The sequence below is a fragment of the Carcharodon carcharias genome, chromosome 8 (genome assembly GCF_017639515.1).
Source record: "Carcharodon carcharias isolate sCarCar2 chromosome 8, sCarCar2.pri, whole genome shotgun sequence".
NCBI lineage: Eukaryota > Metazoa > Chordata > Chondrichthyes > Lamniformes > Lamnidae > Carcharodon > Carcharodon carcharias.
Genome location: NC_054474.1, coordinates 78,797,021 through 78,869,109, shown reverse-complemented (window position 1 = coordinate 78,869,109; position 72,089 = coordinate 78,797,021). Strand labels below are relative to the sequence as shown.

General features: G+C 44.3%; 1 long non-coding RNA gene across 2 annotated transcripts; it reads right to left on the bottom strand.

Annotated features, from left to right (window-relative positions):
- Window positions 1-12,011: 12,011 nt before the first annotated feature.
- LOC121280906 lies at window positions 12,012-38,749 on the bottom strand. Of its 2 annotated transcripts, none has more exons than XR_005943761.1 (4): window positions 38,614-38,749; window positions 28,963-29,088; window positions 25,251-25,376; window positions 12,012-12,121 (listed from the first exon to the last, which is right to left on the bottom strand). It is a non-coding gene; the product is annotated as an uncharacterized LOC121280906 (long non-coding RNA). The 2 variants fall into 2 exon arrangements; XR_005943762.1 differs by lacking the exon at window positions 38,614-38,749 and adding an exon at window positions 38,205-38,251.
- Window positions 38,750-72,089: the final 33,340 nt, after the last annotated feature.

The window sequence follows — 72,089 nt, the reverse complement described above, 5'->3', positions numbered from 1 at the left end:
TTTCAAAAATTAAAATGCCTCTGCTTACAGACAGGTGGCAGAAAAAAAAGGAGTTCCGTTTTGCCGCCCTCCCCTGTCCATAACTAGGGGCAGGATTTTCCCTTTGTCAGGTGGATGTGGAGGGTGGGCCCAGGAGCAGCCGGGAAAAGGTCCACCACCTGTGATCGGCCCCCTGACCGCGAATTCACACTGGTTGGCCAGTTAATGGCTGGCCAGCGTGAAAGGCACACTGAAATGCTCAGCGCTGTCGGGGTGGGGGCGGGGCGAGCACGGAAGGATGCGCATGCCTGGGGGAGCGGGGAACGATAGCTCCCTGAGGGCGCAGAACTGCCTCAGAGAGCTGCAGCAATGTACAAAGGAAAATAAAGATTTTAATGTTGATATAAACATGCCCCCCCCCCCCTTGTGACTCAGTCACATGAAGAGAGGTATGTTTAAAATGAAGTTGAAACATTTTTTCTGGTTTTTTATTTACCGTTGGAAACCTCATCCCTCCCGTGGATGAGGTTTCACGAAAATGCAAAGGCTGCCTGACCTATTCACCTGCCCGCCAACCGTAAGGTTGGATGGAGCGTGAAAAATACAAATTAATTACTTGCTTGAGGGCCTTTATAGGCCTCTTAATTGTTGGCAGGCACGTTGCCGACTCTCGCACGCGGCCACCGACTGTAAGGTTGTGAGAGTATGATGACGTTGGGCTGCTTGCCTGACATCATCGCGTGTGATTTTCCGTTCAATCAGGTCGGACGCATACTGCCTGCAGGGTGTAAAATCCTGCCCACAGGGAATTCTCTCCACTGGCTGCAATCAAAATAAGCAAGAAGGAAAATGATTGTAGTTGTTGGAGGTCAATCATTTCAGCCCAGGACATGGTTACAGGTGTTTCTCAGGGTAGTGTCCTAGGCCCAACCATCTCCAGCTGTTTTGTCAATGACCTGCCCTCCAGCATAAGGTTAAAAAGGAATGTTCGCTGATGATTGCACAATGTTCAGAAGGGGGAGATGGTGGTGTAGCAGTCATGTCACTGGGCTAATAATCCAGAAGCCTTGGCTAATGCTCTGAGGGCAAGGGTTCAAATCCCTCCATGGCAGCTGGTGGAATTTAAATTCAACTAATAAATCTGGAATTGAAAAGATAGGGGAGAATTTTTCCTATGGCAGGCAGGGGTGGGCATGGAGCCGATCAGCTGCGCGCTGCCATCTTACATGGAGGGCCAACTAAGGCCCGGCCAACGTAATGCTCGGCTGGTAGCACTCAGCACTAACTGTGTGGGTGGAAGGAGGGGGTAGAGCCCGGGCCTGTGCTCTTTTGCGCGTGCACGCAGAAGAGTGCAGCAATTCCCTGAAACATGGAGCTGCCACAGGGAGGTTGCATGGATTATAAAGGTTTCTAATAAATAAAGTCAAAATTTATTTAAACATTGAGATAAAAACAAAAAAACTGCGGATGCTGGAAATCCAAAACAAAAACAGAATTACCTGGAAAAACTCAGCAGGTCTGGCAGCATCGGCGGAGAAGAAAAGAGTTGACGTTTCGAGTCCTCATGACCCTTCGACAGAACTTGAGTTCGAGTCCAAGAAAGAGTTGAAATATAAGCTGGTTTAAGGTGTGTGTGTGGGGGGCGGAGAGATAGAGAGACAGAGAGGTGGAGGGGGGGGTATGGTTGTAGGGACAAACAAGCAGTGATAGAAGCAGATCATCAAAAGATGTCAACGACAATAGTACAATAGAACACATAGGTGTTAAAGTTAAAGTTGGTGATATTATCTAAACGAATGTGCTAATTAAGAATGGATGGTAGGGCACTCAAGGTATAGCTCTAGTGGGGGGTTTTTTTTTATTTTTTTAAAATTTTTTTTTATATAATGGAAATAGGTGGGAAAAGGAAAATCTTTATAATTTATTGGAAAAAAAAGGAAGGGGGAAACAGAAAGGGGGTGGGGATGGGGGAGGGAGCTCACGACCTAAAGTTGTTGAATTCAATATTCAGTCCGGAAGGCTCTAAAGTCCCTAGTCGGAAGATGAGGTGTTGTTCCTCCAGTTTGCGTTGGGCTTCACTGGAACAATGCAGCAAGCCAAGGACAGACATGTGGGCAAGAGAGCAGGGTGGAGTGTTAAAATGGCAAGCGACAGGGAGGTTTGGGTCATTCTTGCGGACAGACCGCAGGTGTTCTGCAAAGCGGTCACCCAGTTTACATTTGGTCTCTCCAATGTAGAGGAGACCACATTGGGAGCAACGAATGCAGTAGACTAAGTTGGGGGAAATGCAAGTGAAATGCTGCTTCACTTGAAAGAAGTGTTTGGGTCCTTGGACGGTGAGGAGAGAGGAAGTAAAGGGGCAGGTGTTCCAACTTTTGTGTGGGCATGGGGTGGTGCCATAGGAGGGGGTTGAGGAGTGGGGGGTGATGCAGGAGTGGACCAGGGTGTCCCGGAGGGAGCGATCCCTACGGAATGCCGATGGGGGGGGTGAAGGGAAGATGTGTTTGGTGGTGGCATCATGCTGGAGTTGGCGGAAATGGCTGAGGATGATCCTTTGAATGCGGAGGCTGGTGGGGTGATAAGTGAGGACAAGGGGGACCCTATCATGTTTCTGGGAGGGAGGAGAAGGCGTGAGGGCGGATGCGTGGGAGATGGGCCGGACACGGTTGAGGGCCCTGTCAACGACCGTGGGTGGAAAACCTCGGTTAAGGAAGAAGGAGGACATGTCAGAGGAACTGTTTTTGAAGGTAGCATCATCGGAACAGATGCGACGGAGGAGAAGGAACTGAGAGAATGGGATGGAGTCCTTACAGGAAGCGGGGTGTGAGGAGCTGTAGTCGAGATAGCTGTGGGAGTCGGTTTGTAATGGATATTGGTGGACAGTCTATCACCAGAGATTGAGACAGAGAGGTCAAGGAAGGGAAGGGAAGTGTCAGAGATGGACCACGTGAAAATGATGGAGGGGTGGAGATTGGAAGCAAAATTAATAAATTTTTCCAAGTCCCGACGAGAGCATGAAGCGGCACCGAAGTAATCATCGATGTACCGGAGAAAGAGTTGTGGAAGGGGGCCGGAGTAGGACTGCAACAAGGAATGTTCCACATACCCCATAAAGAGACAGGCATAGCTGGGGCCCATGCGGGTACCCATAGCCACACCTTTTATTTGGAGGAAGTGAGAGGAGTTGAAGGAGAAATTGTTCAGCGTGAGAACACGTTCAGCCAGACGGAGGAGAGTAGTGGTGGATGGGGATTGTTCGGGCCTCTGTTCAAGGAAGAAGCTAAGGGCCCTCAGACCATCCTGGTGGGGGATGGAGGTGTAGAGGGATTGGACGTCCATGGTGAAGAGGAAGCGGTTGGGGCCAGGGAACTGGAAATTGTTGATGTGACGTAAGGTGTCAGAGGAATCACGGATGTAGGTGGGAAGGGACTGGACAAGGGGAGAGAGAAGGGAGTCAAGATAACGAGAAATGAGTTCTGTGGGGCAGGAGCAAGCTGAGACGATCGGTCTACCGGGGCAGTTCTGTTTGTGGATTTTGGGTAGGAGATAGAAGCGGGCCGTCCGAGGTTGGGCGACTATCAGGTTGGAAGCTGTGGGAGGGAGATCCCCAGAGGAGATGAGGTCAGTGACAGTCCTGGAAAGAATGGCTTGATGTTCAGTGGTGGGGTCATGGTCCAGGGAGAGGTAGGAGGAAGTGTCTGCGAGTTGACGCTCAGCCTCTGCGAGGTAGAGGTCAGTGCGCCAGACAACAACAGCACCACCCTTGTCAGCAGGTTTGATGACAATGTCAGGGTTGGACCTGAGAGAATGGAGTGCAGCAAGTTCAGAGAGAGACAGGTTAGAATGGGTGAGAGGAGCAGAGAAATTGAGACGACTAATGTCGCGCCGACGGTTCTCAATGAAAAGATCGAGAGAAAGTAAGAATCCAGAGGGAGGGGTCCAGGTGGAGGGAGAATATTGGAGATGGGTAAAAGGATCCGTTGAACTGGGAGAGGACTCCTGCCCAAAGAAGTGAGCCCGGAGACGAAGACGGCGGAAGAAGAGTTCAGTATCATGCCGAGCCCGAAATTCATTGAGGTGAGGGCGTAAGGGTATGAAACTAAGTCCTTTGCTGAGCACTGAACGTTCAACATCGGAGAGGGGAAGGTCAGGGGGTATAGTAAATACACGGCTGGGGTTGGGATTGGAAGAAAGGGTTGGGACGGAGGGACAGGCAGGGGTGGAGGGTCCTAGATGGGTGTTGGTGTCGATGAGTTGTTGGAGCTTGCGTTCCTTAGCACTTGAGAGAAAGAGAAAAAGTTTCTTGTTGAGGCGTCGGATGAGTCGAAGGATAAAATGAAACTGGGGGCACGCGCAGCTTTGAAAAAGGGTACGGCGGTGCTGCTGGAGGGAGAGGTTGAGTGTGTTCATATGGCGGCACATGGCACTGAGTGTGGATTTCAGAATGTGACGGGAACAGCAGTCCGAGAAACGTTTTATGTCCCGGAGATACCTGTAATCCTGGGTGGGTTCGAAACATGAGGGGTGGAATTTCAGTTGAAATCCACGTGGGGTAAGTCGGAGACGGAGGCAGTCACTGAGAAAGGAGATATGACTGTGAAAGCGGGTTTTAGTAAACACCTTGCCAAACACTAGGAGGGAAATGGAAAGCAAGGAAGGTGAGCAAGACAACAGAGAGATACGGAAATCTTGTTGCAGAGAGGAACAGAACTTCTTCAAGGAGGTAGGCATTTCTTGAAGAGCAGTGGCAGTCAATTAAACACAGAGATAAAAACAAAAAAACTGCGGATGCTGGAAATCCAAACCAAAAACAGAATTACCTGGAAAAACTCAGCAGGTCTGGCAGCATCGGCGGAGAAGAAAAGAGTTGACGTTTCGAGTCCTCATGACCCTTCGACAGAACTTGAGTTCGAGTCCAAGAAAGAGTTGAAATATAAGCTGGTTTAAGGTGTGTGTGTGGGGGGGCGGAGAGATAGAGAGACAGAGAGGTGGAGGGGGGGGGTGTGGTTGTAGGGACAAACAAGCAGTGATAGAAGCAGATCATCAAAAGATGTCAACGACAATAGTACAATAGAACACATAGGTGTTAAAGTTAAAGTTGGTGATATTATCTAAACGACTGTGCTAATTAAGAATGGATGGTAGGGCACTCAAGGTATAGCTCTAGTGGGGTTTTTTTTTTATTTTTTTAAATTTTTTTTTAATAATGGAAGTAGGTGGGAAAAGGAAAATCTTTATAATTTATTGGAAAAAAAAGGAAGGGGGAAACAGAAAGGGGGTGGGGATGGGGGAGGGAGCTCACGACCTAAAGTTGTTGAATTCAATATTCAGTCCGGAAGGCTGTAAAGTCCCTAGTCGGAAGATGAGGTGTTGTTCCTCCAGTTTGCATTGGGCTTCACTGGAACAATGCAGCAAGCCAAGGACAGACATGTGGGCAAGAGAGCAGGGTGGAGTGTTAAAATGGCAAGCGACAGGGAGGTTTGGGTCATTCTTGCGGACAGACCGCAGGTGTTCTGCAAAGCGATCGCCCAGTTTACATTTGGTCTCTCCAATGTAGAGGAGACCACATTGGGAGCAACGAATGCAGTAGACTAAGTTGGGGGAAATGCAAGTGAAATGCTGCTTCACTTGAAAGGAGTGTTTGGGTCCTTGGACGGTGAGGAGAGAGGAAGTGAAGGGGTATAAAAAAAAACCCCACTAGAGCTATACCTTGAGTGCCCTACCATCCATTCTTAATTAGCACATTCGTTTAGATAATATCACCAACTTTAACTTTAACACCTATGTGTTCTATTGTACTATTGTCGTTGACATCTTTTGATGATCTGCTTCTATCACTGCTTGTTTGTCCCTACAACCACACCCCCCCCTCCACCTCTCTGTCTCTCTATCTCTCCGCCCCCCACACACACACCTTAAACCAGCTTATATTTCAACTCTTTCTTGGACTCGAGCTCAAGTTCTGTCGAAGGGTCATGAGGACTCGAAACGTCAACTCTTTTCTTCTCCGCCGATGCTGCCAGACCTGCTGAGTTTTTCCAGGTAATTCTGTTTTTGTTTTTTATTTAAACATTTCCCCTCATGTGACAGTGTCACATGAGCTGGGACATGTTTGTGAAGTTTCAAAATTTTATTTAATTATTTTATAAAACCTTCAGGAAACCTCATCCTGCCCATGGACGAGTTTTCCTGAAAAACCCAAAGGCCGCTTGGGTTCTTCACATGCCTGCCAACCTTAAGGTTGGATGGCAGCGCTCTTAACAAGTTTAATTACTTTTTTAATGTTCTTAATTGGCCGTTGACAGTTTGGTGGGCGCGTGCCTGCCGAATGAGATATCGAAATGATGCGTGATGACATTGGGACGGACGTCGACGGCAAAATCCTACCCCTAGTCTCAGTAATGGAAACTACAACACCATTGTCGATTGTTGTAATAACCCATCTGGTTCACTAATGCCCTTTAGGGAAGGAAATCTGTTGTCCTTACCTGGTCTGGCCTATACGTATCTCCAGACCCACAGCAAGGTGGTTGACTCTTAATGACTCTCTGAAACAATATGGCAAGCCACTTAGTTTGAGGGCAATTTGGGATGAGCAACAAATGCTGGCCTTGACAGCAATGCCTACATCCCATGAAAGAATAAAAAAAAAAAAAATCATAACTCCTCAGATAATTTAAGTAGTGCATGCTGGCATGCAGCAAGGCCTGGATAACATTCAAGCTTGAGCTGATAAGTGGCAAGTAACACAAGTTCCAGGTAAGACAGAATCTCACCATTTCTCCCTGATATTCAATGGCATTGGCATCACATCATTAACCTCCTGGGGGGTTACCATTGACCAGCAACCTAACTGGGCCAGCCACATAAATATGTGGCTACAAGACTAGGTCAGAGGCTGGGAGTTCTGTGATGACTAACTCACCTCCTGACTCGCCAAAGCCTGTCAACCATCTGCAAGGCACAAGTCAGGAGTGTGATGGAATACTCTCCACTTGCCTGGATAAGTGCAGCTCCAATGACATTCAAGAAGCTCTACACCATCCAGGACAAAGCAGCCCGCTTGATTGGCACCCCAGCCACCAGCTTCAACATTCATTTCCTCCATCACCCGAGCAAAGTGACAGAATCAAGGCACCTCCAACAACACCTTTCAAACCTGTGACCTCTACCGCCTAGAAGAACAAGGTCACCAGGCACATGGGGACACCATCACCTGCTAGTTTCCCTCCAAGCCACAGACTACCCTGACTTTGGAACTATACTGCTTTTCCTTCACTGTCACTGGGTGAAAGTCCTGAAACTCCTCCCCAACAGCACTCTGGGTGCACCTACACCACCACGTTTACAAAGGTTCAAGGAGGCGGTGCAACACCACCTTTCAAGGGGAATTAGAAATTGGCAATAAATGCTGGCCTTACAAGTGATGTTCATATCCTGTGAACAAATAAAACACTTTATTTACTAAATCCATTGAGAGAAAGCAAAGGTGATGAAACTGAAGGGAATTAAAAAAAAGTTGACTGATTCATAAAATCCAAAAATACAGCATATTCTAAATTATGAACATAACATTGCTTTCTAAACCTGCTGTATTCAAATTAATTCATCCCAGCATATCATAACTTGGCTGAGGATTGGGAAGAAGGGATTAATAATTAACATTTTATATTCGAATAAGGCATAAAGCAACTATGTTAAACTTCAGGTTTAAATGCTAAGAATGCATTCCTGTATTTTTAGTCCTATTCCCTAAACTGTTGTAAGTGAATCCTTACAGCATTCTGTTAGCCTAAACAATTGGAGGAAATTGGTCAAGACCATGTAATTTGGAATAAAACTGCTTTTACACTGACAGGTAATCATTCAATCTGTTTGATGTGTTTAGTTATCTCAGTAATTTACTGTTTTTAAGGCAAAACTTTCATTAGTATTTAACAAAGGTGCTCCTGTTGCATATTCAGTGAAACATTAACTAGTTATATTAAAACATTATATTATATTGGAGTCATTTTCAAAGGCATAGTAGAAAAATATCTAGAAACCGAAAATATAACAAAAAGTAATTAACATTGATTTCAGAAGGGAAAGCTATGCATTACCAATGTTTTTTTAATCCTTTGAAATAGTAGCAGAAAGAATAGAGACAATGGTAATGTAGTAGATGGAACATATTTGAGATTTTCAAAAAAAGTCTACGATAAGATACCACACATTAGACTTATGACATGTTCAAAGCCTGGGTAGCAGAATGTTTAACAAGATGGCTACAAAGCAGAAACTGAGAGGGGGTGGATAAGGTCACCTATTCAGCCTGGTAACAGATTGATTGTGGTGTTCCACAGAGATTGGTGCTGGGACTACTGTTATCCACAATTTACATTAATCATTTGGACTCCGAAATTGGAAGTACAATTTCTAAATTTGCGGTTGCGATATCAAATTGGGGAGGAGGGGTGGGGGTGAAGATAATACAAAGGAAGAATGCGACAAAATATAAGAAGACATTAATAAAGATGCAGAATGGGTGTATAATTGGAAAACAAATATCAATATAGATACATGTGCATTGGTACATTTTGGCATCATGAAGATGCCACACACTGTTTGTATAATAAGAGTCTAAACAATGGCAACAACAATAGGAAACATTTAAAACAGTATTCAATAGAGTGCAAGGTAAATAAGTTCCACTGAAAGGAAAGAACAAACTAAACACTAGTTAGAGTCCATGGATGAGTAACAAGATGAGGGAACAATTGACATTTAGGAAAGGGGCATACATTAAGTACATAGACAACAGAGTGTGCTTGATAAGAGGAAATACAAAGAGACTAGGAGAGAAAACAAAAGAACAATTAGGAAGGCAAAGGAGAAAGTAAGAAATTATATTTATCAAGGAACATAAAGCAAAATACTAAAACATTCCGCAGGTACATCAGTAAAAAAGTGATGGGAATAGGATGATTAAGGGATTGACGGAATCACACCAAAGGTAATGATAGATATTTCATTTTGGTATCTACCAGGGAGCTAGAGCAGCTAGGTATGGCATTGAATGATTAGATGTGCAATGATGGCATCCAGATATTTTAAAATAACCTAAGGAAGAGATAGCAGAAGCATTATCACACAAATTTAATAGTTAGCTAGAAAAAGGCATGGTGCCAGAAGACTTAATGTAATTCCTATATTTAAGACGTAGAACATCTAGAAATGAGAAATATAATAATGAATATTCAGCATCAATTTCAAAAGGGAAAATCTTGCTGGACCAACCTTACTGAATTCTTTTGAGGAGGAAAAAGAGAGGGTAGACAATGGTAACATAGTGGAGGTAATTTATCTGGATTTTCAAATGGCCTTTGATAAGTTACCCCATAATAATGAATAAGGACAAAGAAGGTGGAGTCAGGAGACAAGTGACAGAATGGATTTCTAGTTGACTTCAAGGCTGAAAGCAGAGAGTGGGAGTAAAGGATAGTTTTACTGAGTGGAAGCAGGTGGGAATTGATGTCCCAAAAGGATCAGTGCTGGGACCACTGCAGTTCACATTTTATATTGAGAAGTTATCTTAAACCTGAACCAAACATTGCCTAGACCATACTTAGGGGACTGAATGAGGGTTTCCTTTATCAAAAAGATATGGATGGCACGGAAGAGAGTGCAGAGGAGATTTAGAAGGAAGTTACCAGAAAGGCATTGGCATACATGGGATTGACAAACTGAGTCTAAAGCAAAAAAGAAAATGTTGGAAAAACTCAGCAGCAACTGTGAAGAGGGAAACAGAGTTAACTTTTCGAGTCCTTATGACTCTTCTTCATTGACAAACTGAGTCTCTTTTCTCTTGATAAAAGACTGATGTGTGGCCCTGATAGAGGTCTTATAGATAATGAAAGAGTTTGATAGGATAGAAATAGAGAAAATATTTTGTGTTTTTTATTCATTCATGGGATGTGGGCTTCGCTGGCTGGGCCAGCGTTTATTGCCCATCCCTAGTTGCCCTTGAGAAGGTGGGGGTGAGTTGCCTTCTTGAACCCCTGCAGTCCACATGGTGTCTTGTGTTGTTAGGGAGTTCCAGGATTTTGGCTCAGCAACAGTGAAGGAACGGCAATATATTTCCAAGTCAGGATGGTGAGTGACTTGGAGGGGAACTTACAGGTGGTGGTGTTCCCATCTATCTGCTACCCTTGTCCTTCTAAATGGTAGTGGTCGTGGGTTTGGAAGGTGCTTTCTAAGGAGTCTTGGTGAATTCCTGCAGTGCATCTTATAGATGGTACACACTGCTGCTATTGTGCGTCGGTGGTGTTGGGGAGTGAATGTTTGTGGATGTGGTGCCAATCAAGTGGGCTGCTTTGTCCTGGATGGTGTCAAGCTTCTTGACTGTTGTGGGAACTGTACTCATCCAGGCAAGTGGGGAGTGTTCCATCACACTCCTGACTTGTGCCTTGTAGATGGTGGACAAGCTTTGGGGAGTGAGGAGGTGGGTTGCTCATTGCACGATTCCTAGCCTCTGACCTGTTCTTGTTGCCACAGTTTTTATATGGCTAGTCCAGTTCAGTTTCTGGTCAATGGTAGGACCTTGATAGTGGGAGATTCAGTGATGGTAATGCCATTGAACATCAAGGGGCGATGGTTGGATTCTCTTTTGTTGGAGATGGTCATTGCCTGACACTTGTGTGGTGTGAATGTTATTTGCCACTTATCAGCCCAAGCCTGGATATTTTCCAGGTCTTGCTGCATTTCGACATGGACTGCTTCAGTATCTGAGGAATCACGAATGGTGATGCGTGCAATCATCAGCGAACATCCCCACTTCTGACCTTATGATGGAAGGAACATCACTAATGAAGCAGCTGAAGGTGGTTGGGTTGAGGACACTACCTTGAGGAACTCCTGTGGTGATGTCCTGGAGCTGAAATGACTGACCTCCAACAACCACAACCATCTTCCTTTGTGCTAGGTATGACTCCAACCAGTGGAGAGTTTTCTCCCTGATTCCTATTGACTTCAGTTTTGCTAGGGCTCCTTGATGCCACACTCTGTCAAATGTGGCCTTGATGTCAAGGGCAGTCACACTCACCTCACCTCGAGAGTTCAGCTCTTTAGTCCATGTTTGACCCCAGGCTGTAATGAGGTCAGGAGCTGAGTGGCCCTGGCGGAACCCAAACTAGGCGTCAGAGAGCAGGTTATTGCTAAGCAAATGCCGCTTGGTAGCACTGTTGATGACCCTTTCCATTACTTTACAGATGATGGAGAGTCGATTGATGGAGCGGTAATTGGCCGGGTTGGACTTGTCCTGTTTTTTGTGTACAGGACATACATGGGCAATTTTCCACATGGCTGTTTAGATGTCAGTGTTGTAGCTGTGCTGGAACAGCTTGGCTAGGGGAGCAGCAAGTTCTGGAGCACAAGTCCTCAACACAGAACGGAAAGACTATTTCTGGAATATTGTCCAGGCCCATAGCCTTTGCAGTATCCAGTGCCTTCAGCTGTTTCTTGATATCACATAGAGTGAATCGAATTGATGAGAGACCAAAACTAGAGGCCATAGATAATAGTCACTAATAAATAAAATAGGGAACCCAGAAGAAACTTTACTCAATTGGTTGTTAGAATGTGGAACTTGCTACCACAAATAAGGGCAAAAAGCATACATGTGTTTAAGGGGAAGCTAGATAAGCACAGAACGGAAAGACGAAGAGGAATGGGAAGAGGCTTGTGCTGTAGGTGTGATGTAACAATGGTGTTGTGTTCATATCCTGACCATGTCCTGATTTATTTTTCCCTTGTTAAAAGCTGAGTTGAAAGTGTCAATCTGTTGTGCTTTGCTTCACCTTGAATTTATTTACAACAAAAGTGAGTGATAATAGAAAAGTTCCTCAAAAATGCAAATTGAATTTATAGTCAGTGGTTTGTAATAATTTGATGGTGAGCTTAAAAGTTATCCTAGAGAATAATAGTGAACATACCCCAAAATAACAGTTCATTGTACATGAAAGGCTTTGGGTGGTTTCTGAGAGCCAGAATCAGGCGCAATGTAAATCTAATTTCCTTCTTTGCCTTCTTGTTTCACAAGTTGTTAGTTGTGCCACAGCTGCCTTCCATGTAGAAATTTAAATCTTTATCTTTAGTATCCTACCTGGAACAATGTTATTCACAACAAAATGCACAGAGAACAACTTTATAACATTTACACAAAGGAAGCCTCTACTGCTCTACTGGTTTTCAAACTATTTATCAACACATAAATCTAAGGTTTATTTACTATAGAGATCTAGCTGCAGACAGTCTAACACTGACTTCTTTTGTACAGCTTCAAACCTTATAAAAAATGCTTAGTAATGCAGTAAAATCCTGTTTTGGCAATCTAGTAGAATATTCGTTTGTCTCTCTGTCTCCCACCGAGTAATGTTCTAATATGTGTTTTTTCTGGTTTCCATAATACAGTGAAATTTGTTTAGCTTCAGACCATTGCAAACAATGTGCTGCATTTAACACTTTTTATTGCACTAGCTTGGCTTTGCATTGGTTCATGAATTAGTCATTAAAAGGAACAGTTCTTATACATCAGGGAGGTTTTGGCCAAGAAAGGCTGCTTGGTTGATTTAGTGGAGGGTTGCCAGTGTGCATGGACTCATACTTCAGCATGAGTCATCATGTGCTGGAAGAAAGGACCAAAGGGGGAGAGTTTGAAGAGAAACCCCTCAAGTAATTGTAATTGGCAAGGGAGAATTTTTGCAGTGACACTTTGGCTTTCTGTTCACCAAGCACTAAAGAAGGATTTTTCCTTGACGGAGCGATAGACATAAGCGCTGTTTAATTCTCTAAGCAAATATTCATACAGAGAATGCATGCTTTTTGTGTTTTAAGTTCTTACAGTTTACTGTTCTCTAAAGTTACATTAGTGGCTTTATAAATGGCCTCCCAGGAGCTGTAAACTAAAATTTACAGGTATTTTCTCTCCAAATTTTCTCTCCCTAGCGCTTTGCTTAAGCAGCCATTCTTGGCTAAAAGGTCCCTGAGATTTATGAACTCTCCCTATTAATAATCACTTTGTGGTCCAATGAAATCAATACAAAAACAACTTGAGTTTTCCCTTATTTTGCTTTTGTACATTATGTCAGATAACAAGAGTAGGTTTATGAAGACAAATGGAACAAGGACAGGTATTTTAAGAACCTGATTTTTATGGCTGCTTGAAACTCAAAATGCTTTGAGGAATCATGATGGAGGGCATGTCAAAGAATCATTGCTACAATATTGTATTCGATCTCTGGCTCATGCTCTGTGCAAGTGTGACTCCCCATTGTGAGTGCAGCATTATAGAATTTATGAATGCGTAAATCCCACATTATCTGATAGATATAATAAACATGTATTTGTATGAAAGACTGAGATCCATTGTCCAGGACATCTCCAAAACTAAATACAATAGGAAGTAAGATTATAAAATCATAAACTATGACTAAGTGGAGCTAGATAATTTTTATTATTCATCCATGGGATATGTAACTTGCTGGCAAGGGCAGCACTTATTGCTCATTCCTAGTTGGCCTTGAGAAGGTATCGGCGAGCCACTTCCTTGAACTACTGTGGTCCATGTTAAATAGGCACACCCACAGTATTGTTAGAAAGGGAATTCTAGGGTTTTGACCCAGTAGCAATGAAGGAATTGCAATATTTCTCTAAGTCAGGATGGTGTGTGCCTTGATGGGGAATCTGCATGTGGTGGTGTTCCCTTGCATCAGCTGCCCTTGTCCTTCTAGGTGGTAGAGATCACATATTTGGAAGGTGCTAACAAAGGAGCCTTTGTGAGTTGCTGCAGTGCATCTTCTATATCTGCCACTGTGCGCTGGCGATGGAGGGAGTGAATGTTTAAGGTGGTGGATGGAATGCTGATCATGTAGGCTGCTTGTCCTGGATGGTGTTGAGCTTCTTGAGTGCTGCTGGAGCTGCAATCATTCAGGTATGTAGAGATTATTCCAATACACCCCTTGTCTTGTGCCTTATGGTGAGTGGGCTTTGGGGACTCAGGGGGTGAATTGCTCGTCACGTAGCCATAATATTTATATGACTGGTTCAGTTAAGCTTCTGGTCAATGGCAACTTCCAGGGATGTTGATGGTGCAGAAGTTCAGTGATGGTAATGCTGCTTAATGTCAAGGAGAGGGTTAGACTTGCCTTTTTTGGAGATGGTCATTGCCTGGCACTTGAGTGGCACCAATGTTATTTGCCACTTATCAGCCCAAGTCTGAATGTTTTCCAGGTCTTGCTGCAGGCAGTCATAGCCTGGTTTCATTATCTGAGGAGTTGTGAATGGAATTGAACATTGTGCAATCACTAATGAATATCCCTAGTTCTGACCTTATGATGGAGGGAAGGTCATTGATGAAGCAGCTGAAGAAGCTGGGGGCTAGGACACTTCCCTGAGGAAATCCTGCAGTGATGCCCTGGGATTGAGATGATTGGCCTCCAACAACCACAACCACGTTTCTTTTCTCTCCCCACAGATGCTGCCTGACCTGCTGGGCATTTTTGGCATTTTCTGTTTTGTATTTCTTTGTGCAGGGTATGATTATATTTCAAAATGTGAATAGCCCAAAGGTGGTAAGGAAGACTGAGGCAGAAATTAATTGAATTCTAACCACCCCCAACCATCACAGCAGCAGAGAGTCAAGTGGGGGAAGGGGGGTTAAAAATAAGAAATTAAATATAGCAACGCCAATCTGCCCCATATGGCCTTGCTGTCATCTTGTGGCGATGATTGCTGACTGTGTGAGCATCCCTTTTCGAGAGATGAAAAATATCATTATAACCTTTAAATCAGGCTCCCACAATACAGCTAAGGACCTGATTAAAATTTAATAGCTTTGGGCTGAAGGCTGTCCCTTTCCATGTGACTGCTGATCTGTCCCACCAATCTTGTGCTTCACAATCTCCCTCTCCCTTCCAGTCGATTGCAGGTCCCACTGCCCAGTTCCCCCACACCATCCCCATCAACCATCGATCTTTTTGGTTGCCAGGGACCATCCCATCATCCCTGGCTGTGGCCTTCCATGACTGGATTTCCCTCCTTCTAGCTGGCCAGCCTGTCAATCTGGCCTGCTAGAAGGCATGAAACAGAGTAAGAAAATGAGGTTCTAGCTTTAAATTCAACAGTAAAGTACCTGCCCATTATCCCTCCTCTCTGTCTCCTGCCACTCAATCAATTTCCAAACCAGATCAAGAACTTGCCTTCAATTTAACCTCAGCTAACAGTATTTAATGAGGGACTTTATCAAATGCCTCCTGGAAGCTCATATGATAAATAACATAAATTTCCCTGTATCTGAGCTGGGGGACGGTGCATTTGAGTTTTGTGATGGTACATTCTCAGAGTGAGTGGCCTTCTCTGAGGAATCTATATCTTTCTCCTGCACCACATTCTGAGGTACACTTGAAGGGCCTGTGAGAAATGAAAGGCATGAATTAAAACTTAAAAGGTGAGAGGGCTCCAAGTCATTGTACATGTTGTCATTTTTTTATTTCCTGCTGACATCAAGTTAACAAGTGTGAATATTGTATGCCATGTTGCTGTGATATTTATTTTTCTGACAGATATCTGGGAGATCCCCACCTCTCCATTTCCAATGGCTAGGCTTGCTGAGACCCCGCTTATCTCCAGGGCTACCTCCTCTGCTCTTGTCAAAATGGAGATGCCTGGAGGGCCTTCTCTGGTTTTCTGCCTCTCCCTGATTTTGCATGCTCTCTTCTTCCGCAAGGAGAGAAGCGAGAGACCTCATGAATATGAGAAATTGAATGTTCTGAAATAGTGGAAGGATAACATTTGTGCCGGGTCACTGTGCAGGACAAGCGTGACTGCATTAAGATGAGGGTGAATGTCATGACGGATGGTCAGATGGAGATGTGAGGAGATGCTTAGGCAGCAAAGTTTGTTGGTTGGAAGAATGATTTGCAGGTGATGGCTTGGGAAGGCAGAGTGGTTTCAGTGCACATCAGGATACAGTTCAATATGCCATACTACACAGCTTTCCTGCCCTAATTAGGTAATTGAACCTCTAGCGGCATTCCGTCCAGGGGTATGGCACTACACTCTTGTTGCTGACTTCCTCTGCCACTTCCAACCTTGCCTCCTTATTTTCAGATGCAGGTTTCTTCCCAGGAGGAAGGCAACCAAGCCTGTCATCGTTACCAAGAGTATTGGTGTGTGAGTGCATATTCAGATTGCGCACTACTTTCAGATGTCTGAGAAGAAATGCCAAAGGTGGCTTAGGCTTTCCTGGGAGGTGGTCACTGACCTGTGCAAGCTCCCTAAACCTAAAGACCTGCAGGCCCATGGATTTGGAGGGAATCCCTTGCCAGTTTTCCTCAAAGTGATTGAGATCCAAAATTTCTATGCCAGCAGCTCATTCCAAGGCATCGTGGGGGATATTTGTGGTATTTCCCAGGCTTCAACACATAGATGCCTATGAGAGGTGTTCAGAAGGATCAGCAAATTCATCAGATTCACAGGACACAAGAGCAATTGGCTTTGGGGCCATCACATGGTTTCCTCAAGTACAAGGCATAATTGACTGCACTAATGCAGCCATTAGAGCTTCCTGGGAACAGCCAGCTACATTTGTCAATTGGAAGGGGATTCACATGCTACGATCGTGATTGTGATCAGGGGAGGGACAATAGGGCAAGAAGGCCAAAAATCGGCTTCACACCATCATGAAATTAGTTTGTAACTGACTGCTTCGCCTGTCAATGGCAGGCTGCATTTCCCACCAACGCACGTCGGGAACCTAATTTAAATATTTTAGCATCTCATTATGAGCCCTGCTCGCGGGAATCACCCCCCTCAAGCTGGATCATCTGGGCACGTCAACGTTTCACAGTTGTATGTAAGCGATGTGCACCTGGCGGTTTGCACTTCGTTTGGAGCTTTGAGGTTTGTTTCGGGCAGGTCTCGCGGTCATCAGTGCCAGGCTTCGCAGGCAGCACCACATCACTTTTAGGGGGGCTCACAGGCCAAAAATCGGTTTCGTGACATCGTGAAACCAGTTTGTGCTCGTCTGCTCAGCCCGTCGATGGCAGGGCGTGTGTCACACCATTGGACGTCGATAACCTCATTGTAATACATCAGCATATCATTATAAGGCCAGCCTGCCTTCTCGTCATATTGCCTGCTCATGCCACTGAACAGGCCCGACACCAGCGGGCATGAACGACTCCGCCCATGGTTTAAATCATAAGATTTGACTAAACAAAAATCAAAGATCAGCATACTAATAACTATAATCTAGCTTGAATAGGCAGTTATGTTAAAGATATTTAAAGTACCAAAAGTATTCTCTAAAGTGTTCTCTAAACCGAACTTCCTAACTCAAATTTCCTTCTACACCCATTTGACTTTCACTCCCAAAACTCAAGTCAGATACTTCGCAAAAATTGGAAGATTAACCATTTGGTCTGATTATTACTTTGAAGATTCCTATGAGGGATGAGATTCCTTGGACCTTCTGCATACTTTTGCCAAGGTTTTCCCTTCAAATCTCCTCCAACTGTCCCACAATTGTAGACTCCCAGGGCGGAATCATCCCAGATTTCCACAAAGTGCGGTAGCGGGCAGGAAAAGGTTGTCTTACCCGCCAGCCGCAATGGTGCGTTTTTGCACCGTTTTGTCCTATTCCTGTCTTATTAACTATGCAGCCACAGGGAACATGCCATCATGCTGGCAGGCGGCCTCCAATTTGCCTGCCATGCCATTACCTCGTTTCCTCCTCACGTAGCACCATATTTAAACTGCAGCTTTGCGCACACTTCTTAATGCTTGCAGTCCAGGTGGGCACTGGTGAAGACATGGCTACAAAAGTCAAGAAGAGTGCAGCCCCCTCCCCTGATTCAGAGATGCATGCTTTGGATGCTTTCTGGACGTCGTGGAGGCCCGGCGTGATGTCCTCTGCCCCCACACTAGCCGCAAGAAGCCCAACCCGGTGCAGAACACGCCTTGATGTGTGTGATATGCAGAAGTCGGGACTTACTGCCAGGGCCTTGTTCACATCATTGACATTCAGGGAGCAGAAGATGCTGGAGCCCGACAGCAGTGGCATACTGACATGGCAGGCTGGGTGGATTCTCATGGACTTGGATCTGCTGCGAAGCAGCTCATGGAAGTTGGAAAGTCACCATTGATACTCACAAAGGATGATGGTCTAGGAGGTGGGAGAGGAATGTCTAGGATTGACTGGGATAGGAAGAGGTGTTGGAAGGGTGAGGTTGGGAGGGGGGGACTGAAGGTGTCAGGGTGGGTGAGGTTGGGAGGGGGAGAATGAAAGTGTCAGAGGGGTGAGGTTGTGTGGGAAATGAAGGTGTTGGGGAGGTGGCTTGGGAGCAGGGGGGAGGGATTATGGGGGAGGAGGCGGTAACAGGGGAGAGGGTGGCAACTGGTGAGGTTGGATGTAAGGGGGGGATGGAAGGTATAAGGGAAGGAGTTGGAGGGGTGAAGGATTGCGGAGAGCGGAGGGAGTCTGGGAAAAGGAAGTTGTGCGGAGAGGGGAGGGAGTAAGTGTGGAAGAAGGGGTTAGGAAGGGGAAGGAGTAAAGCTGGAGAAGAAATGAGGCTGGAGGAAGGGTTAAGGCTGGAGGAAGGAGTCAGTGGGGGGAAGGACCAAAGATGGCGGAAGAAGTAAGGGTGACTGAGGGAGTCAGGAAGGAAGAAGGACTAGGTAGGAGGGAGTCTGGGGAGGTGGGAGGACTAAGGGGGTGAAGGGGTTCTGAGGGGAAGAAATTTTGAGGGGGAAGGGGTCTGGATGGGGGAAGGGGTCAGGATTGAGAGACGTCCAGGTGAACTTGCAAGGGAGGTCTCTGATGGGTCCATAACTGCCTCCTGGGGAGCGAGCTGAGGGTGGGTGGAGAATGATGGAATGGTGAGAATGACTGAGGGCAGAGTGAGGGGGTAGGTTAGGAGGGTGAGGGTTTGACGGTAGCCGCAGAAAGGACGCTGAGGGTGGTTGGTGGGGACTCGGAGGTAGACATGGACCCTGGGGATGGGAAGGAGACGGTCGGGGAAGTGAATGTGGATGGGGATGGGATTTTTGGGAAAGAAGGGAACATATATGTTCACAAGGTCATCCCCAAAGGAAAAGGATTGTGGCTGGTAGGTCACAGAGGGGAGGTGGAAGGTGATGCCAGCGATGTCAACTGTGATGGGGGAGAGCAAATGGTTGACTAGGGTAAGGTAAAGGATGGGGGGAGCGAAAGTAAAACCGAATTAGCACCATGCTATCCAAATCAAAAGTGGGAGTCATGTTGGCCGAGATCAGGTGCTGCATGGGAGTGTGATCAGTGGGTGGGCGGGGATGCAGATCAGCTCAGATGGACAACTGAAAGCGAACCCCAGCAGGCAGCATTGAAAATGCTCAGGACATTGAAATGAGTGTGATACGGGAAGGATCCACGTGCATGGGAGAGTGCTCGCCTGAGGCTCTGAAAGGACCTGTCGCATACACACTTCTTCCTCTAGAATCACTCCTGGGCCAGCTGCTCCCTCTACGGTGACAGAAGGTGAGGTTGAGGGGCTCACAGGCAAAGGGGACTTGGAAGAAGTGGACAGCCTCTGAGATTCCTGAGTGGATGACCCAGCGGTGTCCAGCTGCCGCTCCTCCTCCCTTCGGGTGCCCCAGGGCCCTGGCCTGACTCATTGAGGGGAAGGAGCACCTGGAGGGACATTGAGGTGCACCATTTCCCTCTCGCGTTGCCACTGCAGGAACTTATCCATGGCTCCCGCGACGTAGTGCAGGTCAGCGTGCATCTCCGTGTTCTGCTGTGGGGTGTGCGCGGCTGGACTTTACATATGGCGTCCAGCGTGATGAAAAATCAAGGTGATGGTATGGTGGTTTAATGAAACCCTGTCCACCATTGAAATGGCATGTATCCCGGGAATGCATAATTAATATAGTGGGTCTAGGATGATACGGCATGAGAAGCTGCCACTGTGGCCGGTGGGTAAGACATCGTTTTACCCACCTGCTACTGCACTTAGTGCAAATCTGGGAAGCTTGTAGCCTCATTCCTGTTGTATATACCTGGGTTTTCAGATCTCCAAAACAATAAGAAGTACGTGACTAGTCTCTATCTAGATCATAAAAAAGCAATCACTAACAGCCAGACTCAACATTAGTTAAACATGACTTAGTAGGCAAATTGTGGTTAATTATAAACTACGAATTACACATTAAATGGCAGATACAATTAAGACTGATCTTACAAATTGGCCTGGCAGTCCACTCAGCATATATGTCATCGATCTGAGTCACAAAGTCCTTCAAAACACTGTCTTCCTCATGCAGAATTTCAGGACTTAGCCTGATCCCCAGCCAACAGCAGTGCACAGCCAATCCGCCTTCGACATGGTCTTCACCAAAGGTTTGCAGAACCTCCTCAATTCTGCTTACAATGGTCTGGCTGGCATAGATTTTTGGCAATGCTGGCCAGCATTTGTAGCCCACCCCTAATTGTCCTTGAACTAGTGGCTTCTTAGGTCATTCCAGGGGGCAGTTAAGAGCCAACCACATTGCTGTGGGTCTGGAGTCATATGTAGCCCAGAGCAGGTAAGGGCAGCAGGTTTCTTTCCCTAAAGGACATGAGTGAACCAGGTGGGTTTTAACAACAATTGAAGATAGCTTCATGGTCACTGTTACTGAGACAGGTTTTCAACTCCAGATTTATTAATTGAATTCAAATTCCACCAGCTACCATGAGCATTAGCCTGGCTCTCTGGGTTACTATAATAAAAGCAAAATACTGCAGATGCTGGAAATCTGAAAGAAAAACAAAAATAGCTGGAAAAGCTCAGCAGATCTGACAGCATCTGTGGAGAGGAAGACAGAGTTAATGTTTCAAGTCCGTATGACTCTTCATCAGAACTGTTCTGCTATTTTTGTTTTTTGCTACTGGATTACTAGTCCAGCGGTATTACCACCATGCCACCACCTCCCCAAGAATCCACAAATGTAATCATCAGGTGAAAGAACCAGCTGCTGCAAAGGTATATTTTTGCCTATTCTCAGTTTCTGGAGCCAGCCTTTGTCTTCTTCAGCCTGTCTGAACTGCACAACTTGGATTATCACCTTCATCCAAGCTTTGAGGGCTTTTTGAGCCCTTCTTATCTGGTTTCAACGAGGTTCAGTCTCCCCAGGAGTTTTGATTTCGAATCTCAGAGCAGAATCTTCCCAGATTTGCACAAAGGGCGGAAGTAGGTGGGAAAACGTCATTTTACCCGTCAGCCAAATGTACGGTTTTCGCACCTTATTGTTCCATTCCCACCTTATTAATTATGCAGCCACAGGAAACACACTGTCTCACTGGCGGGTGGCCTCTGATTTGCCCGGATTGCTGTTACCTTGCCGCTTCCTCACGCAGGGTGCCATATTTAAACTGCAGCTGGGCTCACACTTGTCAATGCTTGCAGCCCAGGACTGCTCTGGTGAAGACATGGCTCAAAAAACCAAGAAGAGTGCAGCCCCCTAATTCAGTGATGCAACCCTGGAATGCCTTCTGGACACCATGGAGGCCCGCCGTGATGCCCTCTACCCCAGCTCTGGCTGCAGCAGGCCCACCAATCTCACCACTCTGGCTTGGGAGATGGTGGCAGAGGTGGTCAGTGCCGACGCTGCACACAAGAGTCGGCCATGCAGTGCAGAAAACAGATGAATTATCTCATCCATGCAGCCAGGGTAACCACCTTATCCCTCTAAACTCACACACTCACAAGGCCATCATACACTCACTAGCATCTCACTTACTGCCAGCTCAAGGAACATCACCACTTATTCTCTCATACACACCCTCTCATCTCTACCTGGCCTCATCTCCTCTGGAGTCTGCCTCCTCAGCCCTCACCATCTTGATGCCACTTACAGATCAACTTGTGCCCCTACACACACCCTGGGATACCCCCCTTCCCCAGTACAGCCCTCACCCTGCAGCTCTTCCCTTGCCTGAGTCCATTGTTCCCCCTTCCCCAAGCCAGCCCTAGCCCTGCAGCTGTTGAAAAGACACCTCTGCCTTAAGGCTGGTCCGGTAGGTAGAGACCTGTCCATGAGCCCCCCTAAAAGTGATGTGGTGCTGTCTGTGAAGCCTGGTGCTGATGACTTCGAGAGCTGCCCAAAGCAAGGTAGGCAAACAAACCTTGAAGCTCCGAGCGAAGTTAGGTCGCCAGTCGAATGTCGTTTGTGTACAGTTGTGAAACACGTTGGCATCATCGATAAAGCGTGTGGTAAGATTCCAGTCAGCAGAGCGTGTAATAAGATGCTAAAGCTTTGAAATTAGGTTCTTGATGTGCTGCGGCAGGAAATGCGGCTGACCATTGACGAGCGGAGTGGATGATCTCAAATTGGTTTCATGATGGCATGATGCCAATTTTTGGCCTTCTCGCCATATTGTCCCCCCGTCTGCCATGATGCCCGACGCCAACAGGGCTGGAAACGTCCGGCCACTGTTTCAGATTTCTTTCCTTAGAAACTTAAAAGGTCAATTTTCTTTCTGAACCCCTTTTTGGTTTCTTTTTCAATTAGTTTCTGCCTCAAAAGATACAATTTTTGAAACTATGGATTCCATTACTCACTCCCGTAATGTTCAAGCAATCTGTGACCACTGCAAAACAATTATTTATGCTTGTTTCCCAGGGAGCTTTCACGGCACATACATTTTATGAAAAGTCCAGCTGCCATAGCTATTTGAGACCCCTGCCCAAGTGCAGGGTTGGATCCTGGGTGGGATCCTGATGACATGGGCCTGACATCAGTGCATCATCCCCATAGTCCCGTGGAGGACAATGCAACACATGGATCGACCTGGGCAATCATAGAGCAGACCATAGGGTTGCTGAAAATGCAATTCTGATGTCATGGCCTCTCTGGCAAAGCATTGCAATAATCACCACAGAGGAAGTCCAGGATTGTCGGATTCTGCTGCGCATTGTACAATGTTGCAATGGAAAAGGGAGAGGAATTGCCTTGTGGTAGCACGAAGGAGCTCCTAACCTCCTAAGATGACAATAGCAGAGAAGGAAATGAGGAAGAGGACAGATATCGCAGCACCTTTCCAAGATGCCGGGGTGATGGAGATTCATGTCAAAGCTGTCAGAGACAACCTCATCTTAAAATGTTGTGCCTAAGAATGAGACACCTACATAACCACCAGTACTTCGCCTGCAAATCTTTGCCTGCTCTGAGTATGTAGCAACCTCTGTCTGCTTCATTCAGACTCACCTCATTACTCACGACCCCTACCCACTAAGCCAAAGAACGTCACACAGGATGGAAAGAGATGCCTGCCTCCAAGAATACAGGCTTCTCACTGGCACATAAGTCACTGTATCTATTAAGGGCCATCTTTCTGCTCCTTGCCCACAATGCCAGGGCCATTAGTGCAAGGGCAGAACATCACTTCTCCCTCACATATGTAACCCTGACATTAGTACATTGTTTATGGGAAGGCCAGCAGTTGGCTTATGTTCCGCCATGTTGCATTGCCTTGAAAAACAAATCATGCCACGCACATTACCACCCAGTAAAGACTGACCTTTAACACACTGCCACATTGTTGCCTATGCAAATGAGATGTCCCTCAGTCCCCTTCATTCAGCAATGATTGCCAAACATGCAGCATTACAGTACAATATGCCCTCTGAATGAGGACGTCTTAAAAAATACACATGCACACAATAATCAAGTGAACAAACTATAATGTGAAATTTATATGCATGTGCAGAAATTGACTGTGTATCAACAACTGCGCACACATAATGTCTTAACTTTTGCTTATGTCTTGGTGCGACCCTGACATCAGCAGCTAATAAGGATCAGGCTGCTGAGAGTGATGCCCCATTGCGTGTGATGGGTGGATATCCTCTGGTAGTCCAAGGCCTTGAGGGCCCTGGCCTTCTGGAGGGTCTCCTGCATGGATGTAGGGACACCATCCTCAACCTTGTCTACTGGAGATTGGAATCATGGCAGAGGGGATAAAGAGCACCTGCTCACCCTGGGAGTATCATGAGAGGACCTCCCCACAGCTACTGGGTGGTGCTTTTCTTCTCACTTGGTGCTCAATGGCACCTCCCTGTATGCCTGAGGAGAAGGGACACCTGGAGGGAGGTCCAGGTGTTTTGTTCCCCTCTTGCTTAGCCACTGATGTGCTGAGCCCATAGCCAGCGTGATGGAATGCATGTCTTTGTGCATGTGGGTTGTATGATAGAGCTGGCTCTCTATGATGATCGCCAACCTCTCCCTGGATTAAACCATATGCTCATATGCTCGAGCCATAGCAGAAGTCAAGGCTTGGATGGACTCTACCATCTGTGTGAGGTTCCACATAGCCTTTGGCACCTCTGCCTGATTTTGCCCACCTGTCTCTGCATCTCCAACAGGTTTATTGTGGCTAGACCCAGAGGCCCATCATCAGCCTGGGGCTCAGCATGGTCCTGATTCCCAACAGCCCTCCCACTGTCAGGAACCATGGCTGGCAGAGCCTCCCTCAGCTGCTGGGATGTGTCTGTGAATTGATCACCAGCATGTGCCCCCAATTCTATATACAAACCCTCCAAAATCTGTATGAATGTAACTGAGCTGCTGTAGGAAGAGGGAGGGGAAGATGACTGTACATGCTCTGGGTTTTGTTGGTCTCAATCAGAGGGGGAGTCATTAGTTTCCACTATAGGCTTTGGCCTTCTTTGCCTATGACGATGACCTGTAGTGGAGAGCTACAAGAAAGACATTAAGAGGAAGCTCAGTGTATCAGGAAACCACAGTTTCACATGTGTGCCAATGTCTCAACACCATGTTGGAGGCATTCTCACTCAGCTTGCTGGCTAGTCCAGCCTCACTGTCTGCAATGGATTGGCCTCCCTGTTTGCCTGAAATCTCTAAGGCTTTTTCCTTACATGGCGTTAGAACTTTCAGTTCAGGCACTCCTCCTCCAGTCATCATCCTCTCCCTGCATTGAAAGTCTCCTTATCCTGCATGACAAAGTGGAGACTTAGTGGCATATCAAGAGACACCGAACTTACTTGTCACATGCATCCCCATGGCACATACTGGCCACACATTCTGCTTGGTACCCAATCACCTTATCATGCACGACTGTCACACAGTCTGGTCTCTTTTGCCATGCTGGGCTGTTGATGATCACACATTTCCCAGCCTGGCCTCTCTACCCATTTGAAAAGCCCTTTTGCTTGATACCCTCATGAGGATCTTTGATGCAATGCCACATTGACACTTACCCTGGCTGATTGAAGGAGTTCGTTCATCCTTTTGTGGCACTGCACTCAACTTCATATCTGGACACCCTCGCTGCCCACCTCCTCTGCAATCTCTGTCCAGACTAACTTTGTCCAGTGGAGAAGAACCTGCAGGGAGACATTGCTGAATCATGTATTCCTTTAATAATCCAGTTACCTTATAAACAATAGATACAATTACTATTATTGATTAATGTATCACTCTTATTGCATAATGGTCAGATTCCCTAGCTTTTAAATATTCTGAGTCGTAATGATAATATCAAAATATTTCTGCCAGTGTTATTGCTTTGCCTTGAGCCTTGCTCTGTTAGATAAAGAAATCATTGTTTACCTGGGGCTTTGCTTTCAGCTGATATTATTTTTCTTGATGCAAGCATGGAAAAACCAAAAGGAAGTTAGGCTGATTTAAGAGTTGTAAATTAAAAGTTTGGCTTGTATACAGTGATTAAAATCTATTCAAAAGAAAAAGAGATAACACTGCAATGTTACTTACATATAATAACAAACTTCAATTTGCTAGGTAAATACAGGGCAGCTCATCAAGTGGTATGTGCGGAGACATTGCTGATTCTGCTCAAGTTCATGGGGTTATGGGGAGGCACCAAAGTCACCAGGAGCATATTGGGTGTGCTTGACATTGGCACCCAGCTAGGGCATCTGGCAGAAGTGGTCGGCTCAAGAGATGTTGGGGCTCCCTGCTGAAAGAATAAATTGGTATCCCTTTACCTGTATTCTCTTGTGATAGGAGGCTCCTTTTCCTTGGGGGGGCAGACGACAGTCGTGTACCAAGCTCCCACAACACTACTCTGACCACACTTCAAAAATATTGTAAAGTGCTTTGAAGCATCCTGGGATCATGAAAAGTGCTACATAACTGCAAGTCTTTCTTTTCTTTCCCCACAGCTGCCATTGAATCAGGATTTAACTCTGGGATTGAATAGCTGTACTTCTACTGACCATAAGCCAAATTCCTCTGAAGGTCTGGGGTGTGGCAACACCCAATGGTAGGGAATCTCCTCAGCAGGCCCACACAAGGACTTCATGGATTCCTTGGCCTGAGACCAATACCTGGTCTATTGCAGCCTGTGCTAGTTTCTGGTCAGTCTGGTAGACCCAAATGTTGCAACAATAGTTTGCTAGAATGGTAATGGATTTTCAGGTGCCTTAATCTCAAAGAATAAAATACTGCAAGCATAACTTCAAAATGTTAATAATTTGCAGCCTGTTATCCAGTAGTAAAGTAGATTGTGGAAAATAACGCAACATTTCTACTTTTATAATACCTTTAACAGTAAATTGGCCCAAGGTGCTTCACAGTAGCATTATTAAACAAAAATTTGAGGCTGAGCATCGTAAGGTGATATTAACTGGGAGCCAATGTAGCAAGCACAGGGATGATGGATGAAAGGGACCTGGTGGAGGTTAAGACACGGGCAGCAGTGTTTTGGATGTTCGCAAGCTTATGGAGGATAGAATGTAGGGAGCTGGTCAGGAGTACATTGAAATAGCCAAGTCTGGAGGTACCAAGGGAATGGGTGAGTGTTTCAGAAGCAGATGAGCAGCTGGAACTGGATGATGTTATGGAGGTGCAATAGGTGGTCTTAGCAATGGTGTGGATATATGGTCAGAAGCTCACCTCAGGATCAAATATAAACTATCTGCTTCAGCCTCAGATAATACGAGGGAGAGGGAATGGAGTTGGTGGACAGGGGATGAAGTTTGTAGCAGGGACCAAAGATAATGGCTCACATTTTACAGTAGAAATGAGGGTGAAGCTGTCAGCATGCACTGTCAATACTTCTCTGAAAATAGAAGCCACCTCCGGAATCCACACATTTGCAGTTGAGTGCAGAAATACAGAAGATGTTGTCTGTGATTCTATGCTTCCTCAAAGGGTGCGTTGTTGAAGTCTCAGACAGCAATCGATTAGAAATTACTGAACTGGTGAGAACGTTTTACACTCTTAGTCTCACTGTAAAAACCATTAATTGAAGTATAACTGGGCTTTTAACTGTGCACTAACTTCTTCATTACTACTGAATAATTTCTCTCACCCTGAAATATTAGTTTTATATTTTATATTTGTCTTCTCCATTATGCTAAAAATGCACATTTAAAAAATATTTTCTCAAAATTTGTTTATATTTTAGCTTTTACATTCATTCAACATGTAGGTCCCAATCATTTATTTTGCTCTCTGTAAAATGATATTAAAAATGATGGATTTTTGGGTTTTTTTGTTTTTATTTCCTGGTTTGCTGTCTGTGAGAATACTACAATATGATTAGTTGCTTACCCTACTTGATGGCATCACTTTTGCTAGATGCCTGGACAAACTGAAGTCTGAGAAGGGGAAATCTATGCCAGAGAAATTGCTAGATCTTTGTGGACAGCTTTCATTGATGTCAGTGATGAGCACCGTCACTTTGCCACTGATTGCCAAATCTTGGCCTTTGGTTTCAGTCTTCTCAATATTTAACTGGAGGAAATTTCTGTTTATCAGTCCTGGATGTCAAATAAGCACACTGAGAATTTAGCAACAGTGTTAGGGCTGGTGGTGGTGATGGTGGAGGGAGTGGAGGAGCGGTTGCAGTGCAGGTGTGTTGAGAGAGGTGTTCATCAGGCAGAGATAGGCATAATCGGGGTACATGTGGAAACTGACGCTGCATTTTTGGATGAGACGCAACATGTGGATGACTGGGGGGCAAGGATAGATCCTTGAGGGACACCATAGGTAATGGTGCAGGAGCAGGAGGAGAAGCCATTGCAAGTGATATTCTGGCTACAATTAGATAGATAAGAATGGAACCAGATGAGTGCAGTCCCATCCAGCTGAACAACAATGGAGAGATGTGGAGCAGGATTGTGGTCAACAATGTCAAAGGCTGCAGAAAGGGTCAAGAAGGATGAGTACAATCACATACGATACCATATGTAACTTTGATAAGAGTCATTTGAGTACTGTGACAGGGACAGAAACCTAATTAGAGGGATATACAAAAATGGAGTTCTAGGAATGATGGACACAGATTTGGGAGCCAACAACATTTTCAAGGTCTTTGTGAGTATGGTGGAGGCAGATGTTAATGTTGGAAATGTGCTGCAATGGAATATATGGTTTAAGTCAGGGGAAGGATTAGGGTGCCTGGGAGGAACTGGGAGAGCCTGTGACTTTCTTTTGTTGTCTTGGAAATAAACCTCTTTTAAGGTACAGGCTAGCTTCCTCAACATACAATTATTGGAATTAACATGGCAGCAGAGGATGAACATTAATCTTTGGTGATTGGTTGCTGAATAAGAAGTTTTTTTGTCTCTGTGCTCTGAGAGAAAAAGAAGCATACTGCTGCTGACAAACTCAGTTACAGAATGGAGTGAAGACATTGAAAAACCTTGGCCTTTGACTATCCACCGATTTTTTTTGGAAGCGGAACCACATCAGCACTGCAAAAATGAAGTTGAGATGTGGACATGGGTTACTTCACTACCCCGAAAGAAGCAAGGTGTGCTTTGGCTTTGCCATTACCAGCAAAAAGTAAGATTAGAAGTAAAGTATTTTCAGAATTGGGTGTGCTTGACTCGGATACCGAAGAGGGATTGACCCTTCCATTATAGTTTTTGGATAAGTTTTACAAAAAGGATGATTTGTTGGAAGCATATGAAGACACTGAAAGAGACACTGAGAAAGATTTACCTTGAATTCCTGGAGTCCGTATTGACATTTAAGTTGCTTGTGTGCGCAGTCCTCATATTGACTTTTGGTATTGATAGGGGTTCAATTCCATAGGAAAGACTCTCTCCTGGACCTATTGGCTGCTGCCTGAAAAACGTTTTGGGAAGACAGTCATTTCCAGCTACTTTCTGATCAAATACAGGCAACTCTGTGGTAAAGCAATGGTGGCTAAATTTTGACATCAACAAAGTACTAAATGCAGATTCCAGTACAAAGACGGGGTTGCTGGTAGGCGGCCTGAAGATGGTCGCACTTTTAGGTAATTTGACAGTCGAGCCAAAAAGCAGACCTGGGACAGCGACCATAGGCGCCTGAACCCGAGAAATACAAGGGGAATGGTTAATTGGTGTTATCTAAGTACTATTACACAATGAATTGCTGCAATGAAAGAATCATGTTTTTGAAATAACACATGAAACAGAAAATTCCAAGGCTGAAAATGATGATGGAATTGCACTGGTCACTGGGAGTTTGATGTGGTCGCTAGCAATTTATCTCTATTGTTGAGCAGATTTTCGATTAAAAAAAAGCACAGATGAAGCTAGACATGGAGAATGACAGAGTGATTGTTTTCGGGAAAAACTGTGGATCTACATTTTACTCGGTCAGGCTATTACAGACTGCCATTAAGGAAGCCAAATATTTCTCGTCAAAGAGTTCAAGCAGTCTTGTTAACTTCTGGGAGTAAAGGTTTGGTGGACAAGAAGAAGATTATTTGGAAGTTGCATAGACAATGCGCATGTCCAGTTCACAAAAACTAAAAGCTCTACTTTGGGACTCTGGAGTGGTTGGTAAGGAATATGACAATCTTATTGAGCAAGTCCCTGCTCAATGAGACATTTGGGTTAAATATTGAAGGACACCACCATATCCTGTTGTGAGTCTGCCATTAGCCAGAGAACTTAATGACATAGTGGCAGGGGGACTTAAAAATATGGCACGAAGACCAGGGTTTTTTTTTGCTACACTTTGTAGAATGGCAACTATACTTAGCTTATCTATGGTAATACATGGCAAGGACAAATGGACCATTGTCGGTAAGCTCATGGAGAAATGGTTGAGTACTGGATTAGGAACACCAATAAAATTCTTGACAGATAATGGAGAGGAATTTGAGAATAAAGAATTTCAGGACGTGTGAAAATTTGAATATCATAACTATGCATACTGCTGCCAAGAGCCGGTTTAGCAATGGTTTATTCAAGAGGAATCATGCAGTGATAGATGACATGTTGCTTAAGATACTGCATGGGCAGTACATGCAAAGAATTCTTTACAAATGGTTGGGAGGGTATAGCGCATAACAGTTGGTTTATGGAAGAAATCCGAAGTTGCCTTCAGTGCTATCGGATGCTCCCCCTGCTCTACAAGGAACTATCGTTAGCTCTGTTTTTTCTGCCCACTTGAATGTCTTGCATGCAGACAGGACAGCTTTCATCAAGGCAGAGGTTTCTGAATGAGTTAGGAGAGCATTGCAACACCACATAAGACTAAGGTAGAATTTAGTTCAGGTTTGGCTTATTAAAAGAGAGAGGGGCAAAGGGAATGGAAAGGCCCAGGGAAAGTTATAGGGCGTGCAGAGAAAACTGTGATTATTCAACTTGGGAATCAAACAATAAAAGCCCATTCTTCACAGGTCATCAGAATGTATTATGAATTTAAGAATACTGACAATGTGATAGAAGGTGATGAAACACCATGTGCATCACATACTCATATTTTGCAGGGCAGAGCCAGAGGGACAAGATATAGTGGATCAGGAGTTAGATATCAGTAGAAAATTGAATAGCTGCCAACAGGAAGGAGCCATTTTGACCAGAGGTCAGCTGCCCAAAGTGGGTTCCCAGGTGTCATATCATCCAGAAGGATTGGATAACTGGAGGGATGCAACAATAGTGGAAGAGGCAGGAAAATCTACTGGAAAATATAAGAATTGGCTGAATGCCTAGGATAATGGACAAGCAGTGAAGGCCATGGACTGGTAAAATGGAGCACGTAAATGGAAAATAAGGAAGTGTAGCCCAAGTTGCAGTAAAGGATCGGGTGATGAATCCCAGGTGAGGAAACATTCATGTAAGGTGAATCGGACCTCTGAAAGGGTAAACAGGACTCTGACAGTACGAGCCCAGAAAGACTTAAACAGGCAAGTAGGGGGCGCAGCCTGACTAGATGACATAGTAGAGTGGAGAATGCTGAATCATTATGACAAGTAGCTGAAGCAGGAGTCCCTATGACCGAGAGGTTTTTGTAATGACTGATAAGTTAGGGGATAAAGCCGTAAGGAAGGCTAAACAGAAGGAGTTGGACTGACGGAGGGAGCTTTGTTTGTGTTCAAAAGTCCCAAATAAAGGTCAGCCAGAATTATCATATAGGTGGGTCTGTCTGCAAAAGATCCTATCTGATGGCACTAATAAGGCTAAGGTTAGGATAGTGGCCTGGGGATTTGAAGAATGCTTAACATATAAAGAAATCAGAGTTGACTTACCCACAGTAGGGTAGGCAATTTTCAAATTTTTTATGGAGAATAAACTTTGGAAACTGAATAAGTGTGTATGTGGTTTAAACAATGCTTCTAGAGTGTGGTACTTTTCGGTTCAATTGATGTAAAAGTTGGATTGTCCATGCTTGGGCTGACAAGTAACATTTGTGCCACACGATTGACAGGCAATGGCCACCTCCAACAAAAGAGAATCTAACCATCGCCCCTTCACATTCAATGGCATTACCATTGCTGAATCCCCCACTATCAACATCCTGGGGGTTACCATTGACCAGAAACTGAACTGGACTAGCCATATAAATACTGTGGCTACCAGAGCAGGTCAGTGACTAGGAATCCTGCAGAGATTAACTCACCTCCTGACTCCCCAAAGCCTGTCCACCATCTACAAGACACAAGTCAGGAGTGTGATGGAATACTCTCTGCTTGCCTGGACGATTGCAGCTCCCACAACATTCAAGAAGTTTGACACCATCCAGGACAAAGTAGCCCACTTGACTGGCATCCCTTCCACAAATATTCACTCCCTCCACCACCGATGCACAGTGGCAGCAGTGTATATCATCTGCAAGATGCACTGCAGGAACTCACCAAGGTTCCTTAGCACCTTCCGAACCCACGACCGCTACCATCTAGAAGGACAAGAGCAGCAGATACGTTGGAACACCACCACCTGCAAGTTCCCCTCCAAGTCACTCATCACCCTTACTTTGAAATATATCTCAGTTCTTTCGCTGTCGCTGGGTCAAAATCCTGGAACTCTTCCCTAATAGCACTTTGGGTGTAACTATGCCACGTGGGGCAGAATACTGCAGTTGTAGGGCAGGCGCGCGCCCGACCCAAATGAATGTAATATGATGTGCGATGAGGTCAGGCGAGCATCCTGATGTCATCGCCCACTTGCGTGATATTTCAGTTGGTAGGGGCAGGTGGGAGTCGGCAGCGTGCTCACCGACCATTAACAGGCCTATTAAGGCCATTAAAGATCTAATTAAATGAAATTTTTCGCTGCCCATCAAACCTTTTGGTTGGCAGGTAGGCGAAAAGGCAAAGCGGCCTTTGGATTTTTTACGAAATCTCATCCATGGGTGGGATGAGGTTCCAGTCAGTCACTAAAAATTTTTAAAAATTTTTCAAACTAATTTCTAACATGTCCCTGCTCATGTGACAGAGTCACATGAGGGGATGTTATTAACATTTTTAAAATTTTTCTTTTTTATTTAAAAAATCTTCATCTACCTGAGGCAGCTCTGTGCCTCAGGGAGCTTTTCCTGCGCGCACCCATGTGCATGCACAAACCTCTGCGCTCGCCCTCCTCCCTCCCCCTAAACAGGCAGTGCTGAGCATTGCAGCGCACATTTCACGCTGGGCAGGCCTTAATTGGCCTGTCAGCGTGAAATCGTGGCCGGGCCCTGATTGCGGGTGATGGTTGCCTTTGCGGCCGTTCCTGGGCCCTCCCACCATGCCCTCCCAACGAGGGAAAAATTCTGCCCATGGACTGCAGCAGTTCAAGAAGGCAGCTCACCACCACCTTCTCAAGGGCAATTAGGGATGGGCAATAAATGCTGGCCTAGTCAGCGATGCCTCCATCCCATAAATGTATAAAAAAACTGAAGGCAGATCCTGCCATGTTTTACTGGTACCGTGGCAGGAAACTGGTAGGCATCTTCTTGATGCATGTTGATGTCATTCTGTGGGGTGGCACTAGTGAGTTTCAAAAGAGAGTTATTAACAAGATTAGGGCAGACTTTAAGATTGGGAGTCAGGCTAATGGGGTCTTTAAATACACTGGATTAGAAATAAAACAGTACAGGCCTGAGGTTACTTAGAAATTATTAGCCCTATTGCAGTCAGTCAGACTTGTGTTCGCAAAAAAGATGCTGATGCCTCCGAGGATGAGACAGAGCAGCTGTGAAGTCTGGTTGGGCAATTAACTGGCTGGGCTTTCAGACGAGGCTGGATGCAAGCTTTGATGCTCTTGAACTGAGCACAATAATGAAACATCCCAAAGTCCAGGATATCTTACGGGTGAACTAAACAAGTTAAAAGTTAAAGAATTAAAGATGGAGAAATGTGTACTCAAGTTTGCATCTTTGGGTAACCCTAAGGGCATAAAATTGATTGTGTTCAGTGATGCCTCTCACACAAACCTTGTTGATGGGTTTTCTAGTGCAGCTTGGGAAATCAAGAAAATAAGGCGAGTAGTAAAAAGGACCCTGGCTGCAGAGTCTCTCGTGTTAGGAGGGGCGGTTGACATGGCATTCTTTTTATCTAAGACATTAAGGGAAATACTACATGGGGGAAATGATGAAGGAAATATCCCAATACAGTGTTAAATTGATAATCGATCCCTTTGGGATAACATAAAATCCACAAAGAGTATGAGTGAAAAAAGATCACAATTTGATATTGCAAATCTAAAACAAATGTGAGAGAAAAAGGAAATCTCTAAGCTCCAGTGGGCTGGCACAAGCCATCAGTTATCAGACCGTTTAACAAAAGGAATGCTTGTAGTGGAAAATTGTTGGGGGTATTAGTATGAGGAACAGCTCAGGATGTGAGTTTTATTTTCAAAATGGGTGATTTGTTTTTCGGTCTTCAGTTTTTTTTTCTGAAAAGGAAATGCATCTGTAATTTTTTGCTTTAGAAAAGGGAATTTGTTAATGTTGAAATTGAGCTGCAATAGAATACATGCTTTAATTTGGTAACTGAGCACAACTGACCCCAGTTGGGGAAGGCTTAGGGAATCATTTCAAGAGTATATGAACCAGTCCACCTCGCGGCCTGAATCTTTTGGTCAGGGTGTGGGGCGGGCCCCGCTCGCTGATGGGTAAAATGACATGCAGTGTCGTTGGGCTTGTGTCCTGACGTCACTGTGTGTCATTCCAATCTTCAGTTCGGCGGGCATGCACCGGAGTCAGCTGCGTGCCCGCTAACTGTCAATGGCCTATTAAGGCCATTTAAAAACAAATTAAAAGAATTAACAGAGCTGCCCGTCTGACCTTAAGGTTGGTGGGCAGGCGAAGACCCAGGCGGCCTTCGCATTTATCGTGAAACCTCATCCATGGGTGGGATGAGGTTTCATGAAGTGCTTATAAATCATATAATTTTCTAAAATAAAATTCATTGACATGTGCCAGCTCATGTGACAGTTTCAAATGTGGGGACATCTCTGAATATTTTTTTCTTCTTTATTTAAATTTTTCATAATCAAACTAATCTCTCTGAGGCAGCTCTGTGCCCCAGGGAGATTTTTTTGCTCTTTCATGCGCACGTGTGAAAGAGCGCAGGCCCTGACTTAGCCTCCTCCCCCCGCCCACACAGGGAGCACTCAGCGCTTCCAGGTGCGCGTGTAAAATGGCGGTGCGCAGCCGATCGCAGAAGGTGATTGGCTGTGAGCCCACCTACGCCCGCTCCTGCTCAGCCCCCCTGATGGGGAGAAAATTCTCCCCGGGTGTCTGGGAGGAACTAGGAAAGTCTGTGACTTTTCTTTGCTGTCTTGGAAATAAACCTGTTTTGAAGTATAGGCTGGTTTCAGACTCATTTTCCCTCAACATACAATTATTGGAATTAACAGCAGTTACAATTGAGGCTTTCAAAAGAAATTGGATAATTATCTGAAGAGAAAAAGATTGCAGGGCTACAGGGAAAGGCAGGGGAGTGGGACTAGCTCAATTGTTCTTGCAGAGATCTGGCACTGACGTGATGGATCATTTTGTGCTGTAAAGATTCTATGATTTTGCTAAGAGCTTTTCTCTCCTTTCTTGTTCTCCCTCTGCCAGCAGCTTATCATCCTCTGTATTGCCTTTGTTCAAGTTCAGAACATAGAAGCACAACTGATTGGAAGTAGTCTGACTAGAATCCTTGAAGTGAGCACCAAGGCCTTCATCGCATGCCATACCACTCCCTGTCGACTTCAACAACTTTAAATAGCAGTACAAATCATCAAACACTTCTACTTAACTCAGCAGCAGCCAGGAGACATCAATAAACAACTTACCTGAAAGTAGTTGATAATCCCTTTAAATATCATTGGTGGGGGATCCTTTCTGTCTAAAGTCATGATTTGCCTTCTTTGCATTTTTCCAGTGCTTGGTCCTAATGCCTTCACCAAAATGGCATCCACTGCAGGACATGCTGGAAGTGGACATGCACATTGCAAGTACCATTTAGGTACCAAAATGGCACCTGTACCAATGAAACAATGGACACTATGGAGCCAAAATTTTAAACTATAATACTTAAAACAATGGGCGGGATTTCCTGCACCCACCGCTGCCGTGACCTTCCGGTCCTGCCGCAAGTCAATGGGCTTCTGGCTGAGGTGTTGCCTCGCCCGTGATGAGTCCCGCTCGCAACAGGGCTGGAGAATCCCAGCTAATATATTTATAACAATACTTTAAGCAATAAACAATAAATCAATGCAACACTGGGATAACTGGGATGAAAATAACCAAAACTTCATAGCAAACCCAACTGATAAATCTGCAACCAACCCCATACCCCAAAAATCAGGCAAGAAACCAGTAATTTAATGAAAATTTCCATTTCTTTTCATGAATTAAAAAGACAGGCTCGGTAACAAAAAAGAATAAAAGATGGTGGTGGTTCCTGATCCACAAGGTGTAAATTTGCCAATTATTTTGTCCAGATTACTGTTTCTTTCCTTTGTTATATCAATGAAATTATGATTCGCTTTTAAGTTAAAGGCAGTGTTTGCATGTTTGTGTGTAGCAGTGCTGCAATTTATTGATGCGTTTTGAATTGTCCTTGGGTAATCAGATGTCAAAAATCTTCGTTGATTGTGGACCACTTTGGTGGACAATATATTGAGACATGGAGCTTGTGAAATATTTGTAGATATTTGTATACCAGTGTATATTGGTGGGGAAGGAGTTAACAGCAGAAGGTGGAAGAGTCTGCCCTATCTTTCATAGGGGTGTTGTGGATGACTTATTTTCCTTTTGGCAGAAAACAACCTGACTGGCAAAAATGTTTGTGTTTCTCCAATATACAACTTATAGTCTAGAATGCCTCTCCGTGTTTCAGAATAATGAAACAACTGCATAACAAATGCAAAAGTTAGGTGATCACAAGTGGTGTGGATTAGTCTATATTGTAGGAACACACCCATACAAGCAATCTCCACGTGCTTTGTACTATTGCAAATTATTATACTAATTGTTTTAATTATCTTGGTATGTTGACTTAAGCATATAATGTGGCACTTGTCATGACAACTGTATAATGTTCAGTCAACTAACATTGTCTAAGTAGTGAGGGATCAGAAATTATTATTCACCATTGAGGTGGGGAGTTTGTTAAGATTTATGAATTGACACCTTTTGCCATCTACTTTACTATCATGTTCTATGTAACTAAATGGATTTTGTTTAAAGCTGTAGGCAATTGCTAACGTATTAAAGGAGAACAACAACTATTGAGGCTTGCATAATCACATCAGGAGGGCATCATCAGATAAGGAAATGCTACTATGTGTGATCACCTGAAACAATGGGAAAAGCAGACCTGGTAAACAGGTGGGTTAACTTGATCAAGCAGCCAAGTCAGAATGAAAACAGTATTTTGAAAAAATTAATACAAACTACTGGATGAAGGAAGACAAAACTAGGTGCCAATAATGACAGTTCTGATGGTTCAGGGGCTGTGTGACCGAAAGGGATCTAAGAACACAGATGAAGCAACTTCTAGTTGTGGAGGTTGATGTGCTGCACTAAAAAGGCAGTTAGAGGAGGAATGGGTTTTTATTGTTTTACTTTGCTGTAAATTACAGTTTAAATACTGAATTGCATTAATACTTGTTTATGCTTGAAATATAGGGCTGTTGTACTTCCAGCTTGCAGATAGTATCACAGAATGGGGAGGGTAGATGTGTATTAGAATCCTTTGCTGAAATAGTCATCTGTAATCGAATCAGAGGTGATTATTTCAGCAACGATGCTTGCAGATATCTTTGCTCCCCATTTTGTGATACTTCTATCTGCAATCTGGAAACTAACCAAGCCAAACCTAAAATATCAAAGTCATAAAGATTGTACACTTGTTTGTTAGATGCATCGTTAAAAGTAACAGATGTAAAGTAACTTTGCAGGGATTCCTTTGTAGCAAAATGTCATTTGTGACAATAAAATTTCATATGATCTTGAACCATAACTGCCCTGTGCAAGGGGAGGCTACCAGGATCATGGAGGCGCTGTTCCTGTGGTAGGGCGGGGGTCCATCAGAGCCTGAGGATCCACACCCCAAAGTGGCAGCCTCTGCAGCACCAATGATCCTCTGGGGGGCAGAGATTTCTCCTCCATCCCATGGGGCCTATTGCCCTCAGCCCCCAAATGTTAACTTTTACATACATGTCCCAGGGTGCCTCCATTCTGTGGGGCTGCTGAGGCTTCAGATCTGCAGGTCCTCTGATTGGACAGCAGGCCTGCAGTAGGCCAATTAGGAAGCTGTCTGCAGTAAAATCGCTGAGCCGGTCCTGATGCCAGCAAATGCAGACTCGGGACCCACTTTTCTGTCTAACATCGGGCTCCCGAAGCCCACAGTACACTTCAGCCCATCTCAGCCAATGAGTTCTTACTGTGTTGGTCAATGTGTTGGAACCAGGATAGGACCGAAAGCTGGACTTACAGCAAGCAGAGACTATTCAAACAGTGAACAGAATTCATAACAAAAACAGAATTACCTGGAAAAACTCAGCAGGTCTGGCAGCATCGGCGGAGAAGAATAGAGTTGATGTTTCGAGTCCTCATGACCCTTCGACAGAACTTGAGTGAATCCAAGAAAGGGGTGAAATATAAGCTGGTTTAAGGGGTCGGTGGCGGGGGAGGTTTGGGTGGGGGAGAGAAATGGAGGGGGTTGGTGTGGTTGTAGGGACAAACAAGCAGTTTTCAAACAGAATTCATGACTGACACTCCCTGAGAGTCTCCTGCTGAAAGCAACATTAATTATCCAGCAAAATGCAGAGAGTAGTTACACAATACAAGCTAGTTGGGAAAAATCAATCTCAGTCAGTTCCAGCAATGGTTGATAGGGTATTACACAATCAATTCCAATCTCATCAAGACTTGTGGTGCCACTATATGAGGCCTTACCTGTCAATTTTTAAAAATGATTGACAAACGTGGTAGTATAAATTGCTTCAGAAACGATTTTGTGTCACTTCTACATAACAACAATGATGCACAGATTTCTTGGCTCTTCTCACTCCCAAACAACATAAAGGTTTGCTCTTCCTTCAAGACGGTGATCTGTTAAGATGATTTAATTCAACATATTACATAGCCCTGAAAAAATGGGTGTATTTTGGATTTTGTTCAATAATTATTGGTTTGCCAAAAACATCCCAGACAGGTTCTAACCCACTCACGCTCTTACTGTTTGCATGGTATGACGTCCTGCATCCCTCATGGGGTATTAAATTATTTTCTAACATGTATTAACTGTAGTATTGAATAACAGTTGATTACGCGTACAAATTTAATTGTGCCAGTAGCAAAATCTGCGCAATAAAACTTGCTTGCAGCTTTTGTTACATTTTAACAGTTTCAACCTGTCTCTTAAAGTTTGCTTCCCAGCTCAGTTTGTTATATCTGTCTTGGGGGTACTTAAGGGGCAGCTGTTAAAGTTGTCTCCCTGTCATTCTTTTGCACACCGTTAATAATCTGACAAGTCCCACAGCTCTTTTGCATTAGTGCTGAATATTGCTCACTCCATGCAACACATCCTCTGTGGCCATGTACCCTTCAGGTTATATGCAGAGGTCCACATTACTCACATTCATTTCCACAGGTGTACAGAGCATTGCGGCCTTATTTGTAAGATAGATTGTGCAAGGTGCTTCATGAACTCATTACATTATCTTACATTAGATAAATAGCAATACTTCAAAAATGTTAAAATTAATTTAAACAATATAGGTCGTTCTGACCGATTTCGACCTGTAAAGTAGGTCGCACTAATTTCTAACCATGCTAGACCAAGTTAAATATACTGCATTGTGTGCTACAAAATTGAAAAAAAAGCAATGATTTGCAACAACACGCAACTGACACAAATGTACAATTTAGCAGACATGCGAGGAAGTAAAGTAAGTAATAACATTGGCTTTAGAGATTAGGAGTAGTAACAGGCATTTTGCCAATGGAAGAGGACAACATTTACGAAATTCTTTACACTGGGCTGACAATTTGTCTCTGCAGGACTGCAAAGCTGTGTTGCTATAATGGTGCCACAGAGGATGTACACAACATTCCAGTGAATTGAAAGCTAAATAGTGAACTGATGGTTTATGTACTATCCAAAAGCGCAAGAATGCAGAAAGCTCAAGCCCTGACGTTTTGTAATGCTAAATGAATGCCATATGTTCCACACTTTGAATAACTAGGGCAAATATTTCCCACATTAGAATAAATTCCCTGCCAATCCACAAAAGCGTCACAGTTAGAAATGCCGTAAATGATTGATTTACTGTGTCTTATATCTGATTCTTTAGCTTGCAAGATTTATATTGTTATTTAAGAATCAAACTGAAGCTGTAGATTTAAGAAATTGAGATTGATTGTTAACAGCTGATGTGTAGTTTAGTTATTGCATAGGATTACATGGGATATATGGAACAGAAACAGGCCATTTGGTCTAACCAGTTCATGCCAGAGTTTAGTATTGCACCATTTGGTATTGTCACCTCATACAGAACCTGGTTTTTGCACTCCTTGGATGCCTCTGCTGGGATCCATGCCTATTCTTGGGGGTGCAGGATCCTCACCTTTTGGCCAACATATGGTGGCCGTAAATCTGCCACTTAGAGATCTCCCCCTAAGACTTGTGCCACAGAGCTTGGAGTATGGGGTCTTGAGAAGTCTCCCTCTGGAGTTCCTCTCTCTTATTTTGACTGAATCACATGAGATCTACACTGTAGACATCCTCCAAACTAGCACTGACGTTGTCCACCTGGACGTGGTATGTCTTGCGCCTTCCCAGGGTTGGGCAGTCTACTTAGATTGTCTGATAGGACCATTTGACTACCAGGTTGTATCTGAAATCACAGTTATAGCCCTGACTCTTGATGAATAACCTCTGAAGTCGAGGCGGTGTACTCATGGACAGCTTTCTCCAGATCATCTCCAGCGGCTCATGATCTGATTTGACCATGAACTCTTTCTCAAACAAGTATGTGTGGAACCTGCTGACCCTGAAGACAAGATGAGAGTTTCTTGTTCGATATTGGCGTAAATTGCTCCTGCAGGCAATGTACCTTATTGAACCAAATGTGACAGGCTTGCCATCTTGAAGATGACATGCACTGAGACCCTTCTGCAACACATCCACTTCTAATGTTGCTGGCTTCTGAGGGTCATAATAATAAAGACATGACTCGGCTGACAGCTTTTATTAAAATGTGTTGAATGATGTGTTGGTGATTGCCCTATCAGAGGCAAGGTATATCTTTGTTCAGCAATTTCTGAGTGGAGATGTCTTCTCTGAGAAGCTCGGTATTTAGGCAGCAACATTAGAAGTTGATTAGGCCTAGACACCTTTGGAAATCATCCTTGTCCTGCAGTGTCAGCATTGACAGGATGTCTTCAGACTTTCTAGGATCTGGGTGGGTACCTAAGCTTGAGTAAATGGCAGTGGAAAATTTATGTGTTATGCATTAATGAGCATTTCTTGCTGTTGAAAACTAAACCTTTGCATCTGGTGCTCTCCACTAACAAATGCAGGTTTCTGTCATGCTCACCTTCTGTGCATCCCACTCAAGTGATGTCATCCACAGTACACACACAGCCTGGGACCTGTTCCATTATCCAGTCCATGTGCTGCTGAAATATATCCTGACTGACTGACAGCCCAAATGGTAAATGGAGGAAACAGTAACTGCCAAAAGGAGTTCTAAACTTTGTCAGCTCTTGTGAATTTCTTGACAAGTATATGGACCAATATCTGTTTCTCACATCCAATTTGCAAAAGTGTTTTGCTCCAGCAAATGTTGGATTTAACTCTTCATGTTTTGGTATCATATGAAGATATCTCTTTAAGGATTTGTTTAGCCTCCTCGGGTCTAAACAAGGTCAAATTAAAACACCTTTCATAGCTGTGGTTATGATGGAACTGCACCAGTTGTTTGATGTTGCACTTATTGAATGATGCCTTGTTTTTCCATTCCATCCAGTTCCATCCTTAACTTTTCTCAATTGTGCATGTTTCTTTTCTGTGGCAGGTCAATTGACAGCATTGCCCCTTCTTTAAGGTGTAGGAGCACATCCCTGTGGAAATTCTGAGCAGTGTCAAATTGGTCAGGGTACAACCACTAGAGCTTTTGTACCAATCCAATAGGTATGCACCTGTTTTGACTGCTGTGGTCTTCTGACTCGGTGAGCTCATGGATGGTGACCATGTTAAGTTTGTTGTACGCCAGCAACTCTACTACTGCTTGTCCTGATACATCTGATTGGACCATGTTGACTCTTTGTACCTGGACCAGGGAATCTGGGCACTTTATTGTTGACCCATTGTATGCTATAGGCTTCATGCTTGTGGGTTAGACCATAGACTTCCATGTCCCATGGTTACATGTGGAAAGGTAGAGTGTTGGTGCTTGCACCCATATGAATCTTCACTCTCAGTCGATACCATCCAGACTTACATGGGTATATTATCTGAGTGTCGCAAAAGCTTCTGTTTTGTTAATGGACATGTTCTGCTAAGGTGAAATAGCTCTTCGCCTGTAGTGTCTTCACCTTGATCCACCTCATCCATTTTGGTCAGGTGTTTCCCCATTTCCTATCTTTGCTTTTGGCAATGCCTGGAAGTGCCTTACTTCCCTTCACCTCTCAGTGGTGCATTGCTACAGTTTGAGCGCTACCCGCTCTGGCTTCTTCCTGCTGCTGGATCTTCTGCAAAGTTTGGCTCTTTAAGCCTGCAGGCTTTGCATGTGTCTGCCTATGCAGGGCATCTTTGAGGTTTATGAGAGAGTCCACAGTTACGGCACACTTTGCTTTACTTGGGTGCCTTGGATACTGCACTGGCAGCTGTTCAGGATCCTAAGGTTTGCAAATACTGGCCTCTAGTTATGTTCTTTCTCACAAGAGAAACATTCTCTCTGTATCCACTCTATCAAAACCTTTCATAATTTTAATTACAACGATTAAGTTATCCCTCAGCCTTTTTTTCAAGAGAAAACACAACCAACCTGTCAATCCTTTCCTGATATCCTTGTAAATCTTTTCTGCACCCTCTGTGGTGCCTCTATATCCCTTTTGTAACATAGCAAGCACTGGTGGTAGATGGATTGAATGTTTGAGGTGGTGGATAGGATATCAGTCAAGTGGGCTGTTTTGTTCTGGAGGGTGTCGAGCTTCTTAAGTGTTGTTGGAGCTGCATTCATCCAGGCGAGTAGACAGTACTCCATCACACTCTTGACTTGTGGAACGATGGTGGAAAGACTTTGCGTCAGAATATCCAGTTTTTTACCTGCGCTTCAGTATTTATTGTCCTGTTAATGTTCTGATCAGTGGTAACCCCGCAGAATGTTGATGGTGGGAGATCCACGATGGTGATCCCATTGAATATCAATGATAGATTTTTAGATTCTCTTTTGCTGAAGCCTGACACTTGAGCGGTATGAATATTCCTTGCTACTTAATGTTTATCTGCACTGTGGGTATATCTGCACCATATGAGCTACATTGGTTCAAGAAGGCAGCTGGCCACTACCTTCTCAAGGTCAATTGTGATGGGCAGCTGGCCTTGCCAACGTCATCCACATTCCACATCCCATGAATGAATAAAAAATAAATACTAATACAAATGTTTTTTTAGAACAGAATTGATAGAAGCAGAGTATTTCCAATTGTTGAGGAATCAAGAATAAGAAACTGGAGATATAAGGTTAAAATTAAGGCATTTAGAATAGATGGCAGTAGAGATTTCCCTGCACAGATCATTTTGAGGCTGTGGAATTCACTTCAAATGATAGTGGTTGAGATAGAAAGTATGTCAACATTCTGGTGAGGTTGGGTGATTAGATGATGGAAAAAGCTTTAACAATGAAAAAATGAAGAGAAAATACTATGACGAAGAAGGTTGAAGGATGATGGCTTCATTGTCTTCTTCTATGACTACATAGTCACCTCCAGTGTGTTGCAAGGGTCTATCCTCAGCTCTCTCCAGTTTTTCATATACATGAGCACCTTGGCAACATCATCTGCAAACGGTATTAACTTCCAGGTCTAAAATGACGATAGTCAATCTCTCTGCCACTAAACTTGACTTCACACTTATTGCTGTGCTGTCTGACTGCCCACTCAACATCAAGTTGAGGATGAGCCAGTACCTTCTCCACCTCAACATCAGCAAGATAGAAGTCATCCTTTAGCTCTTATCAGAGAAATTTTGCCTTAGTGTTTGACTTCTTCCTTAATGGCTCAGTTAGAATGAATCCAACAGTTTGCAACCTTGGTGTCCAGCTTGACCCTGAATAAGTTGCAAATTTCTTATCCATCGCTGAGGCCATTCTATTGCTACTTAGGTTGCATGTCTGCAATATTGCCCATGTTCTTCCCTAGCTCTGTTACTGAAACACTCATCCATGCCTTTGTTAGCTCCAGGATCAACTTCTCTAATGCTTCCTTAGTTAGTTTCTAAGCATTATACTGTACAAACTTCAACATGTCTAGAAATCCATTGTCTACATTCTATTGTGCGCTAAGTTCTGTACTCATTTATTCGCTTGCTTCTCATCCTCCAGTACATTGATTTCAACATTTTTCTTCTTGCCTGTAAATCTTTTCATGGTCTTGCGCTTTTGCAATCTGTTCTATCTTCCATATTGCACTCTGCTTTTCCAACTCTTGCCTTCTGTGCATGGTAAGTGGTAGAGCCTTTAAGTCGTCAGGGATTTCATATTAAAATATCTCGCTCCACTTTTAAAATCTTTCAAATGTCTTTAACTGCACCTTCAACCACATCTATTAACCCTTCTTTCTTCTTTGTAAAGCAGCTGGGACAATTGCTATGCTAAGTAGGCTATATAAATGCATGTCAGAGGTGAATATGAGTAAAAGTAAGAGGTGAGTCATCAGACTTGTAAGTGACATGAAGAAGCCGGGTATAAATTTGAATTTGTTCAATTGTGTAAGACAGGTGATCTAGGTGTCAGTGTCCATTATAAGCCTATCCTGATTTCCATTTCCATTGACGTCAATGCAATGAGAGGACAAAGATTGCTAAAAATCAAAATGTTTGAAGATACCGCCCAGGTGCAGTGAGATAATTGAATTAAGCACTTGTTTACTCAGTTTACTGGTTCTTGGTAATGCTGTTGGTATCTAACTGGGTCTGTCAGACAGGTATTGCACATACCCCTGCATCATTACATTGAGTAATCCGGCCACACCTTGAAATTTTAAAATGTGTTTGTTTGTATTCTGGTGGGGGCGGGGGAATGTGGTGGAGCTGGCGGAGGGGGGGGGAGTTTCCTCTGTAGCAACACTGTAAACATACACTGCACATGCTGTTATGCAGCTTTCACATTTCTTCAAAGATACAAGTTCAATCTCAATTAGGTTGCAGTGGTGTAGTTTTTAAAAATTCTTTCATGGGCTGTGGGTGCCGCTGACTACGTCAGCATTTATTACCCATCCCTAATTGCCCTTGAGAAATTGCTGGCGAGCTGCATTCTTGAACCATTGCCATATAGTGTAGGTCCAGCCACAGTGCTGTTATGAAGGGAGTTCCAGGATTTTCATTGACAGTGAAAGAATGTGATCAGGGATCCAAGTCAGGATGGTGTGTAGTTTGGCGGGGCACTTGCAGGTGGTGGTGTTCCCATGCATCTGCTGCCCTTGTCCTTCTTGGTGGTAGAGGTTGCACATTTGGAAGGTGCTGGTCAAAGGACCCTTGGTGAGTTGCTGCAGTTTATCTGATAGATGGTACACACTGCTGCCGCTTGTCTGTTGGTAGTGGAAGGAGTGAGTGTTGAAAGTGATGAATAGGGCCAATCAAGCGAGATACTTTATACTGGATGGTGTCGGGCTTCCGAAGTGTTGTTGGAGCTGCATTTATCCAGGCAAGTGGAGAGTATTCAATCACACTCCTGACTTGTGCCTTGTAGATGGTGGGCAGTCTCTGGGGAGTCAGGAGGTGAGTTACTTGCTGCAGGATTCTTAGCCTTGGACCTGCTCTTCTAGCCACAGTGTTTAAATGCTGGTCCACTTCAACTTCTCGTCAATGGCCCAAGATTTTGATAGTGGGGGATTCAGTAATGGTAAGGCCATTGAATTAGAGGGAAGAGGTGGCGTAGTGGTATTATCACTGGACTAGTAATCCAGAGACCACACCAGTGCAACAGCATTTGCAACAATCTTTAGCCAGAACTGCTGAGTGGATGATCCATCTAAGCCCCTTCTGCTGTTCCCCAGCATCACAGATGCCAGCCTTTAGTCAATTCGATTCACTCCATGTGATATCAAGAAACGGCTGAAGGCACTGGATATTGCAAAGGCAAAGGACCCTGACAATATTCCAGCAATAGCACTGAAGACCTGTGCTCCAGAACTTGCTGCGCCCCTAGACAAGCTGTTCCAGTATAGCTACAACACTGGCATCCAGCCAGCAATGTGGAAAATTGCCTGTGTATGTCCTGTACAGAAACAACAGGACAAATCCAACCTGGCCAATTATTGTTCTATCAGCCTACTCTCGATCATCAGTAAAGTGATGGAAGGGGTCATCAATGGTGCGGTAAAGTGGCACCATTAAAAATAACCTGCTCACTGACACTCAGTTTGGAGTCCGTCAGGGTCACTCAGTCCTGACCTCATTAAAATCTTGTTTCAAACATAGACAAAAGAGCTGAACTCCAAAGGTGAGGTGAGAGTGACTGCCCTTGACGTCAAGGCAGCATTTGACTGAATGTGGCATCAAGGAGCCCTAGCAAAACTGGAGTCAATAGGAATCAGGGGGAAAGCACTCTGCTGGTTGGAGTCATACCTAGCTGGTTGTAGTTGTTGGAAATTAATCTTCTCAGTTCCAGGACATCACCATAGGAGTTCCTCAGGGTAATGTCCTAGGCCCAACCATCTTCAGCTGCTTCATCAATGACCTTCCTTTCATCATAAGGTCAGAAGTGGAGATGTTTGCTGATAATTACACAATGTTCAGCACCATTCGTGACTTCACAGATACTGAAGCAATCCATGTCCAAATGCAGCAAGACCTGGATAATATCCAGGCTTGGGTTGACAAGTGGCAAGTAACATTTGCACCACACAAGTGCCAGACAATGACCATCTCCAACAAGAGAGAATCTAACCATCGTCCTTTGACATTCAATGGCATTACCATCGCCGAATCCCCAACTATCAACATCCTGAGGGTTACCATTGACCAGAAACTGAACTGGACTGGCCAAATAAATACTGTGACTATAAGAGCAGACCAGAGGCTAGGAATTCTGCAGTGAGTAACTCACCTTCTGATTCCCCAAAGCCTGTCCACCATCTACAAGGCACAAGTCAGGAGTGTGATGAAATACTCTCCACTTGTCTGGATGAATGCAGCTCCAACAACATTCAAGAAGCTTGACACCATCCAGGACAAAGCAGCCTACTTAATTGCCACAAAATTCACTCCCCCCACCACTAACGCATAGTGGTAGCAGTATGTGTCATCTACAAGTTGCTCTGCAGGAACCCACCAAGGCTCCTTGGGCAGCATCTTCCAAACCCATGACTGCTACCATCTAGAAGGGCAAGGATAGAAGATACATAGGAGCACCACCACCTGAAAGTTCCACTCCAAGCCACTCACCATCCTGACTTTGAAATATATTGCCGTTCCTTCACTGCTGCTGGGTCAAAATCCTGGAACTCCCTCCCTAAGAGCACTGTGGATGTACTTGCACCAGATGGACTGTAGTGGTTCAAGAAGGCAGCTCACCAGCACCTTCTCAAGGGCAATTAGGGATGGGCAATAAATGCTGCCCTAGCCAGTGACACCCACACCCCATGAATGAATAAAAAAAAACAAATGCCAAGGGAACATGATTGGATTCTCTCTTGTTGGACACGGTCTGACACTTATATAGCATAAGTGTTACTTGCCACTGATCAGCCTAAGCCTGAACATTGTCCAGATCTTCCTGCATATGGATTTGGACTACTTCAGCATCTGAGGAGTTGTGAGTGAATGGTGCTGAATGTTGTAAAATCATTAGCGAACATCCCCACATCTGACCTTTATGATGCAGGGACGGTCATTGATGAAGTGGGTGAAGATGGTTAGTTTAATAACAATCAGACTCATCATTTGTCCTGATTTTTGGATGCAGGGGCTGTGATTCAAGATCTGCACATGCCCTTTGGAAACGAGGTGGGTAATACACCAAATTTGTCTTCACACCTTATTTCCCTAAGAGTAACATGGCTCTGCACAGCTCCGGAATGTACTGCGCACTGCAGGGAGCTGAGTAACATTGGGAAGAAACCATATGCTCCAGGCATCCTTCCCTTTTAAAAACATAGTCCCTGTTAAAGAGAAGTTGCAGCAATGTACTGCAGGCTGCTGATAATCATCTTTTGGCACTGAGGGAAAAGGAGGATGGTACACCAGGGGAGGGAGACGGCTCCCTTCTTTAGTGATGCCATTGCAGAGAGGTGGAGGCCATGTTTCCAGCTAGGGACCAGAAGCCTTCAAGGCTGAACCTCTGAAGGGAATGGGAGCAGATGGTGAGAGCAGTCAATGCCCAGGGTGTGGCTCCAAGAACATGGCAGCGTTGCTCAAAAAATTTACTGGCCTCACCTGGGTGATCAAGATGTGTAACTGCATCTGCATGTCACATCCACCACACCACCTCAATGCACCATGGCCCCCCCCCCCACCCCTTTGCTGGACCAGCAGCATTCCGTTCTGACTCACTCTCAATATCCTTATACTACACCTCACCCACACACAACTTCCAATCATGCCAGCCACATGCACACCTTTGCATGCTCCCACAAACCTATAACTACTTCTGCTATGACAGGCACATCACTTAACCACACTGACACACAGTTACTGACATTCTGCCCTCTCTCTTGCAGGGAAAGGTTGCTCACAACAGGAGGATGAGCCAATGGGCCAGCTGAGGGACCACTATGAATCCATCCCCTCCACACCCTCCAACAAATGGCCCTGGGGGAGGTGGGCACCAATGGTGCCTGACACTGCCAAGGCCATCCTGGATGATGATAGATTGCTGCCTTGTTCAACTTCTCCACTCAGTCTTCCCCCTTATCCTCTATAGTGGCATGAAATGGAAACTGCTGATGGATTAAACATGGGCCTTTTGCTTTCCTTCCCACCATTGCTCCCCTCAGCTCCCACCTCCCCTTGTGCTTTTGTGGTTCCAGAATGTCAAAAATTGCAGCCTTCAGCCTATGCACCCTCAAGGGGATGGGAGAAAGGAAGAAAACATCTCTGAGGAAGAAGCACCATCACTTAACTGTACACTGGCAGCCAGCAGCTTAAAAGCAAGCACTGTATGTGCATTAGGGGCAAGTTTAGATTCATGATCTGCATGTGGTGACTGTGGTGTTCAATTGTTCCGTGTTTGATTCTGTGAGTTTGTTTACTATTCATACTCACTGTGCTTAATTGGTTAAGCCTGGGTGTAGACTCAGGAAAAAAATAAACAAACTTTAGAAAGAGCTGGAAACCAGAGATGTAGCATGGAGTAGACATTTTAAAGCAGTGTGAATAAAACCTGTTGTACACATAGAACATGTGTATTATCTCTGCATAAATCTGAGACCTATAAAATATAAAACAAAACTGACAATGAGGGATGGCTGAGAAAAACTTAACTCCAGCTGGGTTTCTTTCTTTACTAGATATCCATACTGCCATGTGATTGGGTTTAAGACTTACTTGCTCGTTACTGGAATGGACAGTCCAGATGTAGCAGCAAGTCACAGGGCTGCAGCCAGACTGGGGGCTAAGTCAACTCGTATGTGAACTCCCCAGAGGTGAGGTCATAGATGAGTTCTGCAAGGGACTCAGATCAGAACTATAGGAAAATGTTGATCACGGTGCACATCGTGATGCTTGGTGCCTTTGCAGGCCTGTCAAGTAATCTTCAGTCACATGGAAGAGTATAGCTCCACCATGGCACAGGGCATCATGCAGGTTTTGAAGCTTGGAGCTCATCCTTTCCACTGTGGTGGGCATCTCCATGGCAACACTACCTGACTGACTCATGATGGAGTGCTGCCTGCTGCTGCCTCAGCTTCTACTGCAGCCCAAACAGAGTCCTGCTGATGTCTCAGTGTTGCAGTAGAAGCTCAGACAGAGGTCAAGAGATCGCTGGCTGCTGATATGCAGGATGACAGGTGTTGTTGAGCATCAGCTATCAACATGGCATACAGACTCTCACAGAGGTCCAACAATCTGCCCTCCAACAGATTACAAGGATTGCTCAGACACTATCCTGGGGGTATAAGGTTGTGCAGCCAGCATCTCAGGGACATTGTGATCGTCGTTATATTCAAGGTAGGAAAAAACTCTGATTTCAGTAGCTGCAGAGGAGTCTCCCTGCATTCTACCACAGGAAAGATCATTACAAGGGCATTCCTCAAATACCACCTCCTACTGGCCAAAGAGCTCCTTCCAGAATTATAGTGCAGTTATCGCCCATCGAGATGTGGACATAATCTCCCTTGTTCTGCAATTCAAGAAAAGTGCAAGGAACAGCACCAATTGTTGTACATGGCTTTTCTCAACCTCATGAAAGCCTTTGACTAAGAAAGCTTATGGAGTATCCACCTGAAATTTGGCTACGCTCAGTAATTTGCCACCATCCTCTGCCTACTCTACGGTGACATGCAAACTGTGATCCCCACCAATAGAATATCACAAACCCTGTCTCGGTGAAAACTGGTGTCAAACAAGGCTATGTCATGACACCAACCCTCTCCTCCATCTTCCATCGTTCAATACTGCACCTCACCTCCAGTAAATTACCCACAGGTGTGGAGATAATCTACAGGACAGATGGGAAATGATTCAGCCTACGTCACCTTCAATCCAAAACCAAAACCACTCCAACTTCAGTCATAGAGTTTCAGTATACAGATGACGCCTGTGTGTGCACTGACTCAGAAACTGAGCTGAAGGTCATTGTAAACTCCTTGTCCAAAGCATATAAAAAAATTAGTCTTTCACTAAACTCCCAGAAAACATCCAGTCAGCTCCCACAGAACAACGCCATCCCTCATCGATTAAGATCAACAGTGAGTTCCTGGAAAATGTGGACCATTTTCTATATTTTGGGAGCCTCCTCTCAACAAAAGCAGTCATAGATGACCAAATTCATCATTGCCTCCTGTGTGCCAGCTCAGCCTTCGTCCAACTGAAGAAAAATATATTTGAGGACCAGGATCTCAAACCCAAGTCTAAGATCATGGTTTACCAGGCGTCAGTGATCCTCATGCTCCTATATGCTTCAGAGGCTTGGATAACCTACAGTAGCTAACTCAAAGCATTGGAAAATTACAACCAGCCGTGCCTTCACAACATCTTCCAAGTACGGTGGCAAGGAAGGCAGTCCAAAAGCAATGTCCTTTCCCAAGATAAGTTGCTCAGTATTGAAGTGCTGATCACTCAAAACCAGCTCTATTGGGTTGGACATGTCTGATACCAGACTCCCGAAGCAGCTGCTCTATTCAGAATTCGGTTGTAGCAGGGGACTCCCAGAAGGACAGCGGAAATGCATTAGGGAGGTCCTCAAAGCACCCCTGAAGAGATCAAACATCCCTGCTGATTCATGGGAGTCCCTGGCTTGTGACTGACCAAAATGAAGAAGTCTCATTCGGGAAGGCACTAAACACATTGAGAGGCATCATTGGAAATATGCAGAAGCCAAGTCCAGGTGTCAGAGGGAGTGCATAAACCTTCAAACAGCCATCTAATCAGCTTTTCAACCACCACATGCTCCCCATGTGGCAGAATCTGCAGATCATGCATTAGACTTATCAGCCTTCTTAGAACCCATCAAACCCCAGAGTGGAAGCAAGTCATCCTCGATTCCTGGGGGAGTGACAGTGGCACCATAAAGCAAGAACCTGCTGTCCTCCCTCATGATGACAGCATTCACGCTCCCATTACTGTCACTCTGCCAGTGACCTTGCTGTTGCCTCCCAGCCAGCCAGACCAGACTACTGTTGCCTGTGCTGAGGTGATGCAGTCTGAATGCAGGATCGCAAGGCCCAAAGCTGCTCGAGATTATCCTGCAAGGCCAGCTGCAGTCTCTCCCGGTGAAGGCTAGCAGCCTTCCACTAGTCATGCTGTAGCCATAGGGGTAATACTGTGTTGGAGCATAGGCCAGGCAAAGGCATTTACAAAACAGGCACTAAGGGGATTCATAAGGGTGACTGGTTCCTTTTTTTGTATTATGATGCGCTGCTGGGCAAAGTTATTGAGTGAAGGTTTTTTTCTGTTGATCTTTGTTGAGTGAGATTGGTCAATGGGACGTTATGATGGAGTCTGATTTGGATACTCAGTAAGAGAATGGCAAATTCATTTTGGGGGTGGCAACTGAAGCAAAGCCTCACAATGCTCTGTCCAGTTACATGTGGTGGATGTGGTTTGTTCCCTTTCTCATCCTCATCCTCATCCTCCTCCTCCTCCTGAGGTGGCCTTCAGGTCCCAGGAGTTAGTGGCTGAGGTCTCGGAATTGCAATTTTGTGGAAGACACAACACACCATTACAAACATGGAGACCTCTCAGGTATATACTGTAGACATCTACCCTAGTGATTGAAGAAGCAAAACCTTTGCTTGAGGAGATTGATGACTTACTTTACTGTATTCCATTGGCTCCATTGTTTTCACTGAATGCCCTCTGACCTTGCATGGTGAAATGGTGGAAGTGGGTCATGATGAACCATGTGAGGAGAGGGGTATCCCTTGTTGCCAAGCAGCCATCCTGTGGTGTGTCTTACAGGGATGAAGAGAGCTGGCTTTGGTGATTGTCACAAGATACAAATATTGTGGGTGCTGCCAGGATAATGCAACTACACAAATGAATCTTGTGTCTATAGAATGATATTTACAGTGACAATGGATTCTGGTGCTCACGTCTTATAGCAGGGGATTGACAGTATTAGAAAGGGCACCTTAAATCACTCTTCTTTCCAATTTCAAGAGGCTGTGTGGGCTTCATACTGGCGTGCCTTGTCCTTTGGTGCCATCCAAAGCAACCAATTTTATGTTTTGTTAAATTACTGCACAACCCTCTTTGCATAATTCTAACTAAGTTCAACACCAAACTATTTCTAATTGAAAATTGCCATGCCCTTCTCACAGTAACACATCACAATGCACACAATCTCAAAAAAAATCCCTTGAACCAAGTATGGTTTTTTCCGTTGGTCTATAAATTAAAGGGCCACAAGTAAACTATGTCAATTACTCTGCTAAAATTAAAAGGGTTGAAAATCAGAAATTGATCATTATGAAAATAGCATGAGCCTGTTTGTTTGAGATATCTGAATTGTTAAAAGTCGATTTCTCTGCTTGGCAAAGATGAATTATTTATGTGAGTAATCTTCTAAGTTAATGAAACCGCTGGAGAAAACCACAGAAATTTAAATGTGCAAGTTATTTACAAAGGCAAAGATAAATTAAAATTATTAACAAATCCAATACTTGAACAATTCTGCAATTTGAATTCAACAAGGAAGGATAATTGTAAACAAAGGGGTAATTTGTTGGCCTTAGTGGCAGCCTTCACACCAGGAGATGTATTTACCTGGTACCTGTTTCCTTAGCTATTGGAAAAGAGCAAACCAAAGTGAATGAATGAGATAGAAAGGACATCTGAATCTCACTTGCTATACCTCTGCCAGTTTGGACCTGCCAGGATTGCTGTTCTCTGGCTTGTATTGAAAAATTTCAATACCAGTAGTTTGGCTTAGATTGGGAACCGTTATGTGTGAGAGTGGTTTAAAATGCACCTGAGACAAAGCCAAGCTTAAATGTGCAGTGTCTAATTTCGAGAAATCACATGACTTGTAAAAACAGCACTTCTGATTATAGTTCCCATCAGCTTAGTTCCATCATTTTGTGAAAAAACTTATAAGGGGATTTAAATGTGCTTTTTTGGGGAGAGGGGATTGAAAAAGATTTAAATAAATGCTCTAAGGGAGGAATTTTATGGCCCCTCCTGCCAATGGGATTTTCTGGTCCCACCGAAGTCAATGGACTTTTGAATGCCTCGCCACAGTTTCCAGCCCACCCCTGCATGACGGGGTTGTAAAATTCTGCCCTAGGGATTTTACACACTGTGGAATTTAAGAAAAATAATCAAGATTAAGAAATTAACTAAAATAAGCAGATTCAATTGCTTACTGAGTTTAGTCACATCTCTATTTCATACCATTTCCCCCTACTAACATATACTGCCATATTCAGTAGCAATGCATCCTAACCTCCCACTATCACTTTGCCGCTGATTGCAAAATCTGGACTATTTTTATGCTGACATCACAAAGCATGTCTTTGCACACACTTGGAATCACAATTTAATATGAACTCTAACAGGTAACGTGCAATTCTCTCATCTTGAATGGGTTAATTTGAATAATTCCAAGGAATTTCTGGCTGGATTTTGTGTTCCCTTTGCATAATAGAACAGCTCTAATTTGAAGTGATCCTGCCATACGGGAAGGCTTCTGACGCTCTATAAGCTGTTCTGCCTTCCTCTGCAAAACACAATGGCAATGTCAGTTCAGGTCCATGCCAGCCAGCAGTATGAAGCCTTGTACTGTATTGGTGTGTATTGGCAGGTGGAGTTCAAGCAGTCCAGAGTATGTCACTCACAATGCTGGCAATATAACTGGCAGTTCTATTTTTCTGTAGAAGCCGTGGGGAACCAGTTTCGCTACTCTAGTTGGAGTTGTGGTATTTAATTTTATGTTGCAGAGTTTCCAATGGTGACAAATCTATAATATAAAAGAGATATTTTCCCGCTCCTGCTGTATACTAAGAAAGAAAAAAAATTGCATTTAAATTTGTTAGAAGTGGAGCCTTTGTTGTTAGAAGGGCAAACATGACAGAGAACCAGTGCACAGTAAGATCCGCAAACAGCAAATAGTCATAATCTCATTTTGGTGGTGTTAGCTGATGTAAGAGTGTTGGATAGGACACCAGGAAAAATCCCTGTTCTTCAGTAAATTAGATGATAAGATTTTTAAATCTGAGTCAAATTTGGGTACAAATTTTATCTCCGTGGTGCTGCCAACAGAGGCCTACTGCCATTTATTGGGACTGCTGCACTGCCAGCCTCTTGCTACACTGAAATCACACAAAACAACAAGCTGAGACAACACCAAGATACCTAATTTGAACCCTAGAGCTTCAGGCCACCAATGTGTGCATCACTGCAAAAGACAAGCACTAAGTGGCAAGATAGACCCTGCAGTAAGGTTATTTAAAGGGACAGACTCCCAAATTGCAGGTCTGTTGATTTTTAAGAATATCTTTGCTGTTGCAAAGTGTCTTGACGTACTCTAGTGGAGGTGATGTGATAAATTATTGGATTTGCCAGAGTGTGTTTCTGCATCCTCAAGGGTAAGGTGGAGGTGTAGGTCACCTGTCTGCACAAAGTGTCAGATGTAGGGGCAGCAGTTGCAGTGACTTTAGGTCTGTGGAAAGTTAGGGCGATGGAGCAGAGGTTGCAGAAAGAGCATACTCTGTACAATAGCCTCTGCCAGCTTGGAGCTGGACTCCTTAATGCTCCTTGACAGTGACAGAAGGTTATCTGACAGGCCTGACAATGCACCCAGCATTTCAGTCAGCATTCCCCTGTATGTCACCCCATTGAGGCCCTCATCTGTGTCCTCTGCAGCAGAACTCACTGCAACCTTGCCCTCTGGTGAGCTGGCAAATTAATCATCCTTTCACTCTGGCTTGGTTACAGCCCATTCACCATGTGCTGATCCCATTTTTATACCTACATCCTAGATACTTGCTGTCCCAGACTGAGCTTGTAGCTATGATTGGCAGATCAAGTGACCGGGCTTCTTCATTAGTGCTGATTTGCAGGAAGACTGGGGAAGAGGTGGGCAGCAAGAGGTCCATAGTCACAGCATCAGCAGTTTGCTTATGATGTCAGATGGTAGGATGAGGGTGAGCTGGGAGTTAAGAAGGGGCCTAAAGTGAGAGCATACCGTCATCCTGAAGGCTTTCAGTAATGTTAGATGCTATGGACTATGTCATAGCCAGCTCTATGATGCAGACAAACAGTTTTCTTTGGAGGGCTTGGGAGATGCAGGCATCTTTGTCCCCCACCAGCTCTGCTCATATTCCCTTCTATTGTGTGCTACTTTCTCCTACAAGTTAGAGGAAAGAATGTCAGCCATTTTATAGTGCTGTGTTTAGGTGATGTGCTGAATAACTGGACATATGTGGAGGTGTCTTGTGGTGCAGTGGTAGTGTCCCTACCTTTGGGCCAGAAGCTTTGGGTTCAAGTCCCTCTTAAAGGATTGGATGTCTATGGACGGTGTGTTCATAACTGGGCCAAACAGGTTGATTATCAGCCTGTAAATCTTTCCAATACGCCTGATGGCAGACGGTAAGAGTGGGGAAGTTTCCTTGTCAGCCATTCTGCAGTAGGCAACTGCAAACCACTGCAGTACTTTGTCAAACATAATCATGGACCAATCTAATGCTTCCTAATGCCCTCTTAGGGTATAGTATCTGAAAAAGGAGGATGTGGAGGCAGTATTGGTGCGAGAATGAGATACTGTATCTGGAGGTAGACAGTAATGCTAAATTCCAGAGCATGTTACTGAATGACGGGAGTGTGGTGCATTAAGCAGCTTGAGATGTTGATGGGCGATAGGCAGGAGATATCCTGTGAAGTTGTATTCAGTGAACCTGACCACCCATACGAGATCATTAGATTTCTTGGGCCATTGCTACCAGGTCTTTCGGTCCCGACCTGAGGAGCTGGCCACCTGTTCCCACTCCCTTTTGAGGCTGATCCTTGAGGGCCTCCTGGCACCCCCATGGAACCAGGGCGTTTCTCCTACTGCCCACCTCCACTACTAATGCCATCTTTGTGGAACCTTCTCTTTGCCCCTGTGTTCCATTTTTCTTATGTTAAATTCCACAAACATTAGTCAGTGAAGTTTCCCTTTCAGAAGGACAGACTATATTTAAGAAGAGCAGGCAGGCTACACCAGGTGCTATCTGCACAATGCAGAGGCAGCACAAAGGGGCAGACAGCAGCATGGAATCTGCTACAATAATGGCAATGAGGTGGGAGCACCAAATGTATGTGCCACCCACCTCCAACAGAACCACCATGGGGACACCATAATCACTACCACCATACCCACAAAATGGGGCAGATTAATTTTTAATCCTTTGTACCTTCATTTGGCATCTCATCCAAAAGGCAGCAGCTTGAACATTGCAGTCCTCACTGACTGAAATGTTAGCCTAGATTTTCTGCTGCTTGCATACCTTCTGACTCAAAGGCAAGGATATTGATAGCTATTACATTTCAGAATGTACAATATTTCAGCATTTGACACTGCTGACCACACCATCCTCCTCCAATGTTTTTACACTGTCATCTAGCTAGGTGGGACTGCTTTCACCTGGTTCCATTTTTATCTGACCAGTCGTAGTCAAAGAATCACTTGTAATGGTTCCTTTTTCTGCTTCCACATTGTTACCTCTAGTGTCTCTCAAGGATCAATCCTTGGACTCTCTCTCCCCACCACCCCCCGCCCCCCCACCCATTTCTCACCTACATGCTGCCCTTTGACGATATCATCAAAAGGCACAGTGTTAGTTTTCGCATGTACACTGATGACACCCAGCTCTACCTCACCACCACCTGTCTTGACTCCTCCACTATTGCTAAATTATTAGACTGCTTATCCGACATCCAGTACTAGATGAGCAGAAATATCTTCCTGTTAAATATTGGGAAGGCTGAAGTCACTGTTTTCAGTCCCCACTTCAAACTCTGTTCCCTAATGCTGACTCCATCCCTTTCCCTGGTAACAGCCTGCAATTAAGCTAGTCTGTTCACAACCTCGGTGTCACATTTGATCTTGAGATGAACTTTTGATGTCATACTCATGCCATCATTAAGATTGCCTATTTTCATCTCTGTAACATTGCCCGACTTTGTCTTTGCCTCAGCTCATCTGTTCCCCATTCAGGCCTTCATTACCTCTAGGCTCCAATATTTGAGTGCAATCTTGGCTGGTCTCCGTTAACTTGAAGTCATCCAAAATCCTGCTGTGCATGTTTTAACTCACAGCAAGTCCCATTCCTTTATCACCCCAGTGTTCCTGAACTACATTGGCTTCCAGTCAAACAATGTCTCATCCTTGCTTTCAAATCCCTCCATGGCCCTGGCCCTCTCTGTAACCTTCTTCATCCCCATAAAACTCCAAGATATTTTGGCCCCTTGTCTAATTGCATCCCCAAGTCTAATTGCTCCACCATTGATGGCCATGTCTTCAGTTGCCTAGGTCCCAAGTTCTGGAATATCCTCCCTATCCACCTCTGTCTCTCCACTTCACTTTACTCCTTTAAGACACACCTTCTATCTCTTTGACTAAATTTTGTTTATCTGACGTATTACCTCATCATGTGGCTTTGTGTCATACTTTTTTTTATAATGTTTCTCTATGCGCCTTAGGATGTTTCGTAACATTAAAGGTGCTATATAAAGATTAGTTGTTGTTTTGGCATATAACTGTCCGAAGTGCTTGATCACTATTATCCTCACGTAACAAATTTTTGTTCTTGTTTTTGAAGATTCAGTTATGAACTTTAACATTACATTAACATTCATTAAATGTAGAAACAAATATAACCATAGGCTCAACTTTAAAAATATCACACATTCCAAAAACTGTCTAAAATTCTTCATGTATTGCATCATTGCTGAAGGATAAAGAATGGCCATGTTCACATAGTTTATTTATTAAAAAGTATCAGTTCAACAGAGTGCCAAGTATTAAATCCTACTTAAAGTGTGACTTGGCACATGTTTACTTTTCTTCCAAAATGTGCAAAATGCCAGCTTGGTTTAATTCATTACATATGCTCCCCACTACTACAATTCTTAACTGCATATGAACTTACTTGCCTGAGCTACTTTAGGGGTAATATACTGTAAGTATGTTTGTCATATTTAATCACACCACCATTTTACCTTTCCCAAATTTACTTCCCATCATTAGTAAATGGGCAAATAGTTGCTATACGACTGATGTTTTGCAATTCCTATAATCTACTAGGAGGTGTTTATAATTTGCCTTACGGTATTGTTGTGGGGACGAGATTATAAATTAAAGGACTGCATAACTCCACTTTCCTCACTAATACAACTGAGCATGCATCTATGTTCCATATGTTACAGATATTGGTCACCAGAGATCATGCCTTTGAATTATTGAGAGTACATAAACGCCTGGACAAATCTGACCCAAATTCTAAGTTAACTTGAATTCTCAGCCTTTGTCGAAAGGGGATGATTGGTAATAGGATAAAAGGTTTGTTAAAATAGTATTCTGGTATGCTGCAGGATATTATTATATCTGTCATTCATACATTACAACAGTGACTGCACTATTAAAGCACTTTATTGGCTGTAAGCACTTGAGGGCGAGGTTCTGAGATTGTGCTATGAGTTCTTCCTTTTCTTATAGCATAGTTAGGGATAAAATTCAAGACAAATACTAAGTTTTGATTGCAAGATAGAGTGAAAATCTGCTTTGTGGTGTTGAATGTGGTGATAATGGAAGTTTGGAGTTCAGTTGCAGTAGGTATCAAATCTAAGTGTATGTATTGTGTAATATTTCATTGGCCTGTTTTCTTTCTATGTTTTTTCCTACCTCTTCATAGTTCCCATATTGTTTTTTTGTTCAAACTCTCCATCTTTTATTATTGGGAAGTGAATCACATTCATTTGATGTCTCTTTCCTATGTCCCAGCTAAGATTGGGAATTTAGTCCATGAAGAAATCTTAACCCATAACTCTTTGAGGTGCCAGTAAAGAAAATATTCTGGTTTACAGCAGTTGTTCCAATTAATTATCCAAAATTGACCTACACATATGAATACAGAAATCAGGAAACTACAGGCCAGTTAGTTTAACATCTGTCACAGGGCAAAATCTTCAAAGCTATTCTTAAAGACGTTATAGCTGAGTGCATAAAAAAATTCAAGGTAATCAGGCAGAGTCAAAATAGTTTTCTGAAAGGGAAATCATGTTTTACCAATTTTTTGGAATTCTTTGAAGAAATAACGTGCTGTGGATAAAGGGGACCCAGTGGATATACTGTGCTTAGATTTCGATAAGGCATTTGATAAGGTGCCACATCAAAGATTAGTGCGGAAAATAAAAGCTCATGGTTTGGGGTAACCTATTGGCATGGATGGAAGATTGGCTAGCTAACAGGAAACAGAGTAGGTATAAATGGGTAATTTTCTGGTTGGCAAGATATAATGAGTGGTGTGCTACAGGGATCAGTGTTGGGGCCTCAACTTACTACAATTTATATAAACAACTTGAACGAAAGGTGTGGTTGCTAAATTGCTGATGACAGAAAGATAGGTAAGAACGTAAGTTTTGAAGAGGGGTGACGTTTTTGGTTAAGGAGAGTATTGCAGTACTGGAGAAAGAGGATATCTCAGAGGATTCAAGGACCGAATGGATTTGGCTAGAACTAAGCAATAAGAAGGGTGCAATTACATTGCTCGGTGTAATATATAGGCCACCAGCTAGTGGGCAGCATATAGAGGAACAAATCTGCAAGGAAATTACAGAGACGTGTAAACATCATAGAGTAGTTATAATGGGGGACTTTAATTACCCGAATATAGACTAGGATAGTGGTAGTGTAAGGGGCAGTGAGAGACAAACATTCCTAGACTGTGTTCAGAAGAATTGCCTATAGCAGTATGTGTCCAGTCCAACAAGAAAGGAGGCACTGCTAGGTCTGGTTCTTGGAATGAGGTGGGCCAAGTAGATCAAGTGACACTGGGGGAACATTTAGTGATCATTGTATCATAAGGTTTAGGATGATGGTGGAAAATGACATTGGTCAATCCAGAGTGAGAATAATCAACTGGCAGAGAGCGGACTTCAATGGGGCAAGAAAGGAGCTGGGCTGGATAGACTGGAACCAAAGATTGACAGGAAAGACAGTAGCTGAACAATGGGCTACCTTCAAGGTGGAGATGGTTTGGGCACAGTCAAGGTATGTTCCCTCAAAAGGGAAGGGTAGGACAAACAAATCCAGAGCTCCCAGTATGACAAAGGAGATAGAAATTAAGTTAAAGAAGAAAAAGTGTGCTTATGACAGGTGTCGGGTAGCAAATACAAACGAGAACCGAGTTGAATATGGAAGGTTCAGAAAGGATATGAAAAAGCAAATATGAGAAGCAAAGAGGGATTATGTAAAAAGTCTGGCAACTGACATAAAAGGAGATCCCAAAGTATTTCTATAAGCATATCAATAGTAAAAGGGTGGTAAAAGGAGGAGTAGGGCTGAATAGGGACCAAAAAGGGGATTTACACATAGAGGCAAGAGGCATGGCTGAGGTGTTAAATGAATACTTTGCACCTGTCTTTACCTACAAGGTAGATGCTGCCCAGGCCATGGTGACAGGGGAGGAAACTCAGTCACTAGAAGGGTTTAAAATTAATGAGGAGGCATTGGATAAGCTGTCCGTACTTAAAGTTGATAAGGCACCGGTGCTGGAGGAGATGCATCCAAGAATATTGAAGGAGGTGAGAGTGGAAATTGCAAAGGCACTGCCAATAATCTTTCAATGTTCCCTGGATTGGGGGAGGTGCTGGAGGACTGGATAATTGCAAACATTATGCCCTTTTTCAAAAAAAGGTTGTAAAGATCTGCCCTGCAATTACAGACCAGTCAGTTTAACTTCAGTGGTAGGGAAACCTCTAGAAACAATGATTTGGGGTAGAATTAATAGTCACAGGGAAAAATGTGGATTGATTTGGAAGAGTCAGCATGGATTTGTTAAAGGAAAATCATGTCTAGCTAATGCTGGAGTTTTTTTAACAGGGATGGTTGATGAGGGCAAGGCTGTTAATGTGATGTACACAGGCTTCCAAAAGGTGTTCGATACACTGCCACACAACAGACTTGTGAGGAAAGTTATAGGTCATGGGATAAAAGGGACAGTAGCAACGTGGATACAAAATTGGCTGAGGGAAAGGAAACAGAAAGTAATGGTTAATGGGTATTTTTAGGGCTGGAAGAAGGTTTGTAGTGGAGCTCCCCAGGGGTCGGTGTTGGGACTCTTGCTTTTCCTGATATATATAAGTGATCTAGATCTTGGCGTACAAAGAACAATTTCAAAGTTTGCGGACAACACAAAACTTGGGAGAATTGTAAACTGAGGAGGACAGTGTAGAACTTCAAAAGGACATTGACACATTGGTGGTGTGGGCAGATAGGTGGCAGATGAAGTTTAATGCAGAGAAATGTGAGGTGATACACTTTGGTACAAAGAACATGGAGACACAGTATAAAATAAAGGATACTATTTTAAAGGGTTTGCAGGAGCAGAGAGACCTGGGTGTATATATGCATAAGTCATTAAATGTTGCAGACCAGTAGAGAGAGCAGTTACTAAAGCACACAGTATTCTAGGCTTCATTAATAGGGGGCACAGAGTACAAACACTGAGATGTTATGATGAATCCTCAGCTGGATTATTGTGTACGCTTCTGGGTGCCACACTATAGGAAGGATGTGAAAGCATTGGAGAGATTGCAGAAGAGGTTTACGAGAATGGTCCCAGGGATGAGACACTTCAGTTATGAGGAAAGGTTGGAGAATTTGGGACTGTTTTATTTGGAGAGGAGACTTGATAGAAGTTTTCAAAATCATGAGGGGTCTGGACAGAATAGATAGGGAGAAACTGTTCCTGCTGGTAAACAGATTGAGAACTAGAGGGAGCAATTTTAAAGTGTTTTCCAAAAGAAGCAAACGTGAGGTGAGAAAATTGTTTTTCACACAGTGATTAGTTATTGTTTGGAATGCACTACCTTGAAGTGTGGTGGAGGCAGGTTCAATTGAGGCATTCAAGAGGGCATTGAATGATTATTTAAATAGAAACAATGTGCAAGGCTACAGGGAAAAGGCAGGAGATTGGCACTAAGTTAAAATGCTCGGAGAGCTGGTGCAGACACTTTGGGCTGAATGGCCTCCTTTCACACCATAACAATTCTGTGATTCTGTGAAGAGCACATAGGGAGGCTACAAAGAGATATAATTAGATTAAGTGAGTGGGCAATGATCTGGCAAACAGAGAATGATGTGGGAAAATTGTCCGTTTTGACAGAAAGAATAAAGAAGAAGCATATCATCTAAATGATGAGAGATTGCAGAGCTCTTCCATGCAGAAAGATCTGGTGTCCTGTTGCAGGAATCGTAAAAGATTAGTATGCAGGTACAGCAATTAATCAGGAAAGCAAATAACATGTTATTAGGTTTTGCAAGAGGAATTGAACACAAGAATAGAGAGGTTATGCATCAGTTATACAAGGGATTGATGAGACCACATCTGGAGTACTGTGTGCAGTATTGGTCTCCTTATTTAAGGAAGGATGCAAATGCGTTGGAAGCAGTTTAGAGAAGGTTTACTAGGCTAATACATGGAATGGATGGTTGTTTTATGAGGAAAGGTTGGACAGGCTAGGCTTATATCCACTGTAGTTTAGAAGAGTAAGTGGCAACTTGATTGAAACACATAAGATCCTGAGGGGTCTCTACAGGGTGGATGTGGAAAGGATGTTTCCTCTTGTGGGAGAATCTAGAACTAGGGCCAGGATTTCCTGGTCAGTGAGTTGGGGGGAGGGGGGAGGGGGGTGGGCCAGTTCGCCGACCATAAAATGACATGGGATGACATTGGACGGAACTCCCAACGTCACTCCGCCTCATTTCAATTTTCAGATGGGCGGGGGCTCAGCAGAATCAGCCCGCCGACCTGCCAATGGCCAATTGGGGCCATTGAGAAAGTAATTAAAGTACTTAATGGACCTGCCCGTCCAACCTTAAGGTTGGCAGGCAGGCCAGGAGCCCTGGCAGGCATTGGAGAAAGCATGAAACCTTATTCATGGGCGGGACGAGGTTTCATGTAGGTTTTTAAATTTTTAACAAAAGTGCTAATGAAAGTGATGGACATGTCCCAACTCATGTGACAGTGTCACATGAGGGGACATGTCAGGGAAATGTTTTTTTCTATTGTTACATTTTTAAATTTGGTGTTGATCTCCCTGAGGCTGCACTTAGCCTCAGAGGGATGAATGCGCTCTCTCGCGCTCATGCACGAAAGAGCGCACTCTCGGTTTAGGGAATCCCCCCAGCGCCGGCACAGGGAGTACATAGCCTTCCTTGCGGATGTCACACTGGGCAGGCCTTAATTGGCCCGCCCACGTAAAATGGCGGTGCGCCCCTAATCAGGGACGCCGATCGGAAGCGCGCTTCTATGAGCTCGCTCCTAAACTTTCCCTCGATGGCGGGACAATTCTGCCCTAGGGGTCACTGTTTAAAAATAAGGGTTTGCCCATTTAAGACAGAGATGAGGAGAATATTTTTCTCTCAGAGGGTCGTATGTCTTTGGAAATCTGTTTCTCAGAAGGTGGTGGAAGCAGTCTTTGAATATTTTTAAGGCAGAGCTAGATAGATTCTTGGTAAGCAAGGGGAGAAAGGTTATCGGTGGTAGGTGGGAATGTGGAGTTGAGGTTACAATCAGATCAACCATGATCTTATTGAATGGAAGAGCTGACTCGAGGGGCTGAGTGGCCTACTCCTGCTCCTAATCATACGTTTGCATGTTTGTATGTAATTTTAATATTGGAAGGGGTGAGACAGTGAAGATCAAAACAATGAGGTTGATTTTAACAATACCTGGATCTTGGTTTAACAATTCGTCAGAAAGACAACACTGCACTCCCTCAGTGCTGCACTAAAGAGTCAGCCTATAATTTATGCTTAAGTTTACGGAGTTGTACCCGAACTCACAATCTTCTGACTCAGAGATAAAGGTGCTACCAACTGAGCCACAGCTGATACAACACTAAAGGTGCTATATAAATGCAAGTCATCATTGTTGTTGATGCAAGTGGACTGGCAGCATTTAAATAGATTTTTTAAAATAAGAATATCACAATTATTTACCAATTACTATGATTTAAAACTCTATGTTAATAATAGATTAGTTCTCATTTTGTAGCATGTTAATCTTAAAGCATTCTAATCATAGTAATTATAATAAATCTTTGGAATATGTAACCATTCAGCATTCTTGTAGGTACAATGACTATTTTGTTAGTTTACCCATTGAGTCATAACTACTTCAGGATGACTGGAATGTGCATAAAGGGTACTTTTATTTTAGGCAAGTTAAGGCAATGGGCAAATTAAGCTAATAGTATGTCTGAATTAAAAGGACAATACACTTTTATTGTAAACTTTATTTCTTTCTTCATGTTAGTACAAGTAGAATGAAAGAAAAGGAATTTCAGACAGCCATGACGATCCTGCAAGCAGGTAATTTCCTTCATTACTGTAGCTAAGCAAATAGAAAAAGATTAAAATGTTATTAAAATGTTACAAGTTTACAGTAACTGCTTGTATTCCATCGAATATAGGAGATTGAGAGTTGATCTGATCGAAGTGCTTAAAATTTCAAAATGAAATGATAAGGTAGATACGAAGAAACTATTTCTCTGGCGACGTAATTGAGAACAAGTAAAAGATAAGGCTGAAGTATTTACAACAATCTTCAGCCAGAATTCATCCAATGGCTGATCCATGTCGGCCTTTCCTGAGGTTCCCAGCATTACACATGCCAGTCTTCAGCCAATTCTTTTAACTCCATGTGATAACAAGAGAGAGATGATGGCACTGGATATTGCAAAGGCTATGGGCCCTGACAACATTCCGGTAATAGTACTGAAGACTTGTGCTCCAGAACTAGCTGCCGCCTAACCAAACTGTTCCAGTACAGCTAGAACACTGGCATCTACCTGGCAGTGAGAAAAATTGTCCAGATATGTCCTGTCCATGAAAGGTAGGACAAGTCCAGCCTGACCAATTACCACCCTATCAGTTTACTCTTAATCATTAACAAAACGATGGAAGAGGTCATCAATAGTGCTATCAAGCGGCACTTACATGGCAATATTGTTCACTGATGCTCAGTTTGAGTTCCATTCAGGAGCCATTCAGCTCCTGATCTATTTACAGTCTTGGTCCAAACATAGACAAATGAGCTGAATGCAGGAGGTGAGTTGTGAGTTACTGTCCTTGACACCATGGCAGCATTTGACTGAGAGTGACATCAAGGAGCCCTAGCAAAACTGGTCATTGGGAAACAGGGAGGAAACTCTGCACTGATTGGAGTCATACCTAGCACAAAGAAAGATGGTTGCGGTGGTTGGAGGTCAATTATCTCAGTCCCAGGACATTGCTACAGGAGTTCCTCAGGGTGGTGTCTACGGTCCAACCATCTTCAGCTGCTTCATCAATGACCTTCCTTCCATCATAAAGTCAGGAGTGGCGATGTTTGCTGATGATTGTGCAATGTTCAGCATCACTCGTGACTCCTCAGATACTGCAGCAGCCAGTCTCCATATGCAGCAAGACCTGGGCATCATTCAGGCTTGGGATGATAAGTAGCAAGTAACATTCACACATGCAAGGCCAAGCAATGACCTTCTCCAACAAAAGAGAATCTAACCATCTCCCTTTGACATTCAATGGCATTACCATTGCTGAACCCCCCATTATCAACATTCTGGGGATGACCATTGACCAGAAACTGAACTAGACTAGCCACATAAATGCTGTGGCTACAAGAGCAGTCCAGAGGCTGGGAATTCTGCAGAGAGTAACTCACCTCCTGACTCCCCAAAGCCTGTCTGCCACCTAAAAGGCACAAGTCAGGAGTGTGAATGAATAGCCTCCACTTGCCTGGGTGAGTACAGCTCCAACAACACACAAGAAGCTTAACACCACTCTGGACAAAGCAGCCTACTTGATTGGCGCCTTATCCATCATCTTAAACATTCACTCCCTCTGCCACTGATGCACAGTGGCAGCAGCATCTACCATCTACAAGATGCATTGTACCAACTCACAAAAGGCTCCTTTGATAGCTTCCATACCCATGATCCCTACCATTTAGAAGGACATGGGAAGCAGATGCATGGAATTACCACCACCTGCCTGGTCCTGTCCAAAACGCACAACACCCTGACTTGGGTTATATTGTAATTTCTTCACCGTCATTGGGTCAAAACCCTGGAGCTCCCTTCCTAACAGCACTGTGAGTGTACCTATACCACGTGGACTGCTGCAGTTCAAGGATGCGGCTCATCACCACCTTCTCAGGAGCAATTAGGGATGGGCAACAAATGCTGACCTTGCCAGCGATGCCTAGATCCCATGAATGAATTTTTTAAAAATCAATTAATCTTTAAATTAGGTGAAGCCATTTAGGACCAGAATCAGGAAGCACCTCTTCACACAAAGGGTGGTTGAAATTTGGAACTCTCTCCTCCAAAAGAATGTGAATACTCAGACAATTGGAGATTTCAAGATTGAGATAGATTTTTGTAGGGACATCAAGGCATGTGGAACAATGGTGAGAAAATGGTTTTGCGGTGCAAATTAACCAAGATCTAATTCAATGGAAGTGCAAGTTCGAGGAGCTAATTGGCCTATTCATGTTACTGTGCTCCTAAATTTGCTGAGGAATAAAGACCCTTAAAAAGCAGGTTGGATTGCAGGTTCAGATGATAGGCACCCAATGGTACATGTGCTTTGTAAGCTCCTTACCTACATCTTTAACAAATCTCTAGAATCTGGAAGTATTCTCTTAGATATGTAATTCCCAAAGTGACAAATCGAACTCAAGGAACTAAAGGTCCATTAATCTGATATCAGTTGTAGATAAGATACTTGAAGGGGTTCTAAGATGTATTCTTGATTACCTGGATAGTGAAGGAGTGGCAGAGACACACAGACTCTGAAAAGAGATTCATATCTCATTAATTTGCTATAATCTTTTGAAGAAGTTGCAAAGAATAGAGGACAAGGATCACCCAATTGATGTTGTCTGCCTTGATCTTCAGAAGATCTTTCCTAAGGTACCTCACAAAAGGTTACTCAATAAAACAGAATCTTGTGAGGTCAGTTTGAACTTGTTGCAATGGATTAAGAATTAATTGTATTCCGAATGTTTTTAATGGTTGCAAATCTGATTGGAAGCAGATTTGGAAGCTTATTGGTGATATTTCACAGCAATAGGGCCATTGCTTTTTGCTGTTTTCATAAATGCCTCAACGTATGCTTTGGGTGAACGATCCACAGGTTTGCAAATTATACAAATATTTGTGTAAGGGCTATAGTCCCATGGAAGAGAACAAGAGTTTCTGCCAGCAGATTAGGATACACTAGGGAAAATGGGACAAGCTTTGACAAATGGTATTTAACTTTGATTCCTGGCCCTTACCAACTCTCAAGGAGTTCAAAGACACACAAGGCTACTGGGCTACTTCTGGCCAGTTTTGTTCCTTTTTGTCCTTTTGCTACTGCTGGGTGATAGATACTGCAGGGCGCCCCTACATAGATCTTATAACGATGGCCTGGAACTGATTATATCATCAGGCCACAACTTTTGAACCTTAAATAGACCCTTACTTGCTTTTAGGAGGAGCCTCATCCAGGGCATGAATGGCCCAAACATCTTCAGCTGCTTCATCAATGACCTTCGCTCCATTTTAAGGGCATGAATGGGTGTGTTTGAAGATGACTGCACAGTGTTTAGTTCCATTCACTAATGATTAGAAATTGAAACAGTCTGTACACACATGCAGCAAGAGTTGGACAGCATTCAGGAGTGGGTTGCTCAGCAGCAAGTAGTAAATTCACAACACACAAGTGCTAGGCAATAGCCTTCTCCAACAAGCGAGAAGGTATAACCACCTCCCTTTGACATTCACCTGCATTACCATCACCAAACTCCCCCCCTTCCCCTGTCAACATCTTGGAGCTCACCATTCATCAGAAACTTAACTAGACCAACCACATGAACACTGTGGCTACAAGAGAAGGACAGACATTGGGTATTCTGCAGTGAGTAACTCACCTCCTGACTCCTCAAACCTTTCCATGATCTACAAGGCACAAGTCAAGAGTGTGATGGAATATTCTCCACTTGCCTGGAAGAATGTGGCTCCAACAACACTCAAGAAGCTCAACACCATCCAGGGCAAAGCATCTCACTTGGTTAACACCTCTTACACATTCACTCCCTCCACCATCAATGGACCGTGGCTGCAGTATCTACCATTTACAAGATGGACTCCAGCAACTTGCCAAGGCTCCTTTGGCAGCCCCTTCAAAGCCTGCCACCATTACCACCTAGAAGAACAAGCGCAACAGATGCTTAGAAACACCACCACGTGCAAGCTCCCCTCCAAGTCACAAGCCATCCTGATTTGGAAATGTATCACTGTTCCTTTTGCTGGGTCAAAATCCTGGTACTTACTCCCTAACAGTGTTGTGGGTATTCCTACAATACAAGGTCTACAGTGATTCAAGAAGGTGGCTCTTCCTCACCTTCTCAAGGGCAATTAGGAATATGAAATAAATGCTAACCTTGTTAGCTGCACCCACACTCCATGAACAAATAATTTTTAAGAAATGGCGACTTGGCAAAATGGAACACAGGGGCTTGGTGGTGGATATTGCCTTTTAGAATTTAAACCTTCACCTGGACCTTTGTTGTCTCTCAGGGACAGATTAAGATCAAAGCCATGGTGCATGAAGCCTTCACATGAACAACAAAGGAAACTCAGAGAATCTTAAATGCTTATGCTAAAGTGTAACTTTTCGAAACTTAATGAAATACTTAAGCTAAAGTTATTAAATTCATGCCCTGGTGAAATTATTGAAACATTTTTCTTGTAATTCCTTTCTATAATTGCCTGATATTCACCAAATGATATTTCTTCAAGAAAAATAAAAGCGTTGTAAAAACGGAAAGAATATCTGCATTGTCAAAATACTTTCATTAGTCTTAAAATAAGCATATTTATAAGTCACAAGGGATTTTGGTACCTCTGCCTGATTATTCATAGGCCTCTGACCTGATTAATAAGGCTATGTGCAGAATTTTCCGTTTGTCAGGCGGGTGGTCGATTGCCACTGGAGAAACGGGCTGCTCCGCCATTTTCCACAGGCAGACCAATTAAGGCCCACCCAGCGGGTTAGCGATTCCCTTGGAGAACGGGAAAATAGTTGCGGGGGCGGGCGGCCTCCCCAAAGGGGAGCCAGCAGCCCGTATAAAGAGTGGCCAGGCAGTCTGCTTGAGGCAGTGCACAATGGCCACTTGTGGAGAGGAGGGAGGGAGGACCAATTGGAGAGCAGCATGAGCAGGTGGAGGGGGGGCAGGCTGCAGGAGAGGCCAGTGGGGGGCCACTATGCCCCCCCCGATTTTCAGATGCATGCCTTGCCGTCCTCCTGCAAGAGGTGGACGTCCGTTGGCATGTGCTGTATCCGGAGGATGGGAGGAGGAGGGCCCCTCCATGTCACCAGCCAGGCGTGGGAGGAGGCGGGTGACGCTGTCAGCGCCCATGATGATGTGCGGCACACTGGCACCCAGTGCAGAAAAAATTCAATGATTTTCTGCGCTCTGGACGGGTGAGTACCATGTCTGTCTTGGCCATTTGACCCAGAAGGCAGCCTTAGCCTTTGAGCCCCCCCACCATGTTTTGCTGTTATTACTGCATAGGGCATCTGACACACACTGGGTGGGCAAATGGGTACTGACCATGCTTACACCAGCCTTAGTGGTTGAGGAGAAGAAAGGTTCTCCCCGCAGCATATGTTGGTGTTTGTGGCATTTGAGTAGTCTGGGGGCAACCTGCAGGGGAGGCCGCTAGACACATACTCAGAACTCCAACGCATGTTATATTGATGGTGATGAGATGGTGCAAGGGGAGCCTCAAGGTGTTTTGGCCAAATGGCATCTGCTGGCATCGGCACTGCACCTAGTTGCACCTCCTTGCCATGGGCACTAAGACCCGTGTGCTATTCAAAGTGAAGGACGCCGAATGTGTCCAAGGTGGCCGTTGGAGGAGGGGGTTGGGACCAGCCATACTATCTTCTGGAGATTGATCACCAGTAGTGTGGGCAGGAGCCACTGGAGGCCTCAGATGGGCCACTGTGGTTGAGGTGTGGCGTGCGCTCCTCCAGCGCCTCACAACCTTTGAAGAGCAGGCCATAGAGCTGGGGAGGAGGCAGGAGGCCAGCGCGGCCAGGGGGTGGCGAGGCTGGGGTCCAGCGGCCAGGTAATTGAGGTCCACAGTCCCATCCACTCTGTCTGCCCACCATCCAAACCACTGATGATTGCTGCAATCGTTAATGCTGAAACAATGCTCATTCACAGACTGAGACATTCTGACGTGTGGGTCATACAGAAGGGACCCTCATCCCCTTGAGCATTCACGCCTCCACCACCTTCCAAAGTCACCTTATCCCATTTGTGACCACGACCACCATGATCTAACATGCCATTGGTTCGCTGCTGCACAGCCAAAGACTTATTTCATCTGAGGGGGTTTGGGACTTCCAGCACCCTTTCAGCCAATGCGCCCCACATTACTCTGTCCAAAAGGTTCTCAGCACCTCAGCTGTGAACCTCATGACACTCAACTTAATAAATGCCACCACGTTATTCGTCCCTGCGCCAAGGGGAAATGTTGCCTTCTGCCCACCCGGTCTATGCCCCTCCTATCAGTATGAAGGCCAATAATGTAACCTCTCAATCTCCTGTGATCGACGGCAAATGTCGCAACTGTTTGCAATGTTTCCTCAGCCCCGCAACTATCCAGGCCACAATGCATCCAGGTCAGGTACCTCTGCACTCTCCCCACTCCTATGGTTCATAACATGCCATGTGGCATTCCTGAAGCCATCTGACCAGCCTGTCTGCATGTGTGTTTAATGGTTGGGGCTCCTCTTGACTCTTTCCCACCTCACCAATGCTCGTCTCCTTAGGGTCTTGAAGGGTGAGCAACTTATGAGGCTGGGGGGGAAAGGGGTGAAAGGTTGAACTGACTGTATGCTAACTGATGCACTGTTCTTGTTGTTAATTTCAGCATCAACACCAGAGCGAGCTGCACCTCGACACCGCAGCCCCTCCTCCACACCTGAGGGCCAACAGGTGCAACTTGTGGCACATCATTTCAGCCAGCCAGGCACTAGCGCAGACACGTCGGTGGGGAATTTACCGTCGGCTAGTGTCCCGGGTCACACTGGAGGAGATGGTAGGGGCAGGGAGTGCTGATGGCGCCAGCAGACGGAGGGCTGCAGGGGACGAGGCACATGCTGAGTCCGGCACTGATGACGTGCCTCTGGAGTTGTCCCCAATGCAGCAGCTGCAGGATAGGCGGCAGGAATTGCGTTTGCATCTGGCAGGGTTGCATGAGGGAATGCTTCAGTTCCTCTCTG